Genomic DNA, 72,089 nt, shown 5'->3' with positions numbered 1-72,089 from the left:
CCCCCACAGTTAATATCCCCCTTCGACCCCCCACAGTTAATGTCCCCCTCTCCCCCCCCAATCACCATTAAGGTCCCCCTCTCCCCCCACAGTTAAGGTCCCCTTCTGCCCCCCAATCACAGTTAAGGTCCCCCTCTGCCCCCCCAATCACAGTTAAGGTCCCCCTCTCCCCCCCATAGTTAAGGTCCCCCTCTGCCCCCCAATCACAGTTAAGGTCCCCTTTCCCCCCCACAGATAAGGTCCCCCTCTACCCCCCCACAGTTAAGGTCCCCCTCTGCCCCCCAATCACAGTTAAGGTCCCCCTCTCCCCCCCCACAGTTAAGTTCCCCCTCTGCCCCCCCAATCACAGTTGAGGTCCCCTCTCCCCCCAACAGATAAGGTCCCCCTCTACCCCCCAATCACAGTTAAGGTCCCCCTTTCCCCCCCACAGTTAAGGTCCCCCTCTCCCCCCCAATCACAGTTAAGGTCCCCCTCTCCCTTCCCCCTCCACAATTAAGGTCCCCCTCAACCCCCCCCTCCACAATTAAGGTTCCCCCTCTCCCTTCCCCCTTCCACAATTAAGGTCCCCATCTCCCCTCCTTCCACAGGTAAGGTCCCCCTCTTCCCCCCTCCCTCCACAGATCAGGTCCCCCTCTTTCCCCCTCTCTCTCCACAGATCAGGTCCCCCAGGCTCTCCCTGTCCCCCCTCCCTCCACAATTTTGGTCCCCCAGGCTCTCCCTCTCCCCCCTCCCTCCACAGTTATGGTCCCCCGGCCTCTCCCTCTCCCCCCCTCAAAAAAATAGCAGCTTATTTACTTACCTTCTCCTCCGCGATGCTGCAGCTTTGCCTCCCGGTCACTGATATACAGGGAGTGTGGCGTGCGATGACGACGTCACCGTGCCACGCTCACAGCCTATCAGAGTCTGGGAGGCAGAGCTGCAGCATCGCGGAGAAGGTAAGTAAAAAAAAAGGGGAGGCACGGTCGGTGACTGCGGGGCCCGGACAGTCCAGGGAGTTTGGACAGACGGAGAGGTCTGTCCGGGCCCCTCACAGCGGTACTGGCCGTACCCCCCTGATGGCGGCCCTGCTGTTGGTACTATATAGCTCACACATGTTTTACATCTAGACCTATCCATATTTCTATTGCATAGCAAAGGTATCAAAGTTATAATACTAGAAAAGCTCTTTGAGAACTGAGCTGAACAGCACTGTTGCAAAGAGACCATTAGCTAAACTAGTATTGTAAAATTACTATGTTTCAAAAACAAAAGTGTGCACTAATAATGCACTAGACATTAATATATTTTAAAAGCATTCCTATGGGGCTGCTGCAGCATACTATAATTTTATAATAACTGGCATATAATAGTTCTTACAACATCATGCAGAAAGAAATGAAAAAAAGGGAAAAAATTATATTAGTACTTTGCACAGTCAAAAACTTCCAATGATTGCATGTGGCATGACATCATTTTGCTTTCCAAATAAAGAACCCAGCATTTCATTAAATGAAGGCTTCCTAACCACTGTTTATCAGATTCTTATAAATACTTTAAGATCATTTGGTGTTCCATTCCATTCTCACTGAATTGCATGCCAGCAGTCCAACATTACCATTCTACAAGGCACAGATGGTAGCAGACAGTTGTCCAAAATCCCAGCACTTGCAGGACTGTTGATTTTTGTGTGTGTGTGTCTGGTATTGTCTGCACAGATACAAAAATAACCTTGGGCATGCACGAAAAAAGTGTTTATTGTGGAATTAACTCCAGTAACACATTCAGTTATTAACATGTACAACATATCCTAGCAAATCGTGTTCGATCGAGCATATATTTACCGATGATGTCCACGGGTGGACAATTCGTGCATGTATCCGTGGTTTGGTAAAATACCACGCTGGCTTAACTAGGTTTATATACCTGTTTGCAGAGACAAATGAGCGCATCTGGCAAGAACGAAGATCCTAAACCTCCTGTTTGTTTGTGCTTGCCAGGATCAATAGAGTAATAAATAAATAAAAAAAGGAAAAAGCACTGACAGTTGCTGTCCATGTGGCAATTCGCATGGTACGCTTGAGTCAGGACGAGAACCAAACAATCTCTCACAAAACATCTGCAACCATCTGACCCTGCCCATAACCTTTAAATCTATCTTTTCATATTCATCTCAAAAGACCTTGTCAATGGCGAAGGAGAACGAAGAAAGGGAATCTTCAACAAACAATAAACGATACAGAAGGAAATTCAACCCAGATTAGGTGGCAGTAGATAATACAGTTTGCTCATTTTTATTCTGCTGCTCAAACTGGAGTTGAATTCATTTTCCCTCTATCTTTATTCATGTTATTTAAACATTACATTCATTAGGATTGTGAACTGCAACAGATAGAAGAGAACAAAACTACTCGCCAAATTTGTTGGGCATCTGTTCCCACTAGAGACGGCCCTCTGCCAACTTCATATCATGTCATTTTTTTATATTCTGAATTCATTTCAAAGACAATCCATCAGTTTATGAACTGTTTGATCAAACTTGTCATTAACCAAGAAAAACATTTCATTTGTATTAACAAAAAAAATTGGGACAAATAATTAGCACGGGGATTAGCTGTTTTACTGTTTTATGTTCCTATTTGCCAAATCTGTTTAATGTTGCTGCGAGTTTTGCATTTATTCTTTACATGCAATTTAGGTTAGTGTGAATTTCAGATTGTTTGTTTTTGTTACGTGCTGTTGGTGACTGTGAATCCAGTTAACATATTTTCCTAATCCTAAATACACACAGGCATATGCAAACATACACAGTTTTAAAGGTGCTATCTTCACAGCCTGATATATGACCTACGCCTGACATGTGTCCTAAAGTCTAAACAAATAGAATTGTGTCCTGTCATAATTTTGCTGCTGATCGATCCTCTAAAAATCTAAAGTTACATATTCCATGACACAGAGGGGGCGAATTAACAATGACATATAATTTTAGGACCAATCTTGGCGGATGAATGTTTGCAGTCAACAGACAATCAGGGTAAGAAAAAATACTACTTGCAACATTGTTTTCCCTAACCTGATTGGCTGATCTGACAAGCTGTAGGATAACTTACGCCTCAAGCCAATCATACATTTTGGATTGAGTTATCCCTGCAAATTCAGACCAGCCATAACCCCACACAATACTCTTTTTGACTTTATTTTATTATTATATACTTTTATTTGTGAGAAAAATAAGTTGGCCCATTGTTCAAATTTGCAGATCTATAAACAAATAAGATTCAATAGTTACAATCTATCCATAATTGCTACTTGCGACTCTATACCATAAAATAAGAATATTACTTGGGGGCTGATTTTGCCTATCACACTATTGCTCGCCATTGTGGGTCTTGGGGGCTGGTTTAGCCTATCAAGCTATTGCTCGCCATTGTGGGTCTTGGGGGCTAGTTTAGCCTATCACGTTATAGCTCACCATCGTGGGTCTTGGGGGCTGGTTTAGCCTATCACGCTATAGCTCACCATCGTGGGTCTTGGCGGCTGGTTTAGCCTATCACGCTATAGCTCACCATTGTGGGTCTTGGGGGCTGGTTTAGCCTATCACGCTATTGCTCGCCATTGTGGGTCTTGGGGGCTAGTTTAGCCTATCACGTTATAGCTCACCATTGTGGGTCTTGGGGGCTGGTTTAGCCTATCACCCTATAGCTCACCATTGTGGGTCTTGGCGGCTGGTTTAGCCTATCACGCTATAGCTCACCATTGTGGGTCTTGGGGGCTGGTTTAGCCTATCATGCTGTAGCTCACCATTGTAGGTCTGATTTTAGTAGTGTCTAGGTTAATTAGGCCTGCCATAGAAAATAACCAGCTACATGGTTATGACCATGACATGGATACATAACCATTTGAATTACACAAGTTCTTGATTTGGCAATCAAGATTCTGTTGAATATTTACATTACCCTTTCTTGCAAGAGAGCCAGGGAAAATTGAAACACATCAGGAAAATGTGGAGCATCTTATTCACCTACAGCTATGACATAAATAAGAAATACAAGATACAGAAACGAAAAATATTATAGTCAATGTATCACAAGAGAAAGAAAATGGCGCCACCCATTTAATGATATGCAAACATGACTTTGCAAAGAAAAGAAGATATAGTATTATAACCAACTTAGTGGGCATAGTTGCCTATACATATATATTCTCAGCCAGCAACTGACTTACATAATAGTTGTATGCCTTTACAACAGTTATGTGCCATTGACTTGCTTGCAAAGGCCAAGAGAACGTACTTATAAACTCTGTCCCTCTAACATGTGTATTCTGGAAATTATTTAGTGAACTTGTTAGGAAAGTCTATTGTGCAGAGTTATACTATACTGCAGATTCTCAATATGGCCCTTAAGATGGATTTTTAATTATTTATATTCCAAAATGCAGTTTAGGGGGGAACTGTGTATAATTTCCTTGTTTTAATCCTTTTCACAAACTACAGCAACAATTTATCTCCTCTGTAATCTGGCTGCAACTTGCAACAATGCCGACCTCCTTATATTTTTAAGAATATTTAAACACTGGCAAAACAAGGGATATAACACATAACAAGACTTCATTGTAAGGAATTCCAAACTAATATTTGTTTGGGTGTCAGTTGTACCCAAAGTTTAATAATCCGGCATGTATTGATAACTTAAAAAGATAGGCTTATATAAATATTTCAACAAGTCACTTTGGGTTTCTGTGAGCATGTAAAGCATGATAAAGAACTTTAATCATTTTCATAGAACTTTGTGTTAACTATTAATATCCAAATTACAGAACAGGCTATGTTGGTCCTATTAATAAACGTTTAGCAATAGTATTTGTTTTGCTAAGTAATGAAGGGAAGATGTCACTTCTCACTTATTATAACTACATTTCATGATTATAAAATTGTAACAACAAAGTACAAAAGAGTATGTTATCTGTAACATTGCTTATGTACAGCAGAAAATATGTAAGTATAGGAGTAATATATAGGTATATATACAGCATAGATAGCGATATATGTATGACTTGGCCTATCCATGAATGCTATTTTGTAAAACAAAACTTTATTCTTTGGCCTAACACCGTCGTTAGAACACGTGTAACTGATTTTAAACTCCCAAAACAATTTCTAATGTTGATGTGTTTCATTGTCACCTACACAAAGGGCTGAGTCTTAAAATCCTTTACTCAACTAAATTCTTAATAAGTAAACTGAGACTAACCCTCTAATTCCAGATTTGTTGAACAACATGATTTGGGTCTTTGCTATTCATGCACCTTGTACTACTAAAATGACTGTTGAAGCTAAAATCATGAAAGAGTCATTTCATGTAGCTGTTAAACTCCTCTCAAATCTCCTTGCAACTTAACGAGGAAAGAAAGCTCAACGTGTAATGCCGGCTAATGTGGTTTATGGTAGAAAATAGTATCAACCTATCTTTGTGGCTTATCTAAGCCAGGATAATACTTTTAGCCTTTATAGTAGTCCTAACTCTTATTTTTTCAACTCTTGACTATGTATCTCCTGAAATCCTTTTCCAAAGAGTTAAATTGAATGTGAAATCTGTACCAGGCTCTGGGACTCTCTTTGTTCTAAGGCTAGACTGCAAAGCTTAGTTTCTATATCACTTTCATTGCCTTCTGATTGAGCTTGACAGTGTGACAGCGAAGTAAAGGCTGGCAGTTCTAGGGTGAATGAGAGTCTTTTTCAGCCACACAGCAGCCTTCTCCTCTTTAGCCCCCTGTGAAATAGGGTAGCAGATGCCTATAGCAGGAATCTCTAACAAAGTCCCAACTTTGATGCAGGCTGGTGGAAGAAAAAAAAAAAAAAGAAAAAAAAAAAAGAAGCAAAGATTTTCTCCCTTCTTAGATCTTTGCGTTGAACACAAAAGAAGAATGAAAGGGATAAGATACGGAGACTGAAATGGTAGCCGAAGTTTTGCACCAACTGTGCTAGGGATTGAAATAAGTTTACTACATACTTGTAATGTTACCCCGCACCTTGCGCTGAAGAAGTGTTCTGCTAGAGTGCAAGTGTTGCTCTACGATTATTTGATGCTTTTCATATATAAAGGATGTGCTTTGTGCATATATACACAAATACAAAATTATAATTAGTTATACAGTGCTTATACAGTATATACTACACTGTGCGTTTTTCTGCCTTCATTAATTATATTAACAGTGTTCCCTTTTTTAAAACACCAACTAAGGACATATGCCATAGTTGGCATTGTAATGAGGGGGGTGTTTTTAAGAGGGCGGCATATAAGGGTTTTTATGATTTTTTTTTTGGAACACTGCATGTTTGTTCAAAAGTGAATGCAAAATTTATTTGCACCTGCCTTTATAATTGGGCCTATTTTGGTCCATTTTAGATTTAATGCATATTTTTCATATGTTAAAGTGCATATTTCTATATTAAGCTTTGTTCATTTGTGTATTGCTGAAATAATATGGTTGAAATAACGAGACCTGATGCGTATTTAATGAAATTTTGCTATTTTACATGTGCTTCTTTTTTAAAAAAAATAAATAAAAATTAAAAGCATAAATGTAGCCAAGGTTTTGAAATGTAATTTTTTTTAAAAAATGCAATATTTGAAAAAAAAAATACAATAATCCATTTTTCTTTCAAACACCCTTGTAACTGACTCAATAGTAATCAATTATTTAAAAGCATTAAACATTTTACAAGCATTTAAGCATGGTTTCAGTAAGAGCAAAGTGCTTAAACACGCAGAAGAAACAAACACAGTTGGGTAAATGAGTCCTAATGGAATTAATACACTTGAATTTGCATTTTAGGTAGAAAATATTACTATTTGGTGAGCGTGGCATTAAAAATGGGGTCATAAAAAGAGGGGGCCACTATACAACAAATGTGTATCAAAAACTGCCATCAGAATCCTAATGCTCTTTTACAATAGCTCCCTAACCAAAACATTCCTTTATCCCGTGTTTCAAGCAGAATACAATAAATGAAACATGCAATATGGTAAAAATATCACATGCTGTAATTCATAGCAACCAATCAAATGTTAGCTTCAGTCTAGAGCAAGTTAGATGAATGGAAGGTAATACATGATTGGCTTACTGCACATTTGTTCTAGTTGCACAAGTCATTCAAGTATTAGACTGCAAAGTTTGGGTTCATTATAGCTACATTGCTTTTTAAATGAATACTTTTTTTTATAAATCTAAATGTTATTAATTTATATAAAAATATTGTGAGGAACTTAATGGAAAGGAATTGAGTAAAAGGGGCAACTGTATATATTTTTTTTAATAAAACCCTATAGATTACTTAAGGTGACACCACCAGGGGCCTGATTCATTAAGGATCTTAAATTAAGAAGTTTCTTATTTCAGTCTCCTGGACAAAACCATGTTACAATGCAAGGGGTGCAAATTAGTTTTCTGTTTTGCACATAAGTTAAATACTGACTGGTTTTTCATGTAGCACACAAATATCAACTTTAAATTTCAGTGTACAAATAAGCTATCAAGTATTTGTGTGCTACATGACAAAACAGTCAGTATTTAACTTATGTGTAAGACAGAAAACTAATTTGCACCCCTTGCATTGTAACATGGTTTTGTCCAGGAGACTTAAGAAACTTCTTAATTTAATATCCTTAATGAATCAGGCCCCAAATGTTTTTCCTTTGCTGTCCCCATAACTGAAAAGGTTAATTTATGAATACTGTGTTACAGTTCTGTTCGGCCTGGCTTCAGATGCAGGTTTCAGCAGTGTTGGTAGAAACAACTGCCATTGAGATCCATATGGCACTAATGAAAAAGCCAGGGGCAGAGCAGACTAAAACTAAGAGCTGGGATTGGGAAGTAAAACTGCAAACTGATTAGTAGGTTCCAGCTCCAAACTGGAGCTGGCCACAAAAAATAAACAATGCAAACTTCCTTGTTGTAAGTATGAAGCGCTATTTGTCAAAAGTAGATTTTGGGCTAGATTTACTAAACTGCGGGTTTGAAAAAGTGGAGATTCTATCTGTCATTTATTTAGTACATTCTACAAAATGACAGCTAGAATCTGATTGGTTGCTATAGGCAACATCTCCACTTTCTCAAACCCGCAGTTTAGTAAATATACCCCTTTGACTACAAAATCAATTATATTAACAAAACATATTGTGGCGGGGAACACAATTAAATAATGATATGTACACAATTTGGGCTTGGACCGTAAAATAAATTATGTAACACAAAATCTATTTTGCACACATGCAATTTGATTTCTTGCCACAAAATCAGATTTGTTAAATGAATATAACAAACCACTAACACATTAATCATAACATAAAATACATTTTATAGCCACACATTTAGCTGTGTAAAGTAAATCTTATACATACATTATAAAGCATTATTTCATACTTGCCTACTTTGGGCTACTTCTTTCCGGGAGAGGGGCATGACGGGAGGGCAGGAGGGGGCGGGGCTCAGCCAAACGCGTCATTTTGGCCCCACCCCCACGACAAAATGCTATTTTGTTGTGGGGCGGGTCCTAAATGACGCAATTCCCCGCAAATCGCGTTGTTTTGGGACGGCAGTAGCGGGATGTGGGAGATTTGTCAGTTCTCCTGGGAGTCCATGAGACTGACCCGAATTACGGGAGTCTCCCGGACATTCCGGGAGAGTTGGCAAGTATGCATTATTTTGTAGCACAAAATGTATTCTGTAACATAACATGATCTGTTATGTCTACTAATTAATTTATATCCCCAAGTTTAAGCCAACCATGCTGTGTTTGCCAATAACAGAACAGTGGTATACATAATCAACAATGTTCACTTATTTCTGTCATAAATAATCACATAATAATTGTGGTTCACCAAATTATTAGAGCTTTCGACATAATGAATTCAGTTGACAGAATAGCTAGAATATGCCACAGAATATATTTTCTGTAAGGGATATGTAACTTGATCCAAAGAACCAATAAAAAACAAAGTTCAATTGGTGGTCATTTAGAAAATATACAGCACGCTGTCAGCCTCAGTCTTCGATTGGTTCCTGGCAATCTATCATTCAAATATCCTCCAGCCTCTGGGAAATGACATTGACAATCCTTCCTGTTGTTTTGCTTATTTCCTGCATTACAGTTATACAATTTTCCCATAATTCCATTGTATGCTCCAATTTTCTTTACCTTTATAAATTGAAACCACAGATTCTGAATTGCCATGTTAGGCATTCTACAAGATTCCATTGTTACTATGCAATCATACTCTACCGGATCCATAGTGCAAATGAAACACACAGGCTGCACTGCAACTAGTTAATATGTATCTTGCATGCCTGCAGTTTTCCGTATACAAGCATGCAGTATGTATGTAAACACAGGACAATTATGCAGCCTGTGTATCTCAAATGTGTCAGGATTTCCATGGCTGATCTGCTAAATAGGCAAAAGAAATACATGAGAAATTAATATATAGTAGCTGCACAGAATGTGTGTTAGGTGACAAGTGATATATAACCATATTTTCTAACTCTCCCGAAATGTCCTTGAGACAGTTGAGAGTCTGGTAATCATCATCATCATAATCATCACCATTTATATATATAGCGCCACTATTTCCGCAGCGCAGTACAGAGAACTCACTCACATCTTCCTGATGTCAGACCCAGACAAAGGAGGGACCAAGCGTGATCACGCGATTCATGTCATTTGCATCATATAGGTCATGCCCTCTGCATGTCCTAGAGGTAGGCATGCATCTTGAAGCATACACCATCTAGGCACACCATTGCAAAACCAAGGTGTTTTGCAGTTTGGATAAGGTACACTTTGTAACATGACCTGTTATATAATTTTATCAAACCTGTGTGTTATTGTGGGTGGTCTGTGCTTTCTGATGTGTGTATAGAAAACTATATGGTTTATGGTAATTGGTTTCTAGAACTATGCCAATGTATATGTCTATGTCTATATATGTAGTTCAAATTCAAGGGTTCATTTGTTCACTTGTTTAACTTTAGTGGAAAGAGCAAAGATGTGCTGTAACCCATAGCAACCAGATATGAGGTCTTAGCTTCAGTTTAGTCTGGTGCAGTCAGACTAATAAAAAACAATCGCCGATTGTTTGCTGAGAGTTAAAACATGTCTTCAGCACCATTTAACTCGTATAACATATTGCACTGCATTATTCATATTTGATCACCTTCTGACTCCCATGTCCAGGGGAGGGCTGGCAAAATTTAGCCTGGGGGGCAAGACTCGACTCAGTAGCCTATTAGGAACATTTTAAAGGGAAAAAAATGCAGGTGGCCCCGCCCAAGATAGCCCACTAAGGGATCGGCCTAGGGGGCAGATGACCCCCTGCCCCCCAAACCAGCCTGCCGCTGCCCATGTCCCTTCCCTTTTTGTCTCTCATCACCTCCCCCATCCCACATAACAATGCCTCCTAAAAAGACTACATTTTTGTCCGAATATCAACAAAAAATTGCCTTGCAAAAAACAGCAGGGTCATTCAAGAATTGGGTGTGACCAAATTTTGTTCTTATGTTAGTAGATTTCAATCACTTCCTCATGTATCAGAGATGGCAAGGACCATTTCAATTATTTATATATTTGATAATAAACAATCGACACATAAACAAGTTGTGTAATCCATATGTATGACTTGTCAATGCTAACCGCGGATTGTTGAATTATAATTTATAATAAAAATAAAATTGTGAAAATGTAGGATTGACTTTTTGTATCTCACTTTTTAATTGTTAAGTGTCTGAATCTTAGACAAGACGAAGCAGTAGAAAGTGTCATTATAAAATCATACACCGGTGCATTAGCATTTTCAGCTGCAATCAAAAGACATCATATGTAAGCAAATCAATTAATCCATTCAATCCTTGCCACACTGTGACAATCAGATAATCTGATATGTTAAAGACTTTACACAGTATAAGTGGGAATTTATCTGATAGAGTTTCCAATTGTACATTGCTGTATTGCCATTGAAGCTAGAAGTGGTATTTAAAGCTTATGTAAAGTCCAGTTAATTTGATACATTAAATTCCAGCTCAGTTAAGGATTACAGCCATGGATTGGATGTGTAAAATGTTGGAGCTCGTCGTGAAGACCATCAAAATGTAGTCTATTCTGAGTTCCCGGGTGTGATACAATACTGGAATATGGACTGAAAGCTGACCTTTTTTGTTCTGAAAAAATAGATGTGTCATACCTGTGAACAATTTGATAAGAAAGGAGTGTACTTTTGTAGCCAGGGCATAGGTCCACTCCCCAACCTAAAGCAGTAGATGTTTTTAAGTACAGTATGTTCACACAGTCTATGCAGTGGGTCAGTCCACGGTTGGATGGTGATCTCCTCTCTCCAGCATGATTAGCCAGCCATAGATTAACGCATAGTTTGGGCTGTTGTGATCACTTAATAGCAATGCTCTGATCTCATCAGGTGGTCTGATGCTTCTCCACAAAGGTAATGTATGACCCCTTTATGGGTCAAAGTGCCACTTTTGACGTCCCTGAAAAATGTCATGTTCATCACCATTCCCTAGAGTGTCTGAAAGACATAGCACAGGGGGGAGATGATCTTACAAAGTAGAAAAAAAGTGCACTTTTAGTGCAGAATGATTCCAAAGTTCACAACGCATCAAAAACACATTATAATTATTCAATATACTAATGTCAGACATGAAAAGTCACAAATGCGAACAGCGGAGGGTTTGGTTTTCTCATATTGCTCTCACCTCTTTGTCTGTTTTACCCAGTTTGTTTATTAGTTTACTATGTTTGTCCCCAATCGTAAAGCGCTACGGAATATGTTGGCTCTATTTAAATAAATGATGATGATGATGATGCATGATAAAAAAATGGTCCCACAATATCACCTAAACAGATTTAATATATTCAAGGTTGAAAAATTGTGTTAGCTGTTATAGCAATAAAAATGTAAAACATAAAAAAAGCAAATATAATCAAAACATAAAGATTTACAGAACATAAACTAATTGGGATCTACTGTGTGTTCAATGAAAGTTTAAATTATTCTGAGACCTACCAACATGAGACCTTAAAAGACGTCCATAACATTATTAAATATTTTTATGCAACACGTCTACAATATATACAGCACAATCTTAAGAATAGGGAGGAATCCTGAAAATATATTTGATGATAACAAAAGTGTAGCCACGAAGGATGAAGCTGAAGTATTGCTGCTTACTAAGATTTGCAAGATTCAGTGTTGTTTTCACATCATTCTCTTTAGCACTTGATGTCCTTTTTCTCTAGGGCTCTTCTCATGAGAATCTGGGACTCCCCCACAATTAAAGTGCGGGGATTATCATGTGGAAAAGCACCAGAGAAGATTTTCCTTTCAAGTGAGAACATAAAAAGAGAAAAACTGCATTGTCACATGCTTGCTGGGAAGACACAATTACTATCTGAAAGGTAATGGCAGTATTATGCTCTCAACTTAAAATATTTGTTGGTGGAAAAAAAATCTTGAATGGAATTCCTGAAATGTAACGTCTGAACGCAATATCTAAAAACCACTGCCTGTAAATCAAACAAAAAGCAATTTACTTACATTGAACTGTAGATGGGTGCAAGTCCATTTTAAAGTATAACTCTTTTTTTTATATGTAATACTAGCATGTACGCTGTGCTGTCGTACCTTTTCCTGGAAGTGTACACAATAATTCAGGAGTTTTTGAGTGCTTGCTGTCATATCACTGTGAAAGTGTGTTCCTCAACCTGACTCAATGGGCCTATCTATCTATCTATCTATCTATCTATCTATCTATCTATCTATCTATCTATCTATCTAACAATCTATCTATCTATCTATCTATCTATCTATCTATCTATCTTTCTCACTCTCATATCTATCTATATATCTATGTCATATCTATCTATCTATCTATCTATCTATCTATCTCGTTTCTATCTATCTATCTATCTATCTATTATTTGTATCTATTATTTATATTTACCCTTGCCATAAAGGTTCTGATACTTCTGTTATCACTTACATTTGCACATGTTATCTGATACCATGTTCTGGCAGCACATTCAATTATGAACATCACACTCTTCCCAAATTGCAGCTATTGTTTGCTATATGGAGTCATATGTATGAATGTCAGCATATAGTTAATCAATCACAGAAAATGCATATATATAGTATAAATATCTCAGTGTATGAAGCATGTGGAATCTATCTATCTATCTATCTATCTATCTATCTATCTATCTATCTATCGATTATCCAATAGACTGATTAGTCTACAGCCTAGGGAAAGGGTGGGGCGCAACATTTTTGGGACTTCAAAATTGTGGCAGGGAGAGGTATGAACTGAAATTCATTTTAAAATATAAGAGAATAGTTGTTCTCCAAAGTAAAAATAAACATGAAAGTAAAATGTAGTAAGGTTTTATTCTTGACACATGCCCATGGTAAAGGCTGACGACAAGAGTCATCCTTGGGCAGGCGCATGAGGATAAGCAAGTAGGAGAGACAAGGATGGTGACAGGAGCCTTCACCCTCAGTAGAGCTCGTCCGGCCTCCGTTCTGCTATACAGTTCTGGTTTTAATACAAATTAAATGAGTGACAAAGATTACCGTGAACCCTTTTAAAAAGCCAAGTGTCTATCTATCTATCTATCTATCTATTTATCTCATATCTATCTTAGGATGTAAGCTCGTATGAGCAGGTCCCCTTCCCCTCCTGTCTTCATACCTGTTCTTCCGCTCCGTCTTTACTGCATATTACTGGCCGGAGTTTCTGAAGTATTGGTACTTTTTGTTCATTGTTCTGTATGGTTTCACCCTGTATAGTCTACTGTTAGTACTGTGTGCGGCGCTGCGGATACCTTGTGGCGCCTAACAAATAAACGATAATAATAATATTCCATCTATCTCCTATCTATCTATCTATCTATCTATCTATGTATCTATCTATCGCATATCTATCCATCTATCTATTGTCTATCTATCTATCTATTTATCTCATATCTATCTATCTGTATATCTATCTCGCGATCTATCAATCTATCTATTTATCTCATATCTATCTATCTATCTATCTCATATCTATCTCCTATATATCTATATATCTATCTGTCTGTCTGTCTGTCTATCTATCTATCTATCTATCTATCGCATATCTATCCATCTATCTATTGTCTATCTATCTATCTATCTGCACTGGCTGGGTATAATACATTGAATATGTTTTAAGTTAAACTATTAAATTTGCAGTACCCACGCAGACAAGGCACAAGCGTCCAACCATCACCGCTGTAATTGTACAACTCTCAAAACAATTTAACAAGGAAACCGTTGCTTCATAAAGCAGTAGGTTAAGTGACCCACTTAGATTTCCCAAGTGAAGTGTCACAGCACTCAGGCCTGAACAATCTCATTTGGTTTGAAGAGCTGAGACAGAGACTACAGCAATAATAATTTTACACTGTTGACACACATATTCAGACAGCTACTTTGCTCACTGATGCAACCAAAACAGACAGTGGGTTTTTATAATGTGCTTTTCTCTTGGAAACTCAATGTTTATATAATGCAAATGACTGTTATTAACATTCAGACTCTTTTGTTTTTCTTTTCACACATTACCTAATCAATGTGAAGTACACTGTAAAATGTATATTTCTTCTTAGAAGTAATTTTGACCTAGTCAAGTGTTGCCCCTAAAATATAATCCAATCCTGTGATTCAATTACCGCTCTGTTATGTGTTTTTTTTTCTTTTTTCTGTATAACTTATAAACAAGAGGATGTGGTGAGTCCTGTTTTTTGTTACACTGTACTTAAACTTTAAATTATAACAAATAAGTATTATGATTTAAAGATTGTTTTTAATAAATTGGACTGTTCCAGGAAAACAAGGACCAATGCAATCCCTAGTTTCGGACCTCTAGAACCTGTTCAGACACATGTTCTTGAGCATCCAGTCTAAGCAGATATGGAAATTGAATTCTTTTGCCTCGTAGTTTACAATGCAGTAATGTTCTTGAGGGTCCTGGAAATTCATTTATAAAAAATGATGGAACTCTCATATCGATGACCCCAGGGGCCGTACACAACATGGCCATTCCCCAGAGCAAAAGTGGGGTAAGGCCCAGCTATGCGGGTCGACCCTCCCAAAGCACCCGCTCTGCTCTCTTAGCTTTCACTGCATATGCTTTGTCCCCTGCGTATGTTCCAAAGAGCAGAACAAGAGGGTGGAAAGGAATTGCTGGGTCCATCCTTACTCCCCATAGAAGAAGCACCCCCTACAAGAACTGTAGATCCAGAACAGAATGAGCTCCCAAGTGCCCTGTTTTTCACAGGATTATGCTGAGATAGCACAGACAAAGGGACTGTATCTTGGACTGGACGAAGTAGGATGGCCACAATGACCTGACCTCTAGAGCAGCAGATGCACAGGCGCAGATGCAAACCAAAAGAGCCTAGGGAAGCAGAAGTATATATATATATATATATATATATATATATATATATATATATATATACAAACACTCCTTTCCAAGTGCGCAATCTAATTCACAGATGCAACCTACAGAGCTTTACATTGGGTTGTCTTAGTGACTTGTAGTGTTTTGTGTTTGGTATAGTAAGTTGAGTCTTCTTCATATTTATACAGTGGTTCTTGTGAACTGTCTACATAGTGGTCCTTCTGAGCGATGTAAGGGATTAAAATAATACATTTTTGTTGGATATTCCTGCTACTAGGTGTGAGATGTCTGCAAATTACATTAATATTTATCTGTCAATAGGTATTTGTAACTCTGCAATCTAGAAGGTATTTGGATGGCACAAGTTTATTTAGTTGATATACTTAGTTCTCACAAGAAACAAATGGTATATCTGTACATATATGGTAATAGTGATTTTAAGAGTCTTGCTTTACACATTTGAAATGTTGTGAAATTAATTTTTGTAAGGATGGAATGGCAGTTTGTGGCAACAAGGTCTTTTGTACAGTTATTATTCAATGGTAGCAGGAGATTAGGACATTTAATTGATCCAAGACATGTATTTGATTGTGTTCATTATAGAACATATTATTTTAATATGGAACAAGGAATAACTGGCCTGTGAGGGTGGCACTTTAGTAGAAGTAAGATGATCATGTGATGCTTAAAACTTTAAAGGGGTGTCTTACCCCTGACCAAATTGCACTAAGTTAGGGGCAGGGCTGCCATTATAAAATCTGGGGCCCAGTACTAATTAATCTGGCAGGGCCCCCCCCATACATGTCTCCTCCCTCTTTGCCATACATGCACCCCCAATCACAGTAAACGTCCCCCTCTCCCCCCCAATCACAGTAAATGTCCCCCTCTCCTCTCCCCCCTATTCAGGGTAAATGATCCCCTCTCCTATCTCCCCCTTCCAGTCACAGTAAATGCCCTCCTCTCCTATCTCCCCCTTCAATCACAATAAATATCCCCCTCTCCAATCTTCCCCCCTCCAATCACAGTAAAAGTTACCCTCTCCTATCTCCCCCCTCCAATCACAGTAAATGACCCCTCTCCTATCTCCCCCTACCAATAACAATAAATGTCGCCCTCTCTCATTCTCCCATCTCCCCCTCCAATCACAGTAAGTGCCCCCGTCTCCTATCCCCCCTCTGATCACAGTAAGTGTCCCCTCTCCTACCCCTCCTCCAATCACAGTAAGTGTCCCCCTCTCCTATCTCCCCCTCCCCCCTCAAAGTAATGCTCATTTAACTCATCTTCTCCTCTGCGATGCAGCTGCTCCCGGTCACTGATGGGAGCACGTCGCTCAGTGATAACATCACTGCGCCGCGCGCTCCCAGCCTACCAGAGCCTGGAAGCAGCAGCATCGCGGAGGAGAAGAAGTCCGGTTGGTCACACTAGGTGCCACGGACAGTCTAGGGGGTCCAGACAGAAGGTCTGTCCAGGCTCCTTAGTCTGTCTGGGCTCCTTACAGCTTTACCGGCCTTACCCCCTTGATGGTGGCCCCGGTTAGAGGTATAACACCCTTTTAAAGTTTTTAGTAGAGTTATCCTTTATATTTTAATTAGTGAGAAACACATGAAGATTATAATTAATGCATTTGTCAATGATACTTTTAATTATTCTTAGCTTCTCCTCCCAAGTTACAAGTTACAACTTTGTATATGCTGTTGCAGAGACTTCTTGTATGAATGCCTGTATAAGCAGCTGTGAATGATATCCTTATCTCTGTTGATCAGTCATGGAAGATATCTACAATAGTCGTGTGGACATACCTTTTCTATGCCAGAGATTGAGAAACATAAGTATTTATGCAGTGAAACTTATTTATGATCTGCCCAGCACATTTCAAGATGTATGCCTACTCTCTGCTCTGGGAAAGACTTCCACAAACTGGAAGTGTGCCCATATTTGTAGGGACATGGAAAAAGCTGCATTGTGTGTCACATAAAAGTTCAATATCCTACCAGGACATTGAATTAAACATTGTCAATTTTCTCCTAACATACTACTCTGTGGAGCATCATTTATTGCTTGAAAATGAATCATGAGAGTCAGTGGACATTGGGACTGTATCTGGAGTCATGAGAGTCAGTGGACATTAGGACAGCCTCTGGAGTCATGAGAGTCATGAGAGTCAGTGGACATCAGGTCTGCCTCTGGAGTCATGAGAGTCAGTGGACATCAGGACTGCCTCTGGAGTCATGAGAGTCAGTGGACATCAGGACTGCCTCTAGAGTCATGAGATTCATGAGAGTTAGTGGACATCAACACTGCCCCTAGAGTCACTAGAGCCATGTGAACCAGTGGACATCGGAATTGCCCCTAGAGTCAATAGAGTCATCAAAGTCAGTGGACATTGGGACTGCCTCTAGAGTCCTGAGAGTCAGTGGACATTGGGACTGCCCTAGAGTCATGGCAGTCAGTGAACATCGGGACTGCTATACAGTTTAGATTTTTAAGAAAACAAAATAAGTGACAAATATTGCCATGACCCTTTTAAAAAGCCAAGTGGAACTGAGTTTCGAAAACACAGGTAAAGAAAGACGGACTTTAAATTAAGGGCTTGTTTTTAGCTACCACGTATTGGCCTGGCGTGGATGGCAAAGTGGGCGCTACATGCATATTAGACTATGGTGACCTGAACCCTTAGTCACACCTTGTCCGCAAACGCAGCCATTTTGGTAGGAAATATTATTTAAATGCAAAGTGATATATAGGATCAATAAAAGAAATTGTAGAAGAAAATCACAAGCAACAATCATACACTGGAACATGGAGTATGTCAGAGCCAGCATTTGGAAGAGGCAAACAGAGCCACTTCTTGGGCATCCTGACATTCTTGTGGTGATCCTGGAAGTTGCCCTGACATTTTATTTGCTTTCTAGTTCCTTGTTTAAAGTTTCAGCTGGGATGTCACCAACATTTGATGCAGAGCGCAGTAAAGGAGTATTAAAGTCACTGGGCATCTGTTATGAGTCGTGGCGATCCACGGCTTGCCTCTTCCATCGGCGTCCTGGCTGCCATGGCAATACCCGAGACGTCACTTCCGGTTTCCGGCATACCGACCTTTACCATGACAACGGTCGTGAAACTTTATAAGCAGCGCCACGTCCTGGCAAAGCTGGGCAGCTGGGCACGTGCGCACATAATTAAACAGCCTGCGGGCTAATTTATTTAGTTGTCAATTAATTAGGCAGCCTCTGGGGACACTTGTAGGACAGGGATCTGATTGGCTGCTTTCTGTATTTAAAGCAGGGAGGGCTTAGCCTCCCTGCCGGTTATAGCGTTCACAGTCTGAGCTGTTTGCTGACCTACTGTTTGTCTCCTGACTTTGGCTGACCTTCTGTTGTGACCCTTGCTTGTACCTTGGACCTTGCCTGTTTGCCTGTTGCCCTGAACTTTTGCTTCAATGCTGGACTCTGCTGTTTCACTTGTGACCGTGAACTCTGCTTGGATACCGATTTGCCTATTTGACCTTGGCCTACCACTGACCACCGCTCCAGTCTGGGCTAGCGCCTCCGGTTTCATCAGCGCTATGGCCATCATAGATGAGCTTTTACTACACTGAGCTTAAAACCTTTGAGCATCCAAGTACCTGTGAGCACATAAAGCTCTACGGGAAAGGCAGCTGCTAAAGGTGAAGCCCTCAACACTATCCGTTCTAAAAGCTAATCTTGGTGGTCTTGAGCCCTAACAGCATCGTAGAGGTAGTCATGTGATATCATTAGCAGTCAAATGACTATGTATGCCTCATAAACACGGGGCGGGCAGGCAGAAGGCTAACTATGATATTTATAACTCTAAAGAGACTAGACCCAGTCCCAGTCAATCTATATATGTTTCTTACTCTGCCTGTTTTGCATAAAACCCTGCTCCAGAATCCACTGCTTGAACACAGATACAATATGTGTCAGTTCCCTCCTTGCACCAGATACTTGCAATACAAATAGGATATGTAACCAATTAGATAAGCCCTGGATTTCCAAGCCCATTTGACCTTACAATCTAAAGGGGCAGAGAATTAGTAGGTTTGGAAATGCACAGAAAAAAGACATGTTTAACGGTAAACAGTGCAGAAATACACTCTCTTCCATTAGTTTTCCTCCCAGTATTAATTTCACTAATGAAAAGAACACTTGTTTTATGCTACAATGTATATCCCATATTTACCTAAGAAAATATAGCACACAAAACAGAACATCATTTTTTTTTTGCTAGAATGTTAAAGATTATTTTGGTTCTCAGAGACCTTATTAACTAATATCAATTGAGCTCTTACCCTCCAAACAAACCAGGTCCTACAGAGTTCACCTGAACGAACTGAAAACAATATAATAATATAAAGCAGTACATATCTGTGTTAATGTTCTTTTATTTGGCAACTTTGATTAAAAAATTATATTAAAAGAATAAAGAATTAATACAACAATTTTTGTGGGTTTTTTAAGCAAAATGTTCTTGATTATTGGTTTTAAATAAAACAAAATTTGTATGTGCTAATTAGCTTTAAAGGACAGATGCATATTGATTAGAAATGTAAAATCACGTAGAAATCATGGAACAAAAATGTTCCAAGGGATTCAGCATGGAACATCTAAGGCCAAATTCCGCCAGCAAAACATGCAAAATGTTGCAGCCAAATGTGGAGCGAGGTGAATATTTTAAGGAACTGTTATAAAAAATGTGCTCATCTCTAATGTTGAGTTAATACCTTAAATAAGGCAATTGCAATATAATTAAAGTATTTTATAATAACACTTTTCTATCTGTGGAAAATTACACCTAGCCTTAACTCAGTTGTGTGTTCTAATGTACATACATGACATTAAAGTCTAATCAGCTTGTGTGTTACACAATTCCGCTTACTACAGTAATACAGTTAAATTTCCTTAAGCTATCTGCGGCAGAAAATCCACATATATATAAAACACTTGTGCTCAATATATTCTGCAGTAAATTAAACAGCCTCTGGCACTGATATGGTGTTTATGAGCTGCATTCAAAATATAAGCATAACTCCATTAGAAAAATTGACAAGTGCAGGGGGATTCGGTAAATGTTGTCCCGTAGCTGCTAGCACTTTTCTTTCATTCAAAGCTATGTTTACTCTGAGCTACTGAATAAACATCTAGGCACAGATGATTTGCAAGGGCTGGCAAGCAACTACAAGAAGCAAGATTCCTCTGCACAATTTAAATGCAGAACCTTAGCTCACCTACAGTGCACTTAAGAGCAGATATTAAATTGGAACCATATACAGTATACCAGATCGTCATTATTATTTATTTATAGCACCAGCAAATTCTGTAGCACTTTATAATTGGGTACAAACACAGTAATAAAGCAATACTGGGTAATACAAACAGACATAAAGGTGAGATATATTTTGGTCATTGAAAATGGATACAATTATAGATTTAATGTGTGGAGTTAGTATGTTCTCCCCGTGTTTGCGTGGGTTTCCTCCGGGTGCTCCGTTTTCCTCCCACACTCCAAAAACAGACTAGTAGGTTAACTAGCTGCTATCAAAATTGACCCTAGCGTCTCTCTCTCTGTCTGTCTGTGTGTGTTAGGGAATTTAGACTGTAAGCTCCAATGGGGCAGGGACTGATGTGAATGAGTTCTCTGTACAGCGTTGCAGAGTCAGTGGCGCTGTATAAATAAATGGTGATGATGATGATGATTTATGATCTATCCGCCTATTCCACCCAGTCCACCTCCGTGTTGCTGTTATATACCGTCCTCCCGGTCCTGTCTCCAAATGTCTTTATCACTTTGCCACCTGGCTCCCTCACTTTCTCTCCTCTGACTTTCCCTCCCTCATCTTGGGGGACTTTAATATCCCTATAGACAATCCCTCAGACCCTGCTGCCTCCAAACTTCTCTCACTCTCCTCCTCCCTTGGTCTCTCTCAATGGATCTCCTCTCCCTTGCACCGCAGTGGCCACTCCCTATATCTGTTTTTTCACACCTCGGTACTGTCTCTGATCTCATTAATTCACCTTTTCCTCTCTCGGACCACCATCTCCTCTCTTTTAGCATCTCTCCACCCCTCTCATCGTCCCCGTCCCCCAAGGTTACTCTCACCAGGCGTAATCTTGATTTGCTTTACCCTGTCACCTGTGTTTGTATATATTTTTGTATCATGTTGTGTCTCGTATATGTAATGTTTTCTGTATATGTAATGTACGGCGCTGCGGACCCTTTGTGGCGCCTTATAAGTCTAAGATAATAATAATAATAATTTAATGGCTCATTTAGAGGTGGATGTACTGTATATGCGCTGGTCAGTGTGACTGATAGTCAGCATCATCATTGAGTATCATTGCACCATTCCTCCAGTACCCACAAGAGATACGCCTTCTATAAGGGATACCTGCTAATGTATCTATGCCTATTTGTGTCATAATAACATGAACACGCCCATACTGTACTTGGCCTATGCTTGCCCATGCCAATCCGTTTTTCCAGGAATAAGGAGATGCAAGTCATGCCGATGGCAGTTACAGATGGCTGCACATTAGATCAACTCTGCGCCCGACCACCAGCACAATCATCTTTTCATAAATATAAAACAGCTAAAAAGTCATTAATGCAGTAGGAAATAGCAAGGTGGTGCCGAGGAGGGCAAGGACACCAAGGACAATGTGGGTTTGAAGATCTACTGGAAAACCATCTCAGTTCAACTGTTGGATCCAGAGGGTTCAAAGGTTGTTACTGATGCCATCTCTAGCGCTTCCTTGTGGACCGCAGCTGCAGCAATAACTTTTATGAACATTGGGAACAAGTGTTCTGGATCCTGGTTCACCAAAGAAAAACACTGAGCGCACAGCTACTCTGATCTGCGGATGGCCACAGGAGTGCCCATGCAGCATAATACTGAAAGGCCTTTCTAGAACCTGAAGAGAAAGAAGGCTAAGTTGAGATAAATTGCAAAGGACAGTCATCAGCTGACTGTCTTGACAATTCGACAGCGACTGGTAAATCTTTCCCATTTCCACTTTCCACTATTTCTCATCATTCCAACTGTACCACACCGTACCATGTAGTTGCGCAGGAGTGTTTGCCACCAATGGCTAATGTAAGATTGGTGGCTGATAGTAGCTACACACACATTCACCACCACCAGCTACAAATTTTATTCCACTACCATATATTCCAATTGACCACCACACTTGTTAGACTTTAAGCTCACTTAGGCAGGGCCATCTTTACTTCTGTTTCATGTAATTGTATTTTCCTCATGTACAGCGCTACGTAATATGTTAGTGCTTTATAAATAAAGGATCAGAATAAAAATAATAAGTAAATTATATGCAAAAAACTATATATAGATGTATCTTATGAATAAAAAACAAATAAAAAATAAATAAAAAACGTATGTCGAACTTGAATTGAGCCCCATAATGGTATTTTTCTCCTCACACCAAACACTCTTATATGGCTTTATTTATAAGATGAAGATTTTTCCCAGTCCTATACTTGCCAACATTCCCAATTAAAAAATTGGGACTCACACTTTCTCTTCCTTGATCCACCTTGACAATGCACCTTTAACAAGTAGTAAAAACAGGACTGTTGTGGGGTATGCAGTCCCTTCCCATTTACCAGGACCAGGCAGCATGCCTTGGAATGGAAGTTGAACCATTGAGCAGATGTATAACTGAATGGGTTATTAAGGAACCAAGGGTCGAGAGCTAAGTGTCCCAAAGTGTGATCTGTGGAAGTGTATTTGTGGACCATAAAAGTTTATTTTTGGACCACAAACCTGAATCTACCGAACCGTGCATGGATGAGAGCAGCGAAATAGGAAAATAATACGTTTTGCATGGTATGAGCTGCAGACTTGGCTGTTACTTACTACTGCAGACTAAGATATATCATTACATAAGATCGGCAAGCAAAAGATCTGATTTTGCTGGATGAAATCGTTAAATGAGTTGGCAGGGATAGAGATTACCCATATAGTAAGTAGTTCCAGAATCAGATTTGTGACCTATTGTTTAATTTTTACTTTAAATAAATCATTGTGTTCACTGTTGTCTAGAAATAGGAAAAGTTTATGTAATGTCAATAGACATGGTAAAAGTTAGGCAGACACTTCTCCTGTATTATTATTACACCATCACAGAGGTAGCATTATCAGCTTCTTTAATGGAATGTCATCTGCATAACTTCGACACACTAAGGGCCTGATTTCGATTTACACGTCAGTACATTTACGCAATGTAAAAATGTTTAGTTGTATTGCAAATTAACATGTAAGTTCAATTCAGGCATGCATATCATCATCATCAGCTATTTATATAGTGCTACTAATTTCACAGGGCTGTACAGAGAACTCGCTCACATCAGTCCCTGCCCCATTGGAGCTTACAGCCTAAATTCCCTAACATATACACACAGACCAAGAAAAACTAAGGTCAATTTGATTGCATCCAATTTACCTGCTAGTATGTTTTTTGTTTGTGTGGCAGAAACCACAGACAGACACAGGGAGAACAAACAAACTCCACACAGAAAATGCCATGGTCAGGAATTGAACCCATGATCTCAGTGCTGTGAGACAGATGTGCTAACCACTAAGCCACCATGCTGCAAGTTAAGCATGACCCTTTGAGATGTGTCTTACTTAGGGTAGTACGTCTCTTTAAATACAAGTTACAAGACGTATATTGTGCACGAACATTAACTGGGTGGAAGTTTGGGAATTGATGATGATGACTTGTCACATCATTGCTCCACTAGAGTTGTGTTTCTACATTTAGGCATTTTTTTTTACTCTCAAAGAAGCATGGGCAGCATGGTGGCTTAGTGGTTAGCACTTCTGCCTCTCAGAACTGGTCTTGAGTTCAATTCCCGACCATGGCCTTATCTGTGAGGAGTTTGTATGTTCTCCCCGTGTTTGCGTGGGTTTTCTCCCATACTCCAAAAATATACTGGTAGGTTAATTGGCTGCTAACAAATTGACCCTAGTCTGTATGTGTGTGTTAGGGAATTTAGACTGTAAGCTTCAATGGGGCAGGGACTGATGTGAATGAGTTCTCTGTACAGCGCTGCGGAATTAGTGGCGCTATATAAATAAGTGGTGATGATGATGATGATGAATGTTTCTAGTTGCACTATTTTATTGCTTTGTTCTAAAATGCAAGAACGAATAGTTCCATGTGAATGGAGCTATATACTATAAATCATAACTAAGTTTAATGTGAATAATAAATTATCCAATAATGCGCAATATTCGTCCATGAAGAAAAGCCTCTGTGAGTTTATGAAGATTTTATGCTTTGCAAAATAGAATAAATAGCCCCCTGGATCTCTTCAAAATAATTCAAAAGACTTGCTCTACAGTCTCTAACAATAACGTTTAGTTCAGTGCTCATATTTATATTATCCGCATAGCAGTTTGTCCTAAAACTCAGAAAACGAGACTATTGTATTGTTTTATAACAGCATGAGGCCCCTGTGCCTTGGTGAACATCCCTTTCTTCTTATTTCCCAGATACATTTCCAATTCTAATGCAGCTGAACAAGGCTCCTTGAGTGAGCTACAAATCTCTTTGCACGTTGATTAGTGGGACAGCAAATGAAAATTAGCAAATATCAGCAGCCTGCAATTTATTGTGTCCTGGGGGCCTTTACCATTTAAATTAGAGATGCTCACTGACCCCCGTGTTTTGGTTTTGGATCTAGATTAACTTTGTGTTTTGGTTTTTCGTTTTGGACCTGTATTTTTTTTAAAAATTGCTAAATTATGGGTAAATCACATCATTTTGCTGTTTTTGTGTTCCTACATTATTATTAACCTCAATAAAACTAATTTCCAGTCAATTTTGACCACCTCACAGGTGACAATATTATTTCCATACACTTTCGGACAAGAACTGCAGCGAGCACAAACACATGACAGTTCACAGGACATCTAGGAAACATTGCCACACAGCAGTGGCAGAAAAAGAAGAAAAGTGGTGCAAGATGGAATTGTACTTAGGCCCTCCCACCAACCCTTATGTAAGATATTGAAAAGGACATGTACGGTTTAACAAACCAAGCACTTCAGCTACAAGGAGTGTCACTTTTGGGACTGAAGTGTTTGGTTTGTTCAGGCCCCCACAAGACAAGTTACCAATAGCTTAGCTGCCTTAAGACCAACAGAGGCGGGATGATAAATATGTCCAGTTTAAAGAACCGTTAAGACACCTAAGAAAACAAATGGATGTGTCACCGGCCCCTGCAGGCGAAAATTTGAAAGAGGAAGACAAGGAGATCGCCATCACCCAGAGCACACGGTACAGTGGAGCTGAGAATGGCTAATTAAAACAGTTATGGTTCCTTTGATCGTTCCCTCTTTACTTGGATAACTGTGGTAATTCTACAGTTAATACATGGCGACAAGCACTGACCCCCCGGGATGCATGTATTTATTAGACGAAGACCAATCCAAGGTGCCCCAGCAGGTTGGAGATGGTGAACTCAGTGAAAAAGAAAATATGTGGTCTTATGTATGAGAAAGAAGGAATTGAAAGGATGATTGAAAACAAACTTCATCCTAATACAATATTATTTCAACCCCGCAGAAAACCACCATTCCAGAAGTCTCTAACATAAATGTCAAAAACAAAGCTTTTACCTTTTTAAGGAAAGAAACACATTTTTAATAAAGGTGAAACTTTGCTGTAGAAAAACATAAATTGTCAACATGTCATTTTACCCAAATATTAATAAGCATTCCAGCATCAGCTAGCTTCCTTCTCTCAGCTAGATCCCAGCACCTGCAATCTACATTGTCATCATCCTCACCCCCATCAGTGTGTACATCATCATCACTCAATACTAATTAATCCCGGCTGGAATCCACAATTACAGAAGTCTCTGTACTTTGATCTACATGCCAGTAAAGGCCTTCCTCGTGGAATTTGTAGTTCATTTTATAACAGAGCTGTCATGATTTTTTGGCAACTCTTTTAGACCAGACCAAATGTCAAAATGTTCTGTTGAATCATCTGCATCATCCTTGGGTCACTGGCTTAGGTTTTTCCTAGCAGCAGTAGTCGGAGCAACTGAAGTATGGGAAGCCGTCGTGTCAGTTACCACTTGAGCTGTCAACTTGCTCACAAGGGGGTAAATGTATTAACCTCCGGTTTCTTCAACTCCCGCGAGTTCGGCGTCTTCAGCGCTTAAATTTAAAGCGGCGCTGCCTTGTAAAGGGAAACTTCCCTTTACAAGGCGGGAGTTGAAGAAACCGGAGGTTAATACATTTACCCCCAGGAGCTCATTACATCTCTTGTGATCTGGGACAGTGGGAAATAAAGAGAAGACATAGCTCTTAATCCTAGGATCAAGCATAGTCGCCAAAATGTAGTGATACAATTTCCAGAAGCTGATAACTCTTCGATCCTGGCGAAGCGATTAAAGTACTTCATCTACAAGTGCGACATACTTAGCATAATTTCTTTGTTTCATCTCCTCCTTCACTTTTTCAAGGTGCTTTTCCAAAAGTCTATTTAAGAGAATCACTTGGCTCAAGCTATCAGTGTCTGAACTCAGTTCACATGCGACTACTTCAAATTGTTTCAGCACCTTGCACAACACAGAAAGTATTCTCCACTGTGCTTGACTAAAATATATTCCCCCTCCTTTCCCAATGTCATGGCTTGTGGAGTAAGTGTGGATGGCTTTTCGCTGCTCCTCCTTCCTCACAAGCATATAAAGTGTGGAATTTCACCTTTTTTCACCTCTTGCTTCAGTTGGTGTCAGGGCAAAATAAATTGTTCTTGCAGCTGCTGCAATTTCCTACCTGCTGTTGCAGAATGCCGAAAATGTCCCAAAATTTTTAGGATCACAGCCAGCATCTCCTGCACGTCCCTGTCATTATTCAAAAAGCTCTGTACCACCAAGTAGATTGTGTGAACAAAACAAGGAATGTGATGGATTTCACCCAGCTGTACTGCTCTCACAATATTGTTATGGTGTTATCATAAAGGACATATCCTCAGGAGAGTCTAAACGGGATAAGCCATGTTGCAATGACATCCCTTAGTTTTTCAAACAGGTTGTCATCGGTATGCCTCTTAGTGAAGCAGCTGATACACAGACTAGCCTGCCTTTGAATTATCTGGCGTTGTTGGGTACATGCTGCTGCTGTCCCTGCTGGTGAAGGCGAATCACCAACCCAGTGGGCTGTCACAGTCATATAATCTTTAGTTTGCCCAGTTCCGCTTGTCCACATATCTGTGGTTGAGTGTACAGTGGGTAGAATGGCATTTTGTAGCCCAATAATTACATTTTATGGAACCTTCGGGTAGAGGTGAGGAATTGCTTTTCTAGTAAAATGGTGTTGTTATGGAATTTGGCAATGGAGACACAGAGTCTACCTCTGAAACCTACATAGCCGCATAGAAGTAGATAAGTGTGGGGGGAGGGGGGAGCTCCTACTGCAATGAGGTATTAATTTAATGGTGAGGGTGAGTGGTAATCATTTAATAGTGAGTGACAGATATTAATTTAATGATGGAGACAATTTATTCAATGGTGGGGAAATATTTAATTTCATAGTAGGGTCATGGTAGTGATAATTTAAGGTGGTGTAAAGCATTTTTTAAATAATGATTGGTTGGTTTCTTGGCTATTAATTGAATGTAAGGCAGAGTTTGGGGAGAACCAAGGCTAATTATGTTTCTTTCTTTTCAAGTACAAGGGAGAAAGAATAAGTATCCCTTTGGACTTAGATGGTTAATGAAGTGATGAAGGACCGAATGGGGGTGTATTTATTTTAAATAAAGGGTTTTTCTATAGTGTGTGTTTTTTTTTACAGTATTTTTCTATATGGCAGGCCCGATACATCTACATAATTCACTGCAGCGCCGAATAGGCTGGTATTGAATTATGTAGAATTAATTAGTGGTAACCAACCCAGTCTATAAGCCTTGATTTCTGAATCACTTTTTTTTTGTGGGGGGAGTTTCACCACTTTTTTTACATTTATTAATGATGATGTCTGGCATTTCTAGCATGCGGTCGCATTATGATGCGCTTTAAACATATCTTCTCTGTAACACACTATGCTGAGTTAATAGTAGCAACTCAGAATAAATACAAAATTGCATCATATTTTTCGCACACATTTTATGAGTACGTTCTGGACGCAGTTACATACAACTCTACATGAGGCCCGTTATGTATTACAACAACACAATGAAAAGTGAAGAGACATGAGAAATTCAGTGTTCAGTTGAGTTGACTGTGGAGGTATTAATTCTGAGCTCTGAGAAAGAGAGATAGGAACATGGAAGGTTCCTGAGACTCAGACAGACAAGCTGAGTTTTAAAGCAGTGCATTGTGACATACAATAAAAATATACACTGCTAAACTATTCAGAGTATGAGTCGAATGCTGAGAGCAATGGGTGTATGCTAAGAGAAGTACCTGAGCTACAGTTACAAGAGTGGCAGAATCCGGGAACGTGGGAGAACACTAATGTCAAGATTATGTATCTCATGGATGTCATAGTATTCACCCACACATAGCTGGCAGAAAGGTAAAGCTGTTTACACTGAGCTGACATGCTAACAAAACTGAAATTAATCATAATACTCAACAGGCTTCATTTATAAAGTAATGCACTGGATGTGCACCGAAAAAGGCTTTAGTATTGCGCTGGGGAGTCTAAATGCACCACTGAGTGCACACCAAGGGGCACGCTTACTCCGCTCTAGGGAGACACCTCTGCAAGCTAGAAGAGGGTGTAAGATCTTAAAAGGCACACTGTGCAAAAGTGTAAAAGTCCTAACAAAAGCTCCACCACTTTCGAACCACCCATTAATTTAATTTGTTCCACTCCTAAAAAAAACGCTTTTAATAGCCTAATTTATGCCTTAAATGTAAATAGTGTGATATCAATGTTCAAACGCAGACTAAACTATATGCATTAGAGATATGAATTGTGCTTCCTATATATGCCCAAGTCAGTGGTTGTATTATCTCCCCTCTACCTGACAATCCAATCCTGAAACTACCTGTTCTCCTTACTGTAAATAAGGGAAATACCCTGGGCATCTCTGCTGGGGGACTCTCGCCCCTCAGGCACTGGTCATTCCACCTGCTTATACTGTGTGTCGACCAACAACCTTTTTGGCTAATATGACATTCATTTTAATATCTCTTCTATATTATTAGATTAATCCATTTGAAAGACTCTAACATCAACAATGTTTTTTTCTTAATTCTGCTTAGTATAAAGTTGTACATATAGTAAACATAGCTCTATGTCATATATTTCTACAGGCTATGAGAGTTTGTTTGTTTGTATCTGTTCCCCCCTTTTGTGCAGTCCCTCATTTTTGTTCATCTGAGTCATGTCATATTTTGTGTGACCTTATACTACACCACCAATGACATCAGACCATGCTCTGCTCCCAGGCCATGCCCCACAAGTTGTTGTATGATGAGAGGGTTAACACACATGACTATGCTGACAGAAGGACTGTTGTAGGGGATTATAGGACACAGACAAAAACAATGGCTCTCAGGTTTATGATAAACTATGTAAGCAAAATGTATGACAACTTTAAAGGTAGGTAATATTATTATATATTTGTCTGTTAATAATCCCATTAGACAAATACAGAAAGCAAAAAAAGGATTACTCTGCAATTAACAATGGCTATTTTTAAATGTTTTGACAGGCAATTCGCAGAAGTAATGCCATTTTCAGACAGTTGGCATCAATACGAAGGCACAGAGCTTCAGCTATCAGTGGGTACAAGATGAAATAGGTGTTTGGCATTCACTCTTACCCATGGACCTATTTCTCATGATCCGCCTTTTCCCAAATTCTCCCATTTCATTTGATTAACTCAGAGTCTCACAATCTTTTCTTTATGACTACAAAACAAGGAGCTGTATAAACTTTAACATTTGCATACCTCCCAACATTATGGCTGTTTAAATCGGGACAGAGAGGGTGATGGGATGTGGCCATGTAACAACAGGGGCGTAGTTATATTATTTGGGGTGTGTGGCCACACCCCTGTAGGCATTTATTGTGCTTCTCAATCACTAAGCCGTCCCTTTGCTAGACCATGCAAATGTTACGCTCATACAACACCCGTTCTCCGCTGGAAAAGGATTTATACATTCCTGCCACCATTCTGGTCCAATCGGGACAAAGCTGTCCCAATCTGCACGGCGAGACAGAGTCCTCAAATCGGGACTCTACCGCCTAAATCGGGACAGTTGGGAGGTTTGCTTTTAAAAAAACTGCTTGAAAATCTAAATGTTATGAAACATAAAAGTTAAGAGGGCATTCTAGCAAAGGCTGGAATGGGTAATCAGATGGCACCAAAAGTGATCTGAAGTGCTGTAGCTTTGAAATTATGTAACATTTGATATGTGATGTGGATCAGGATCAGTTTTGTTTTAGGTCCACACATGCAACGATTTGTAGTCAGTTTATTCTAAAATATGCAAACTGACCACCGGAATTGCTAAATCTAACACTCATTGTACTCACTAGTGGGGATGAACTGCTCATTTTGACATTATTCAGGTCTAGGTTTTACCTGCAATTGGGACACTGTCTAGTTTTAGCCATGTTACCCAAAGCCCGTACTGTCACGGCTCTGAGGGTTTTTTGCAGATCCCTTGCCTCTACTACAGAGAACTTGCCTAGGAGTGCGGAGTCTAACGGATAGGAGGTTTTTTACCAGGGATCCCCGCAAGGGAATATGGTCTCCGCTACTCCTAGTCCGCAGGTTGCGGTCTCCCAGACTAGTACTCAGTAGAGGATGGTAGAGGCAGAACACAATGATATTTTCAGGATAAGTTCACGGCTTACAAACATCAATAATAACACAGGAGAAAGTAGTAGTGCTGCAACGTAGTGTATTGAATGTTGGTACGACGGGAATGGAAGGAAATAAATATATATATATATTGGCAGAGATGAATACACGGCAATTCGTCAGAATGCAGACACAAATCACATATGCTACTTCTTAGTCGGTAACCCTTGGCAACAGCATGAGATGATATACAGTTCAATACAATGATGATAAACAAGAACACTAGGATCCAATAGAGAACCACGCAGCAGATAAATGTGAATCACTGGTACAGCTTACAGTCCAAACAGAATAGTATATAGAACTTGGCTGATCCGAGAGTAGAGATGACTCAACATAGCAGGTGGTACTGGGATCGCGGTGATTCTTATTAAGTAGAGCAGTAAGCGTTAAACATCACCCAAGGACTTGGATGAACACTGACACATGCAGTAGAATGTTGCCTAGAAGTAGCAGAGACGTGAGTAGTATCTGAAGCATGCGTAGAACTACAGGTAGCAGCATTTGTTGTAACTGCAATGATAAGTTCGCTGTAGTATGGAGCAACGGAACAGAGACACGCAACTTGAGCCCAAGTACTAGCCACCGGCACAACAAGTAGTTCACAATAACAGTCCAGAAAACAGGTAACAGCAGAGTAAGGATAACCCGTGCCAGACGTGGAACTACAGGTGACAGGTAAATTGATAGTAGCTCTAACAGCGAGATGTAGCGGTCTTAGCCAGCCAGACGTAAAGTTGAACCAATAGATAAGGCACAGGTTTAGCAACAACTCACGATACTCGTTCAGCGTGCAGATGAATAGCAGAGAGGAGTTCCGGCTTGCAGGTGAACAGTGGTGAGGAGTTTGTAGCTTGCAGCTGAACAGCGGTGAGGAGTTTGTGGCTTGCAGCTGAACAGCGGCAAGGAGTTACAGCGAGCAGGTAATGGACACACGGAAGGAGAGTTATATAGCCAGATCCTAATGCAACCAGAGTAACACGAAGAACAGGCAATGAGTCCATAACCATGGGAGGTTAATATAGTGCTCCAGGACCAATGAGGTCCAGATCACAGTAGCCAGGAACACCTGTGAAAGCAATGTCTCTGAGGCAGAAGCAAGCAGAATCATGGTTCTTAAAGGGAAAGTCACAGCGCCGGCACCTAACTATGGGACCGGCGTGTGACACGTACCCAATAATGGCTCATTTTTACTGCACTTTATGGCTCAGTCTTACAAATCGTCGTCTGAAACAGAGGCTGACATTAAGATTGGTCGGGTCTCGTTTTCATTAGCTTCCCCAAGCAAAGCAAGGACTGCAGTAGTACAAGTTCCACCACAATCCGTCTTCTTTTATTGCCATCTCAGGATGTTGATAGCAGAAGAAAATTCATAAAAAAAAATCTTTATTCTTAGAATAAATCATTTTTAGGTGGCCAATATTTTTAAAATATTTTATTCTATTTTTGCACTTTATTTTGTTTTAAATTAATGGAATTGAAACACCAAGTCTGGCTGTTTCAAAACTTATTTTTTTTAAATGAGAGTTTACAGTAAATTGGGAGACACAGATTCTTTTATTGCTAACATATGCATTTAACAATTAAAAATGACGTTTGTGTTCTAAGAAAAATAATAATAACCTTATCTGAACCTGATCTGAAAGTAGTTTCACTTTGATGATAGATCCTCTTTAACTAATAGTGTGAAAGTCAGACATAGCGGAGGCGCTGGGTCTTTTCAAAGTTTCCACTTCACTGCACTGTCCAGCAGAACCCACAGGACTTACCAATTATATGATACACAGGCTTTAAACGCTTAAGCTAATATTATCCTATTAAAAAGACTGAAGAATTCAAAAGGACGGCTTAAATCCCGTACCTCAATAATTACATGTCCAAAACTATCTGGTTGACTGCCAAAATCACATATGCTTTGCATACTATCACTAGAGGGGAGACGGGGTATTCTCTTGTGTGACATAATGTTGGAGGATATTTGCAGTACAATTTCCCAGAGATCTCAGGTGTATGAATTGTTTCTCAAAGTCTCATTATTCATTGGTTTATGAATGGGTTGGGCAGCAGCTGGTACAGTGCAAAGTTTTACAGAAACAAAGTGATACATATAAGAAAAGTGTTCCAGACTTACATTTAGGAATATCGATACTTCTTAGTACTAAAAAATGGTATAGTATAGTAATATAGTATAGTATAGTAATATAGTATAGTGTAGTAATATAGTATATTGCTTTTCTTGTTTGATATGTATGTGATAAAACTAATTATCGGTACACAAATATCAACTTTAAATTTCAGGGGGGTATTCAAGTGTTAGCGAGATTTATTTTTTTTCCCCGCCGTGTTGAAAAAAAAAAAATCTCCCGCGGGTTTTTGCCGGCAATAGCGACCGTTTTGAGTTAGCGCAGTGGGAAAACTTGTGCAATTCAATTGAAAGAGGGAACGCTGCCCCGTGCATTAAAAATTGTGTTTGCAAGATTTTAGGGGAGTGAAGGAGGTTTAACGCTGTCATGTATAACACAAAAAAAAGGTTTTGCATACATTTCCATACATTACATTGCATTACACATTGATACACATTGATAATATCTACATTACAGTACTTTCTTTTAGCATATTTTTTTAATGAACTATTTTTTACCATACTATCACCATGTCAAAACACATTACTACATTCATATTTGTACCAAAAACATACATAAATCTAATTAACTATTGATTTTATTTTTTATTTTTTTTCATGTTTTTTTTATTTCAGTATTTTTCACAAGAAAATCAACTTATGCCAGTTAGGCATTAGTGATAAACATAAGTTTAACTTTTTTCAACATTTTTACATGATTTCAAATACTTTTCAGAGGTTTTTTATTTTTAACACACCCCGAAGAGGTGCGAAATAAAACAGCATATTTGCCTGTTTTACCCGCCGTGTTGAATTGAACAATTGAATAGCTTTTAACGCAGCTGCCTCTCGCACACCCTATACTTTCAATAGACCTTCTACTGGAGCGCGAGAGGACCGTTTCATGAAAAAAAACGTAACGTTAAAAATGGAATTGAATTGCGGGTACAGTTAACCCGTTCGAAAATTATAAAAAACAGCGTTAACATTACTTAACACGCTCAAAAAAAACAACTGGCTGACAATTGAATACCCCCCTCAGTGTAAAATAAGCTATCAAGTATTTGTGTCCTACATGAAAAAACAGACAGTATTTAATTTATGTGCAAAATAGAAAACTAATTTGCACCCCTTGCATTGTAACATGGTTTTGTCCAATAGACTACTTAGTCAATTTTTTAGCTAACTTTCCTTAATCAATCATGCCCAATGACATCACAAGTACGTCAATACAGCTTTGTGACGTCCAGTGCTGCATTCTCATACTAGAAATAACCGGAATTGGTTTCCAAACACATTTATATTGCCCCCAACAAATTGGTAACATTTTCATGGAAGTATATACTCTAAACTATTTTGGGCATCATCCCCCAGCTTTTCTGCTATTCTGTTAATGGGACTTTTTTGGTGACTTCAATTAACTTTCAATATACATATTATTAACATATGTATTGAAAGTATCTGTTTACCCTTTTCTGCCTTTTGTCTTGTTTTACATAATGTGAGAGACCACTGGGAAACTGAATAGCCCCCACACAATATCTAGTGTTTTAGACTGCCCAAAATGTATTGTCAGAGGACAATTACCTTTATGCAAATGAATTACAGATCCCCCCTATCTCTGTTTGGGACAATTTTCTTAATGTTTAGCAAGGCTTAATCTGTTAGTCTAAATGTTTAGAACCATTAACAGCTAAAGTCACAGTGTCCACATCTCAAACTGTTAACAGTAAACAAGAGGTTTGTGGAATGGGCTCTACACAATGGCTTAAGCCACCAACCTTTCTGTAATCAGATGCTGAAAATGTGTACAAGCCAATATAGATCCTCCTCCCTCAATTACGCAGACTTACAGTTTAAATGACACTTCTCTTTCCCACCAGTGTGTTTTGATACATAGTAGTCATATTTGCTTTTACTGAGTGACACAACTGTTTGATTATACAGGTGTTAAAGACAAATAAACTATGATTATAACATATACATTAGGTGCTAAAGCTCTGTAATTAGATTTATGCTGATCAACAATATGAGAGATTCAGGTATTTGTTTTTAAAATGATTTGTTATTTATTTAATTTTGCTGTCTATAAAGATCTTATATTTACAGACGGACGATCGTCCCCAAAACACAAAAACATTTATAGGTAAAAAGCTCTAATGTCTTATATAGCTATCATATATAAGTTATTGTGTATGGTATTGTCCATGTAGTAGTTTAACAATTAACACGTTTGAATTGATAATTTTAAATATAAATATTTTATTTGAAATTTAAAAAAGAATGTTTTTTAAAAAAAAATATACATATAGAGAGATATATTTTTTAATGTTATATATTGCATTTTATAGTCATGGTACTAAACAGGCATTTCATGGCTAAACATTTAAAACTGGAATTCAAAAGGTGTCATCAAGCATAGACGTCTCATATGGAGCCTATTTTTGACTCAGTACTTTCGTGCAACCTCAGATCTAAAGATCGAGGCAAAACATCATTGTTGCATTGTCGGATCTTGCAGTTTTTGGATTCCATAAGTACCTCCCTCCCGGGAGATCCAGCACCATTGCACACACAGAAACAGTGGTAGCAGTGTTCTTGTCACTCTCCAGTCTCTAGTGCCATTGCTCACACAGAAACAGAGGTAGCAGTGTTCTTGTCACTCTCTATTTTCCAGTGACATTGCTCAGTGACATTGCTCACACAGAAACAGGAGGGGTAGCAGTATTCTTGTCACTCTCCAGTCTCCAGTGACATTGCTCAGTGCCATTGCTCATATAGAAACAGAAAGGGGTAGCTGTGTTCTTGTCACTTGACAAAAATTGACTGGAAATGCCTGGAAATTAATTTTATTGAGGTCAATAATAATGTAAGAACAAAAAAAGAGCCAAGTTATGTGATTTTAGAAAAAAAATTGGATTTTAGAAAAAAATAGGGATCTAAACCAAAACCAAAACACACAAGGGCAGTTTTGCCAAGACCAAAACATGAAGTTAATACAGATCCAAAACCAAAACCAAAACATGGGGGTCAGTGAACATCTCTAGTTAGCGCCCTTCTTGGATAATTGCCTCCTCTTCTGAGAGGTTTCAACCTAATCTGCGAGCAACTCTGACATATATGTGTCACGTTCTTCTGTTTAAAAGTTTCTTGGATCCATTTTATGAGGTTTTAGTGTCCATATTGTTGTGTTTGTGTTTGCCTCAAAAATGTAGCAAAATATAAAATAAATGTGTTCTGAGATGCTTCATCTCTTTTATCAAACACAGTGCACCCCAGCGCAAAGAAAAAAAAAAAATATTTTCAATTCTTTTCCTGCATCTAAAATAACAATTTTTGCTGTAGTCTATGTAAATAGTATTTTCTTATCATGCTCTGACATCCTGAAAGTGGAGACATAATTATTAGATGTAAGGTAAATTTCATGCGATACATTCATTTCCTCCTGTTTATGCTTGTGTTCTATGCTTTCTTCACTTCTCATTGCTGACGTCACGCCTCTAGAATTATTGGAGAAAAACAAGATAAAGAACTTTGTACTGTATGTATCATGATTAGCTGTGATTGAAAACAGCAGAGTTGCAGGTTGAAGAGAGAAGCACAAGTTGAGATGATCACATGGTGCATTCTCCAGCCAATCACATAAATTTCACATCCAGTCATACCCAGTTCTTTTTGGCTCAGAGCACGTCCATTTTAACAATTCGAGGAGATCTTCATTTTTGTGTTTAGCCTTCACTGTTTTAAAACACTGTGCAAATAATAATTATCTTATGCATGTGTGCATGTATTAGTTTAATGAGGAGAATTCACAGGCAAATATTAGACAAGTGTAATATTTTTGTTAGGTTTTTTCTTTAAACACAGTGACGAAACTCTTCACCCAATCGCAAGCATCCCTTTACTGTACTTTTAATTGACTTTATTATATAACTTCACTTGAGGTCTTACTGCGTGACAACATCTGGCCCTTGGTTTGAGTTATATTTAACATTCCTCAGCAGCGAATAGGAAGATTAACAAATTATAATCTTCTTCGACAGCCCGTCTATCTGTGTAATAGTTGAGATATTAGCTCTAATTTTCTTCTTGTTAGCGATATGGCAAACACGTGACTATACAAATCAACAGTGTTCATGCAACTCTCATTGCATCCAGACATAGATCTTCAAGTCAATAGACTATTAGGAAGTTAAATACATCAATTAACACAAGAGGGCTTCTATCAGATGGTGCCAGTGAGAGTAATATACACACTGGCAGTGAATACTACTAAAACCCTCTATATAAACTAGTAAAATAACACCATTTGCAATTAGTGCTTGGAATTAATGATGACCATCCCACACTTAGCCAGCACTCCACACAAAGTTCTAAACACATTATCACATTCCTTCCTACCACCCCACCCAACATAATTGTCCGAAGTAATCCCCTTGCCTGCAAGTTTGACTATAATTGGATGGCCTTGCTAAACATTCATTCAGTTCCATATCAGGTAAGATAGACACTTCCTTTTACTTTTTCATTTGAGGAAATTAAGTATTCATTACTCACTACAACATAATTAGTTAATTAAGTGTATTAGTAGATAACACTAATGTTTTTTTTTAAAAAAAAGCCATAATGCAATTAGTAAGTCACAATCAACCTTTTCATACTCTACCATGACATTTCAGGGCAATATGTTTGTTGTGGTGGTATCTCATTTTGACTACAAAGTTGCTATTTCTGCAATGCCCTGCTTCTATGTTTATTTATGTTATTGCGGTCTTTAACAGAATAATTTTAAAATTCTAAGTTCGTAGCCATCACACTGCACAGCTGTATTCTGTACTATAAAAAAATACTGCCCCCTTTAACAAAAAATAAATAAAAATAATCGTGAATACCTTATGGTACGACAATATATGTATTGTGCATGAGTTTGATTGTGCATATGTTTGTGTGTTTAAGCCAAATATACTTTTAGACATATTGTCAATCTGATGACACCTCCACAAATACTTAAAAAATATAAATATAAAATGTAGTACTCTCTCTTTTTTAATATAGTGTAAGAGAATCAGTCAGTAAATGTCCATAGAGCTTATTGTTATTTATTTGCTAAAATATTCTATAATAAGCAACAAAAATATCTCTAAGCAATATGGCAAAGCAACTTTACATTTCAAGAGATTACAGTTTATTTAAATAACCAGTTATAAATGCAGTACCTGTTATTTCCTAAAACTGGAAGTGTACCATAGCACCCCTGATACTAAATGATTGGCTATATAATGTATATAACATTATTTAAAATGTAATCAGAATGGTGTCTTAAAAATTATATTTCAGATAAATAAGTTACCCTGATGATTTTTGCATACCCTACTGTTATCAATTGTTTTTAGTAATATTAGTAGTAATATTAACTTGAAGTTTTAATTATTGTTGCTTAGAAATTCAATTCAGGTTTCAAATTTTAAGTATAATCAATGGGACACATTAGTGGTCAGCTTCTATATGATTTTTAGTGACCTAAAATTGATCTTCCCATGAGAGATTAAATGAAGAGCCATTGACGTTGAGTTCGAAATGTAAACAACCTGCCAATCACCAACCAAGTTAAACAATTCATAATACAGTCTATTCTGGAGCTACAGTAATACTGCTCAGTTTTACACATTTATTATCGTTATTAACACTCTGGCAATACTGAAATAGATTTTAGTTTGTACAAATAAACGATGCAGAACAGAATAGGCAGCTTAATATGAAAAAAGTAATTTTATTTCTCGAAAAAAATGATTTCAGTGCAAGAGTTATTTCTCAGATTGGTACATCATTTATATGCAGATAGATATTGAAATATAAATTGAGAAAATATATAATTCCATATGGTGCATATTTGTTCCATGCTGGTAAATTGCCACATTATAATAGCACAATAAACAACAGATAAAACATCCTTAAGCTACAGCACCCTTTTTGTCAAAAGATAATAGCTTCTGTTCATGGACACTGCAATTTGAATGTGCTTCAATTAATTTTTGCTAATGTTCTCTGGTTCCTTTAAAAGAAACTTAAATTAGTTTTTCTTTCTGGCATTAGAGTTACATACAATGAAATAAAAATTTGTTTACCTAATTAACAGTACATTGCTGGTGAATGGCTATTCCGCCTTTAAATGGGGTTCTCTACAGTACCTGTAAATAATTGTCGTTTTTGCCTCATTGTCTGACCTGTCATGAAGTATAATTATAACACTCAAATAGGCTGTTTTCTTTTTTTTTTTCATTTTTTAAAATGATTGTTTCGTTTCACCACCTATCAAGAGATTAAAAATTGAATACATAAATATTTTTTTTTCTTGCTGTCAATTTATCCTCATAAAATGTTTTGAATTTAAACAAAAGGAGTACTCAGTAAACAGAGAGATGGAACTGTTGTCTAGAAAATTCAAATTTAAATGAGCCGACATATTGTAGGATTCAGCACAAGAGTCTTATAAATAATACAGAGATTTCACTTTAAAATCATTAATTATTCTTAATATATTTGTTAAAAGATTTTTAAATACATTATTTTGCTTTGTGCTTTAAAACTTAGTTTGTTTTCTTGTTAACCATATATACATCGATTGGTAATATTATTATATGAGAGAGATGGATAAAGATGGGGGAGGGTGGTATGAATACCCAGGGAGAAAACAAACCAAGCAATAGATAATAGAGAATAATTATGATACCAGGCTAGTGTCAGTGTGGTAAGACCAGTGATTAGCATTATGCATTCCAAATAGACAATTACTATTTCCACAATTTACACATGATTTGAAAATAGTTACTAAAAGTAATGTTTTATTCAATGCAGTGGTATTTGTGCATGCTTTCCTACATAATCAATATACTTATCAATTTCTTGAATCAAATCTATCATGTGCCTGCTATATTTGAACTCTGTAGGACCCATTTACTAACATTACATTGGTGCACAATTTGCACTAAACAGCAATTAGCTTCTATCTGTCTTGTATAAGGCTGGGTACACACTACAGACAATTTGTCCCGATACGATATAATTAGCAAGTTTACCAACAACCGGAAAAAAAAAAATCCCAATGAGCATGCTGATTCATGTGTACACACTATACACGTCTTACACGATTTACCTTTAGATCTGTGCTCTTCATCTGTCCTAACCATTGGCTGAAAAGATTGTGACTCTGCACACTACATAGAGATCTATGGACACTGATGGTCCTGAGTGCATGAACACTGCAGAATTGGAACAACATTGTTCCATCATTGAACAAGATTTTTAGTCCGGTTTAAAATCAAATGAAACGATTTGATGAACTTTAGAATGATAATCGCACACACTAATGTAATATCGGGCTGAACAGTCGTTTATCGTTTGATTGGCCCCATAATCGTCTGAAAACCCTGTAGTGTGTACTCAGCCTAAGTTAGACAGTGTCTGATTGTTTACTGTGGTTAAGTGGAAATTTTGGACCTAAACGCAGTGTCATAGCTAAAGGCCACTGTTAGCCAAGTAATATCTGCATCCAGGAGATGATCTGATAAATAGATATTGCAGTCGTGTGCTGTGCTGTGATGTCATCAGATTTCTGATATAGAAAGCCTTATATAATTGCCAACAGGTTATGTTGGGCTGCATTTCCCAGGATGAATAGACCTTTGATCTATTAATTGTGTTATGTGGTTGGGACAGGACTGGGAACAATTTAGGCGAAATTAGGCCAGCAAAACTTGTTAGATTTCATGGCCAAAAGCAGGAGGTGGCAAATATTTTGAGCAGTTTTTAAAATGTTGCTCATCTCAGAGAAACAACTTGACCTAAGGATATGTAGCATGTTGGGGTATCAGCGGGTCAGGGTATAGAAATAAAATAACAAAATAAGAAGAAACTAAATATCTAAGGGCCTGATTCATTAAGGATCTTAACTTAAGAAACTCCTTATTCTTATTTCAGTCTCCTGGACAAAACCATGTTACAATGCAAGGGGTGCAAATTAGTTTTCTGTTTTGCACATAAGTTAAATACTGACTGTTTTTCATGTAGCACACAAATATCAACTTTAAATTTCAGTGTACAAATAAGCTATAGAGTATTTGTGTGCTACATGAAAATACAGTCAGTATTTAACTTATGTGCAAAACAGAAAACTAATTTGCACCCCTTGCATTGTAACATGGTTTTGTCCAGGAGACTGAAATAAGAAATTTCTTAAGTTAAGATCATTAATGAATCAGGCCCTAAGACCTGAAGTAAGTTATGTAATACACAAAGGGGGTTATTTACTAGCTTGCTAAAAGGTTCCAATCTGCTCTAAACCCGTGGCAACCAATCAGCAATTAGCTTTTATCTGTCCAAGTTTGGCAATTAAATCAAGTGTCTGATGGTTGCTATGGTTTCTTTACGCAATGTTAGTAGATAACTTCCAAAGGCTGAACACATGGGAAAGATTATTCCACAGAACAGGAGAAAGAAGAAACATAGACTATTGAAACCTCAAAGAAGAATTTGTTTATGTTGCTTTTAAAAGAAAAACATGTTGTATTCACTTTTTCTGGTTTCTCCCCAAAGATCATTGGCAGCAGCTATTGTCATTTTCTCCAAAACTAAAATTCAGATTATTCGATCCTGGAACAAACAGAAAGCATGATACACAAGTATTTTTTATAGTATTAAATCAATTATGTTAAATTAAAAAGTCAAACAAGATAGAAAAGCTGTCCTCGGACCAATAAACAAGTTCTAAAGGTGTTCATTGTGATTGGTTGAAAAATGTTATTTGCCGGCTTTAGAATTATGGAAACTAAAATTCAGTTTTGTATGGCACTCAGACACAACTCCAATTATAAATACATGCAAAATATTAAGACAAAGCTCAAGTATATCACAGTAATTGAAATCATACTCATGCATTCTGCTCATTGTGAGTATGCTGCAGGTGATCAAGCCATTTAAAAGTTTTGTGGCATTTGCATAAATCACCTGCAATTCAGTAGATTTAATAGACTTCATTCCTTTAATGTTAACCTTCACTTTACAGCACAGACCCGAGACTAACATTTTTCATATAACATGCATGAGTGAGCATGCACCTCTTTAATATTTCTGCTTTCACAATCCCTTTACTACGGTTTATTTTTCCTCGGGAGAATTTCACACCTGTAACATGTGTTTGTTTAGATGTGGATGGGTTCTAGAATTCTGAGAGAATTGTATTTATCACACACATTCCATTCTCTAGTCTTTCCATTTCTTCAAGCTGTTCATCCTAATGCCAGAAAATTAACTCACTAATTGTACTGTAAGGGTAATTTTTTACTTTTTAATACATGTTGAGTAATAGATATAGGCAGTGCAACGCGTGCGCCAATGCTGCTTGCCTGGCGGTAGTAAAGTCACATTTCATCCACAATTTTCCAAGGGCTCGTTCATCAAGTTGGATTTTGGAACTGATTGCCCAAACTGAACGTGAATATGCATCACAAGATAAGTGCAACCTCATCACCCAGAGATACCGGATTCTACTGTACTGTAAATCTACCTCATCAGCTACAGTCTGTGCTGTACTGTCCTGATACTTCCAGGGTTATTAAGTGGTGCAAAGTCCCTGTGTTTTATTTTAGTTTAGCCCATACATGCCTATTCTTCTAGAGTGTCTGGGAGACTCCTGAATTTCATGGAGTACTCACAGGCTGCTTGGGAGAGAAGGCCACCCTCCCGTATCCTGCCCAATTCCCCAGTGAAATGGGTGCGTGCCATGATGACGTGATTAGCTTTGAATCATGTCATTATGGTCTTGCCCTCTGCTGCAACATGATGCGTATTGTGGAATTCTTTACTGCGCTCCCCACATTTACTGCTAAGTAAGTATGGGTTAGATGTGATAGTTTCTGCGTTTTATTAGGTCAGCAGCGCAAACTCAATTTGCCCCTATTTTCACTTTCTCCTTACAAGTGAATGCAGCTCTCTTCACCGGGTAACCATATTTTACAATGAATGCAGAGGAAAAACACATTAGTGGACACTTCTAACAAGGTTAAACTTGCCACACTGTTTCCCAACTATAATTCATTACTGTCTGTCGTTTTACATGTCTTATTTATTTTACTTTTTCTATTTGCCATCCATATAAATTTTTGAGTAGTGTATTGATCTACTGTATTTTTCATAAATGTAAATTAATGCCAATCGAATCTTTTTTTATTTCCCATTGTGGCATTATGGAGATATAGCACATGCACACTTCCCAAGTGTCTCAGTTTAGGAGAGACATTCAAGATTTGTCAGTTAAAGCTGGCAGGAAGGTGACAGTAACTCAAATAAACATGCGTCACAACAATGGTATGCATACAAGCTTCTCTAAACCTTGAAGTGTATTGGGTACAACAGCAGAAGATCCCACTGGGTTCCAGTCTTGTCAGCTAAGAGCAGGAAACTGTGATTACAATGGGGAAAGACTCACCAATACTGTAAACTTGAAGATTCGAAAAACGTTGCCTGGCCAGGTCAATTTCTGTTGTGATTTGCAGATGGTTGGGTCGAAGTTTGGCGTAAACAACACCAATCTATGGATCCATGGTGCTTTGTGTCAATGGTGCAGGCTGGTGGTAATGTCTAATTGGCACACATTAGACCCCTTTATACCAATTGAGCATCGTTTAAATACCATACCTGTGTATTGTTGCTGATCATATGCATCCCTTTCTTGTCACAGTCTACCCATCTTCCACTGGCTATTTCCAACAGGATAAAGTGTATGTCAGAAAGCACACATTATCTCCAGCTGGTTCCACAAACATAAGCAATGAGTGCAGTGTAATACACAGTCACCAGAGGAATGTTTGCAGCACCAGATGAATCTATGGCAAAAATTCAGGCCGTTACGGGGACATAAGGTGGTCCTACCCAGTATTAGAAAGGTGTACCTAATAAAGTATATATATATATATATATATATATATATATATATATATATATATATATATATAGTTATATTAGTGTTATAGTATATTTGTATGCATGCAGAAAAATGGGCACTCACCCTTTAAAACGATATGTCTGGTGCAAAAGTCAAAATTTAATTACAGAGAGAAAAATGATTGTACTCAGGACAGGCAATAAAGGCAAAGTATATTCCCATGTAGCAGCAACATTTTGGGGTCTATCCAGCCTCATTTTCAAGCTATCTCTCTCCCTATACTGTATGTATGTATATATATATATATATATATATATATATATATATATATATATATATATATATATATATATATATATATATATATATATATATACACACGTATATATATATATATATATATATATATATATATACATAGACATATATGTATAAATATGTAACAAAGTTCTACGGTGGCAAAACTCGTAGGGCTGTGGCCTGACATTCAGTGCTCTCATTTGATACATTTGAATGTTTCAGAGACGGTGATTGTATCTATGTTCCTTCCCAGTGGTGGTAACTAGATATGTCCTTCATTGACTCTGCATTCCTTGTTACTGTTGTTATCTGGTGCAAGTATTTTAATGCATTAATAAAGTAATAATATTGCACTATGAAGTGCCCCCTTTTATTTTGCTTGTGTTTTTAGATATCCTAACCCTAATAAAGATTGGAAAACTTTAGCAATTTAAAAGGAAAGCAATAGATCCACAAGGATTTTAGTGCCATTTGGAATTAATTGCACTGGTCATTTGGATATACTTAAGCTGGTTAAGCTCTTAAGGCAGTGCTGTTTCATATTATTAATTAATTCTGAGGTCAAAGTGCACCTGTTTTTTTGGATATATTTTATATATATACAGTGGTCGAAGCTGACGTTTAGAAGTGGTGGTATGAAAATTTCATGGGAATGGAATTTAATAGTTTTACAATGTAGGCAATAGGAGAAGAGGCGGTATGGCATACCATTGTATACACCCCCACTTCCACCACTGTATATTGTGACAAAAAGAGTGATTTGATTTAACTTACATGTTTTGAAGTGGTTTGAAAGCATCTTTTTCCACAGCTAGCAGCAGACTGACACGGTGTGTCTGCAGTGAAGAGTGATTAAGCAGAACACCTGCAGAGAACTTCTTTTTAAAGGCAGGTCTGGATCCACAGTTTCAATCTCCCAAATTCACGTTCGATGAACTGATGCAAATAGGCCAATCCCTTCTTTCCCAGGAGGAATGTGACAGACACATCAGAAATCATCTCTGTCTTTACTTTGGTGAGTGTGGTCACCTACTCTCCTCTTGTTCCAAGAGACCGGGAAACACCCCATCATAGATGATGTTAGGGGGGTTGTCCTAGGATCCAGGTCCCTTACTCCCTACTCTGCAAGAGATGCCGAATTCCTCATGCCAGTAGTTCTCCTTGCAGTGGATGGTCCCCAGCAGTTGTCAGCCTTAGTGGACTCTGGATCCGCTGGGAACTTCATATACTATAACCAGACCAGTATCTACTATTTTATCTTGAAATAGACTCTTCAGTCGGTGTGGGGGCAGTTCTTTCCCAGAAATATTCCGCTGGCACCTTTATCCCTTGTGGATTCCTTTCCAAAAAAATTTCACCTATGGCATCGGTGATAAGGGACTCCTCGCAATCAAGGTAGCCCTGGAAGAATGGCGGTATCTCCTAGAGGGGGCCCTCCACCCCATCATGGTTTTTACGGATCATAAGAATCTTACTTATTTAAAGTCAGCACAATGTATGTATCCTCGGCAGGTCCATTAGTCAATCTTCTTTTCCAGATTTTAACTAATCCTGACCTTTCGTGCAGGCTCCAAGAATGTTAGGGCTGATGCTCTTTCAAGGTTTTTTGATCCATCTGACTCCTGTCCTGAAACCTATTATCAAAGCACTCAATGTTCTAGCCTTCAACAAGTCCTTGCCTAAGACACCTCCTGTTGGGCGTTCCTTTGTGGATGCCCATCTTCGTCCCAAACTTTTATCCTGGGCTCACGACTCCAAATTTGTGGCCATGCAGGTATTAAGAAAACCATTACTCTCTTATGCGGTAATTACTGGTGGCATTCTTTGAGCTCCGATGTCCACAAATACATTGCTGTCTGTGACGTATGTGCCCGCCACAAGACTCCTAGGCGATTTTCCAGCCGGGCGTCTTCTACCACTTCCAGTTCCAGAATCTCCATGGACAAGTATTTCTATAGACTTTGTCACAGATCTAGCCAATAGTCATGGGTTTAACATCATTTGGGTGGGGGTGGATTGCTTTTCGAAATGGGCACTCATTGTTCCTCTCAAGAAATTACGGATGGCTTCTGAGATTGCTCTCCTGTTTATCAACAACATTTTCCGCTTCCACAGTTGTCCCCTCGAGATCACCTCTGACCAATCCTTTTGCATACACCTTGGCATCCAGCTAAAATTCTCCTCATTCTACCACCCCCAGACCAATGTTCAGACTGTGCGGGTCAAACAGGATTTGGAGACTTTTCTACATTCTCCATTGTTATTGATCCGGCCACCAAGCCTCCAGGAGTGACCATCATCCTTGGGCGGAGTTCTCTCATAATAACCATCAGCACGAATCCACTGGAATTTCCTCCTTCTTCACTATTTTCGGTAGACATCCTGTCTTACCTACCCTATTTGAGGATTACAGTGTCCCTGTTCCCGTTGTTCAAGGAATGGTTTGTGACCTTTCCAGGATCTGGTCTTAGGTTCAAGACAAGTTGTTGCAATCCTCCAACTGACACAATTTTGCGGATTGTCATTTTGCATTTTGTGGATCTCCATCGCAGAACTCATCCAATTCTTCATGTAGGGGACAAGGTGTGGTTAGCCAATCGTAATTTCAAACTCAAAGTACCATCAATGAAATTTGCACCTTGTTATATTGGGTCTTTCTGCATCTCGCACATCATCAGTGCTGTTACCTACAAACTCCGGTTACCTCCCTCTCTCCGTGTACACAATTCCTTCCACATATCTCTACTCAAACCCTTAATTCTTAATGAATTTTCTAAGAATCATCCTCCTCCTCCCGTCAAATCTGTTCCGGGAGATGAATATGAGGTAGAATGTATCTTGGATTCCCGTACAATTCATGGTAAAACACAGTTTCTGGTGAATTGGAAAGGTTATAGCCCAGTAGAGAGATCTTGGGAGGACAAGAAGAATTTACACGCTCCCAATCTTCTCTCCAATTTCCTCAGGGGTCAGTCTGCTAATTGTTCTGTTTCGAGGAGAGGAGAGGGAGGTACTGTTAGGCGTCGTCTCCGCACTGACACTTGGTGCGAGAGGCGGCTGCCTGTGTCCCTCAGATTGCAGCATTCAGTTGCCTAGCAACAGGTCACTCCCTCTACTTCCGGCAGCTGTGTGCGCATGCATGGTCACTCTCGCATCCCATTGCTAGGCAACAGAAGTTCATGTGGCTTCTGGTTGGCGGTTAGCATCTCTGAACGCCAGCAATTCCGCCCTTCAATCAGGGACCACACTGTGGGATAAATAGGAGTCTTTCACCCAGCTCCAGCACTTTGTATCCTGATTCTGTTCCAGTTTTGACCTGGCTATCTCCTCCGACTTTCCTTCAGATTACGCTTTGCACCGTGCTGCTAGTTCTGGTTTCCTGATTCCTGGCCTGCCTCTGACTATTCCACTGATCTCCGTTTGGTACCTCGCCGCCCTATTGGTTCTGACTCGGATTGTTTGACTACGTTTTGTCCACTCTGTTACTACGCTGGTGGCTGACTCAGAGAACCGCGACCTGCGCGGCGAAGCCCAAACTCCCTTGCGGGGATCCCTCGTGAACAACAGGGATGCGTTAGACTCCGCGCCTCTTTGCTCAGCTGCACTAATACCAGCTAGTAACTTCTTCACAGGTCATTACACAGTGATTACACATTAGTCATTACACAGTGCTTGAAGTGGAAATTTAGAAGTGGCGGTATATAGAAAATGTAAGTGAATGGAATTTGATCATTTAAAACTGAAGGCAGTAGGAGAGGTGATGGTGTGTTAGGAGGCTTTTTGATCACATATTCCTGTCTATTGTATGAACAAATAAAAATCAGTAGAAGGCAATGAAATATTATAAGGTAGTGCTGACGAGCGTAATGACACCAAGACCAGGGTTGTTTTGAGGAACTACTTGTCTGCTAACACGAGCAATAGCTGTCCTGGCTTTATGTCCAGCAGGGAGCATGATGCCAAAGGAAAATACTGCTCAGACGTCTACTCCGAGGCAGCAACTAACCACAAAATGAGGGCAGAAGAATGTATGAACAAGGAGAGGAGATTAACGTCTCAGAATCAGGGGCATTGTGCAGTTTGGAAGAGAAGGTTCCTAGTAGCCTTTGTATGGCCTTAGCTACTTCCATTTTACTGGAACCACTGAGGTGGAAAAGTTGCCACTCACAGATGTCCCAGTGTTCTTCATTACCCCAACCTGAACAGTCCAGGGCGGTCGTCAGTGCCTAGGGGGATTCACACATTTTATAAGAATTAGCTGAGGCCCATGTGTGGTCACTACTTCGGTGAACCCTCCCCAAAAGCAGATCCTGTGTGTGTAAAATTGGGTGGTATGAAAGTGTGGCCGCCACTATACTGCGTGCATACTTTCTGCAAAAGATATTGAATGGCCATGGTAATCATTGCAGTTGATATACATGTAAATATACTCACACACACAAACACACATATAATAAAGTGGCCACTGAGATATATATATATATATATATATATATATATATATATATATATATATATATATATATATGTGTGTGTATATATGTCATATATATATATATATATATATATATATATATATATATATATATATATATATATATATATAGACACACACATAGAGAGAGAGAGTTTGTGAATTTCATTTTAAGTACAGCAGTTGAATTTCAGGAGCAAACATTTTCAGTAGGAAAAAAACTGTCACAACACCAACACTCCAGTCTTCAGTTTAATGGTCACTCTAGCTGTAATTTTTTGCTTGTGTCCTGAGCTCCTTGTTAATGCGCCTTGTACATGGGATGCGGGACTGTACTTACTAATTATATATCCTGAAAGGAATTTGATTCAGTGTAAGATGATCCCAGTGATAGGCTAATCCCCTTTTCTGCTCTGTGCAGCCCGGAGCTTCCATCTAACATTTTGTTTTCAGCTGTTTGACAATAAAAGTTGCAATGACAAAAGAAATAAATGGGCAACCAAAGTAGGTACAGCTCAACACATGGCAGACCATTTTCCTCGTCTCCTTTTGGCTGCTCTTTTGTAGGCTCCAGATCCTCAAGTCAATAGCCAGAATCCAGGCACCTTAGCGACTTACTATGACACCCTTACTCTCTCTTTACACTCATGAATAGTCAGTACCCAGCAGACAAAATAGAGCTAATCTTTTTTGACAGAATTGTTCGATTTTGGTGGAAAAGCCGTAAGATTCCCCTCCCCACCCAGACACACACACCCCATGCATATAACAAAACAATGAAACTCAGCATTTTGCGTGGAACAAAAAAAAAGAAAGAAAATGACATAAAAAGACAAATGTTTTCTTTGTATTTTTGTTTTAATACTTTACAAAAACTATGTAACAACTCCAGCCATGAGTTTGGTTCCTTTTGAATAATCACAGGTTGAACGTAGTTTAAAGGATAATTATTCAGTCATTTCGAAAAAATGATATATAACTGAATTCTGATTTTTTAAATATTTTTTTGGTTATAATAATGCTTTTCTATCTGTAACATCAGTGATATTTTAAGCCACATTAGAAAACGTAGTAGGTGCCTGCCTTATAGTCCATCCTAAGAACATTTGGCAATATTTATTACTAGAGGGAAACAAACACTATAGAAAAATAGAAGTTAGCAAAATGTTCCACGCAGCTGCAAAGTTGCATTTAAAATTCAGTTTACTCATAGGAAGAGGGCTAATCCTGCCCCTATAATTCCCTACAGCCAAAACGTACCCCCTCCCTGAGTGACAGTGCATTGCAAAGACACTAGCACGCTTATCTTGCCTAACCAGATGGCTGGCTTGGATCAATGCACACACGCCACGATCAATGAGAGCGATAAAGAATTAGGAAAACAGTGGTACACGCTCCCAGAAAGCTTGTACACTGCATAATTATTTTATGATTCTGCACATGGCTACATGTGATACTAAAGTCAAGAAGGAAAGGATAATTAGAGAACCAGGAACAATTCTATATTGTACAATACTGTCATTCAGCAGCTCAGAGTTTGTTCAAAGCAATACTGTTATCTACAAGTAAATTTACAACATCAAACATATTAAAGGTTTATACACTGTATATATAGATGTAGATAAAAAATAAACAAACCGTGAGAAATGGGGCCAGTACAATTTACATTAGGTGCTAAGTGTAAGTGACCCTATGTTAATTGCTACATTATGTTAAAATGTACCAGTCACCTACATGCAATGGGAGCAGCCATTTTGTGGTATAGACCAATGTTGATGAGATGCTAGTGACCTCACTGAAACTAGTGAGCTGACAGGTACAGCCCACAAGATGGCTACTTTCACGGTTACGCAAGTCACCTCTCAGGACACCATTATAAGGTCTGGATTTGTGGAAAGGCTTCATAAGCCTGAACTTAGAGCAGCAGGGAAGATAGGGTAGCACACTGCTCAATTTGCTAATTTATTGTTTTTATTGTTTTTATTTTTCATTTCTTTTTTCTTATTCCAAAATACAGCATAAAATAAAAGTTGGCTTATATAAAAAAAAGTCACTAATTGTCAAATAGCGGCCTCTTGGAAAAGCTCCACACCACCAACACTTCAGATGGTCTGCAGTCGGATCTGGCATACTTACCAGATGGAACACATTACCAGTGTGCTGAGGGGCTCCTCCGTCTCCTTCTACAAAGTCTGGTCCTCATGGGCCTTATATCACAATCAACCTCCACTCCAGTTCTAGTGGAATCTAAGCATGGAAAGAGATTCCTAAGCAAGCAATTTTTTTCTCTTACTTGATGCGTGAATCATTATCCCCCCCCCCCCCATCCCTCCCTCTGGTCCCTACATACCCACCCCCCCTCTATACCCTACAATTTTGAAATGTTAAACCAACATCTTTACAGTATTAGATAAATATACAATTATCTCCCGAATACGAGAGAACCATGAGAGTGTTTAAGTGTCTTGTTGTATGTAAACCGTGTTATCTATTACTGATTAACCTCTCGAGATTCTGTAATGCCTTTTCTATTGAAAAAAAGATGTTTCTAATAAAAAGTTTGAAAAAAAATAAAAAAAAGTCACTAATAGCAGTCACAAAAATCTATGTAAAAGTTTACCAGAACTGTAGTTATTCAACATAAAGTTGTGATTGTCAGAAAATGCATGGGCATATCTGGAAAGACTGGCTTGGCAAAACGGTAAGTTAAACCTTTCCACTCCGGGCCAGTAATATCTCGGCGGCTGAGTGTCGCTCAATGATGTATTTTTCATAAATTGTGGCAATAATGGAATTTTTATTGCCGATAAATCTCTTTTTTGCATGTAGCTGTTCATTATAAATAGGCCCCTATATTTTTTAATTGGGTCAATATTGTTTAACAGAAAAAAATCATCAAGCTATTTTGATAACGCTAGTATAGACTATAAGACTATAAGAGTGTTCGAAGTGGGGCGGTATGTGCAGGTTTGACATACCGGCACTTCTCTGTCCCACACTTCTTCAGTGACATTACCAGCGGTAAGCAGGCAAGGGGGGAGAGTGCTATGTATGAGAGGCGTTCCGCTTCCCTGCCTTCCGTGCTTGTGCTGCATCCGGCTGCTCCCGGCTTCTCTCTAGTCTCTGCTAAATTCTCCCTGACTGTCGGGGCGTGATGACGTCATTGTGGCTGCAACCGGGAGCAGAGATGTGCCGGAAGCACAGAGCACAGAAAAAAAGAAGAGAAAGAGAAGAAGACAGAAGAAAGAAGCTCACAGAATGGTAAGTATAGAATTGAGGGCAATACTGATGGAGGGGGCACAGGGGGATCTATGGAGAGGGCACTGGGTGATCTATGGAGCGGGCACTGGGTGATCTATGGAGCGGGCACAGGATGATCTATGGAGAGGGCACAGGATGATCTATGGTGAGGACACAGGGTGATATATGGAGGCGGCACAGGGTGATATATGAGAGGGGCACAGTGTGAGATGAAGGGGGCACAGTGTCATTAATGAGAGTACAGTGTGATATGAGGGACACAGTGTGATGAATGAGGAGGCAAAGTGTAATGGAGGAGGCACAGTGTATTGAAGGGGCACAGTGTGATGATGGAGGGGGGACGCAGTATGATGATGGAGGCGGGGGCACAGTGTGATGATGGAGACGGGGACACAGTGCACAGAAGGAGGTGGCGTCAGTGTCAATTAGCTAGTGAAAGGGAAATTAGGAGCAGGAACAGGAATAGATAGGATCAAAAAGTATGGTAGGAGCAAGAAAAGCAGAATGTGAGGCACGGGGAAGAGCAGGTAGGGAGAGAGGGGGATTCCTGCAATGAAGATAGGGGCACATAGAAATAGAGAAAGGAAACAAATAAGGGAAAGATAAAGGGTAACATGGAAGATATACGGGAGATATTTTGGAAAGTTTTATTATAATGTGGAGATATGAGGGAAAATCTAAGTACACAAAGGAGACAGGAGGGAGAGATGGAGGGTCACAGAGGAAAGAGTGTGGCTCTGTGGCCAGGACAATGTTCCAAGGTTATAATCAGGGTTATAATCAGTGTTCCAGAGGAACATTGATTATACCTCCTTTAGTGTTGGGTAGTCTAATAAGCCCTCTGTGTTTTAAATCCCCTGGCTTTTGCTAATTGTTTCTTATTTCAGTGGGTTTTGGAAATAAAGATATACCCATTTTTGATATAAAATGAAGGTGCTTTTGCATCGTCCAAGTTGCTTAAGCGATTCCAAACTCATGGAGAAGAAGAAAAGAATTTCTTTTTATAGGCAATAAAGTGGTGAAGAAAGGTTTGGGGGGAGTGTTTTATTCAGTAAAAGTTTCTTTCAAATTTGTAAGTATGTGTTTTTTTTTACTATAATGAGCAGGTGTCTTATGGATCCCAGTACATTATATTAGGCCCACTGGGATGGTAAGGTTAATCTTGTAAACTAAACAATCCCCCAAAGGCAAATGGTCTTGTAAGAGCTCTGTGCTTATTAGCACAGGATTGGCAGCCTCCTTTATTTGCACCCAATCTAGATTCAGTGTTCTGAACAGCCTTGAGCTAGTTTCACAGTGATTTCTCAGGATTTTTAACATTGTGAGGAAAAGGAGGATGGTACATGGTACCAGGTGAAGGCAGCATGGAAGGATTCCTCGCCCAGTGACAATCCTGTTTTAACTGAACTCCTGTTTATTAACCTTTTGATGTACAATTTGCAACACCTGGCCTCCACATCCATTGAGTTCTAAATTGTGAGACATCCTCTTGGCCACCAATTAGAGAAATTAAGATAGCGATCTCTAAAGAATCTCTAGCGCCGTACGTTATAATAATGGTGACAACAGAAACTATAGGAAACCCTGGTGACATCATGGTCCATATGTTCCCTGCAACCTACTCAAACTATACAAGGGGGGGGGGGTGCCCATTTTAGTTAGGACTATTGTAATTTTGCTGCTTGACATGACCATTGCCCTGATTTGACTATTGTAGTTGTAATGCTTGCCCTGGCTTTAGTTTGGATATTGACCTGCTCTCTCCGTTCTCACAGTCTCTTGCTCTGACAATATCCCCCATATACCCCCTGAAAGTGTTTCAATCTGCGCCCCTGTAGACTACCTTCTCCAGCTACACAGTCCTTACAGTCATTTTTAATAATTTTTCTTCTTCCTGGATTGCTGTACTCTAGTTTTTTTATGTTCCTGGCCTTGCCTGTATTTTCTTTTTTTGCATACCCGCATGCTGAAGTATTGGGGGTAAATGAGTACTAGACTTTAAGGGAAACAATGACTGCTAATGATAAAGACCACAATCAGCCAGATCTTAAGGTGTTTGTGTTTTCCTGCCATATTTTAATGTTCCTAAAGCAAATATATAGATCATTTTCATACAGTTTCTTACCAATCAGCTTCAGGTGGTCACCCAAATGGTGCAACAATTACCCACTACAGAGGCAGCCCAGGAGGAGGCTTCTGGAGCTTATGAAGCAGGTGCTACTTGAGCCTAAGGGTAATTTACCCAACTACTTTTCTGGAGACAGCAAATTATTCTGGAACTTTCATGAGAGTTGCAAATTCTATTTTAGGTTAAGGCCCAGATGATCCTGCACTGAAGAACAAAGAATCAATAGAGATTACCTCTTATAAGTGGATCCTGGGTGTTTGGGATAGAGCTGCAGAGTCTCTCGCTCTCTTTTGTGGATTCCTTTTTTGAGACTGTATGACAGCCCTAAAAAGTATCCTCTGCAGGGACAGACTCTTGTTCCCTTCAACAAGGTCACAGATCTGAAGAGGAGTACAGTGCTGATTTTCGTTGCTGCATTAGAGATTATAAATGGATCAACTGAACACTTCGCAACCAGTTCAGATTGGGCTTTTCTGACCAGATCACATGCTGTTTAATTCAGTATCTGCCCCCTGAATCCATGAAGACCCTTATTTAGCTTTCAATTAAAATGTAAAGAAGAATTAAGGAGCTCAAACAGGAACAGAGTTGATTCCCACCAGCCTCTTCCAGAGATTTTGTGCCTATGAATACCAACCAACCACAATTTAAGCAGAATGGGACCTTTAAATTAACATCTTTTGAGAACAATGTCTCTGTTATTATGTTTGTTTTGGGGAGAAAGAGCTAACTTTGCTAGATCTAGATCTCGCTCAAAATCGCAGCAAATGACAAGGCCTAGATAAGTTTGGGGAAGCTCCTTTCGGTCCACAGGTATTTCTTTAAAGGAATATTATTTTGTTGTTAAACTTTCTTATGGCCTTCTTTCTGGTAATAATTTAGCCTTTCTGTATTGTGGGTAATCTGGATTATTTTTGTAGCCCAGAGTTTAAACATACCATCTATTTCCCTAGAACCATCTGTAATAATGTGTGGTTTAGATGGCAATCCCTTATTTTATGGTACTATATATTATAAAACACATATAATGGTAATCTTAATTTTGAGGGATTCCCTTTTACCTCATGTATTCCCCCTACTTTTCGGTGGTTTTGGGATACACTTGACTATATATTTATAAAGTCCTATAATAAATCTCATCATGGAAGATTTGACTGTTTTATTGATTTAATTCCTGAGTCAAAAGTGCCTAAGGGAAGGGTCTATATTTTTTTGAGCCCACAGTTCATAGCAATAAAAAAGTACATTAAAGATAATGAATAACAAATATAAGGCCTTCCTCATCAATAACTGGCACAGGGTATTTTGTTTCTAAGAAATATGGGGGTTGTATAGATAATAGGAGTCTAAATAAAAAAAACAACAATAAAGCTACCCTCTCCATTTAACTTCTAAGTTGTTTGATAAGATTAGGGGTGAAACAACTATTTTTCCTAAAATTGATTTAAGGGGCATTTTTTAATCTGATATAAATTAAACAGGGAGATCAGGCAGATGAGCAGAAGACAATGTTTAATAATCAAGATGGTCACTATCAGTATCTGGTTATGCACTTTGGTTTATGCAATTCCCAAGCAATTGTTCAAGACTTCATCAATCAGGTTTGTAGCTAATTTCTTGGAAAGTGTTCAGTAGTTTACTTTGAAAATATCCTCTTTCTTTGGATGAACCCCATAATCATGTAAAGAATAATTTAGGGAAATTAAGGAGAGAAAGACAGACCACCAAAAGAGAGGACAGCAGGAGAAGTAGTGTCAGATATTGAGCTCCAAGAGTCAGTGATGGCGAGCAGGTTAAGGGAGTTGGAAATTAAGAGAAGATGTGTGGAAGCCAGTTTGTTATGAATAGACCTGGCATTCCAGAGGGCAGAGGAGTGAGGGTGGATGTGGATTGGGGAGATGTGGATGAGATTGGTAGGGCTGCTGGAGCGAGGGGGTTGAGACAGGTTTGAAGCAGGGGGAGAGGGAGAGCTTAGGGATGGGGTGCAAACCTGGTTTAAGAGGGAAGTTGCCAGGTGCAGAGGGCTGCAGGGGCAGACCTAGAAATCTTTTAGTGGGGTAATTTTAAATAGCCACGACCCTCCTGCCCTCGGATTCGTTGGCCCCGACTGTGCCTGTCCCCTGTCTTCCAGATGATCGAACCTCTCAGCAGCAATTTTAAGGTGTGCCCTGATCGCCCCCCTCTGGATCCACCAGTGGAGGGGGGTAAGGGGTGGGAGAGTTTAAAAAGGGTGGAAGTGAGTGTGGGGCTTGGAAGGGAAACAAGAGATAGGGAGCAAAAGATGGGAGAGAAAGTAAAGAGAGGTAGGGAGTGGGAGCATGGAAAGATGGCAAATAAGAGGTGGGAGAGGTAAAGGCATTACGGAAGCAGAAAAGAGGATATCAAAGTATCCCAGTTAATAATGTCTCTGACAGGGGTTTACAGTTTATCTCCAGATTCTGGATGGCTTTTTGCTGTAGTTTGGGGATTGACTTATTCTGAATGTACTAACCAGTCTCTGGAGCAACACCTAAAGTGCTATGTTTTGAATATCCACTAATAATGTTCCTGAAGTGGAGTAGAAATTATTTGCTTATCGACGGCGCAAGCTTTTTACCTAATTTTAAAGCTGTAGATAGGGTCTGCCAATCCACTAGAAGTATTAAACTGTGACTGTCAGGCAGTTACTGACCAGAGTCTAGCGTACACCTTTCACTCCTCTATGCTCCTAGTGCAGGCTTTTGTGTCGCTGACCTCTCTGTACAGCAAGGAGTGCGCTGCCCTTTAAGATTGTTGAGCTTGTGGTCATGTGTCCACTGACATGACAAGCCCACCCAATTCAATTTCCTTATCTATTTAAACCTGTTCTATGACAGATTCTTAGGCTCCATACCTATACACCAGTATTCCTGTGCATCTTGTGGCTGATAACTGTGATTCTGACCCAGACCATTCAAGACCTCTCTACTGCCTGTCGTTTTGATACTCCTTCTGGTTCTGATTGGTACTTGCCTGAAATTCCGCCCTGATCTTCATTTTGCCACTTCACTGTCCGTCCATGTAACAGTCCTGGCTACCATGACCAGTCCCCCCTTTGCAGCTGTTTCTAGCTCATCATACCTGGAAGAGGACCAGACCCTGTGAACCTACCAACTCCAAAGCTCAAACCCCCTTGTAGGGGTCCCTGGTGAAAAACGGGGGTATGCTAGACTCTATGCTTCTAATACTGTCAGCGCTAATCCAAGATGGTGAAAGAGTCTCCACTAAATCAGCTACAATAACAGTGTGGTGATAAAGTAATTGTGTTTAAATGTAAAGAGAAATAATGCTAACATAAAGAAGCTACTGGCACTGTGAAAGAAATCATGCTCTGGAGGCATCTATAATGTAATAATGACCAGAATCAGGTAAGCACCTGAGAGAGTATTAACAGTAGCATAGATTTCCCATGCAAGTTATAGACCACTTTCCTTTCTAGTGAATTACTCTGGTATTTATAATAGCTTGAGAAACTGATAAAGAGAAAAAACTTTAACATATAGGGGAGAATTCAATATCCTAAATATATGCGGATATTTTTTTTACAGAAGTAAAGCTGATTTTTACTCGCGCTCTGTAGAGGTGCGAGCAAAACTCAGCATTGCTTTTTACCATAGTAACGGTAAAAAATGCATTCGAACATCGCGGACAATTGATTCTGCCCCATGTACATGCATCGTGTCGAAGTCAGCAAATTGGATGAAGTAATTTCAATCAAAATCGAGCAAACTTGGTTGTCTTTGCCTGCAAAGATGCGTATGGCACGCTACGGCGTGAAAGGGCGTACGCGGCCGCAACACGTGGCACAAACAGTATTTACGCTTTTACATACATTCGCACAAACACTCACATTTGTAAAATAGTACACATTAATAGTAGTTGCAGCACATAGTTATTTATGTCAAAATATAGTAGAGTTTATGTGTAATATTATAAGTTATATGCATATCAGTAAAACATATGATACACGTTGAAGGAATCATGTCATGTGTGGTATCATACTAATCCCCTTTACATCAGCGACTGTCCTGTTCACTCTGCGAAGGGATCGCAGAGTGCATACGCAAGTTATTAATGTTAAGGAATTATGGACTATTAGGATTAGTAATCTTGGCGGGAAGATCAGAGCTCATCCCCTGGAGAGATGACCCCCTCCTTTGGATTCCTGAGCTTAAACTAGCCTATGATCTACAACCCCCTGGACCCTCCTGAAACCTGGACCAATAGAAGCAAGCCACACCTTTGTATTGTTTTACTGTATTACTGTTTGCATATAAGCAGCTCCTCATCTAGTGTTCAGTCACCTAGACCACAGACTTCAGGACTGAATGACTGTTCACTGGATCCAGAGCGCCTGCGATAAGTAACGGCTGTACTATTATTTCGCTTGAATTATTCTGCTACTTTTTGAGAATAAATATTTGTGCGTTGGAAACACCAACCGAGATTCGACAATCATTATTGGATAGCGACAAAACGCTTTTAACAATCGTACACAGGATTTCCTCTTATCTGTTATCGATACACATTTCTTTCTTCTTGGTAAATTTCATACAGGAAGAACAAAAAAGAATCTGCACTAGATCTGGACTCTCCTCATTCTTATTGCATCTTCTAAAGTATTAGTATAGGTGATACGGTTTCACCAACTCTAGTCTTTTAGTTTTTTTCTTGGTATATTTACAAGTCTCACATCAGGAGTTGAATCTTAGCCATCTAGAATATTGAGGCTTATTCTATTTTCTACACTTAAAATCACATATTGAATTAAGCACAATCCCTTCGGGAATAACAAAATGTCTTACAGAAACAAGTAATAATGTTATCATGACACTTACACATTTCTATTCATTTTCCTTTTTTACCCCTTCTAGAACACCTTTTTAGTAATTTACAGAAATATTTTAAACTCATCAATGTCTGACTATTAAGGACTACATCCGCATTCCCATCTTTTGAGCCTTTTTCAGATCCAGTTCATCATTATGATAATAGTCATGAGGCCTTTTCTTAGTAATTGCACAATATTAAGTGGTACGAAATGTTCAGTCATTTTACTACACATATGAGTAAGACATCATTTGATAATGGAGACAAACAAATACGTGAGAGAAATAACACAAACAAGTATCAATACCATAACATATTTTCAACCCCGAGGTCCTAACCAACCAAACTCCATGATTCTTCTTTGTGCATTTTTTTTACTAAATGTTCTCAGCATGATAAAATATTTCTTGTGAATTATCATGAACATAGAAACAGCATTCCTAGCAATTGAGACAGACACTCCTCCTTTACTATATAAAGTCTAATATCATTCTGTTCTGAAGGGTCACAGTTTGAATGGCAGAAATTTTCACAGTGATTTTTTTGTAATGTGCTGACAGTTTTTAGCACTCCGAATAATAATCTACCTCAACACCGACTCCATATATAGGTACAGCAAAGTCTTTGAAACAGTTTGGGTTCAATGCACTATGAATTTAATACTCACAATCAGGTCACAAAGGTACATTGTTATTTTTGTGAGTATTTTGTATGGATAAGTAAATTAAATACTGCATGTCATATATGTATTATATAAAACTATTTTGGACTACTAGAAACATTATCAATAATTCATGAATAGATGGAATAATTGTCTTAAGACATGACTTAAATAGTATTATACTGGTACCAGCTGATGTAAGTTGAACATGGGAAATCCACATTTCTGCCACCTGATTGGACGAGGACCTACATTTTTTTAGCTTGATTTAATTTGACTAAAAGTAAAACTATGGCCAACATAAAAATGTTTATGTTGTGTAAAATAAAATAAAACACAACTTTACACTTTCTTTGACTTGAAAGAAACACACCATGGTTATTTTTGTTCTTGTTTTTTTAATATGATCCCTCTCTTTAGTATTTTAATTTATAGAAGCGGTTTGTGTCAATGTTACAATAGTAGTGAGATTACAGCAGGTGTCAGGTTGCAGCAGGTGTCAGGTTGCAGCAGGAGTCAGGGTGCAGCAGGAGTCAGGGTGCAGCAGGAGTCAGGGTGCAGCCAGTGTCAGGTTACAACAGGAGTCAATGTACAGCAGGTGTCAGGTTACAGCAGGAGTCAGGGTGCAGCAGGAGTCAGGGTGCAGCAGGAGTCAGGGTGCAGCCAGTGTCAGGTTACAACAGGAGTCAGGGTGCAGCAGGTATCAGGTAACAACAGGAGTCAAGTTACAGCAGGAGTCAGGGTGCAGCTGGTGTCAGGTTACAACAGGAGTCAGGTTACAGCAGGTGTCAGGTTACAACAGGAGTTAGGTTATAGCAGGAGTCAGGGTGCAGCAGGGGTCAGGGTGCAGCAGGAGACGGGGTGCAGCCGGTGTCAGGTTACAACAGGAGTCAGGTTACAGCAGGTGTCAGGTTACAACAGGAGTTAGGTTATAGCAGGAGTCAGGGTGCAGCTGGTGTCAGGTTTTAACAGGAGTCAGGTTACAGCAGGAGTCAATGTCCTAATTCTCCTTGATCTCTCGGCTGCATTTGACACCGTTGACCACTCTCTTCTCATACAAACGCTGCAATCCCTAGGTCTTCAAGACACAGTTCTATCCTGGTTCTCATCTTACCTCTCTAATCGCTCTTTCACTGTTAATTTCTCTGGAGCCACATCTGCTCCGCTTCCCCTATCAGTTGGAGTACCACAAGGCTCGGTGCTAGGTCCTCTGCTGTTCTCTATCTATACCGCTTCTCTTGGAAATCTAATAAGTTCCTTTGGCTTTCAGTATCATCTCTATGCGGATGATACCCAAATCTATCTATCCTCTCCTGATATCTCGACATCTGTGTTGTCCCGTGTAACTGACTGTCTTTCTGCCATTTCATCTTGGATGTCCTCTCGTCAACTCAAACTTAATCTTTCTAAAACAGAGTTAATAATATTCCCACCCGCCAACAAGAGCATACCTGACATTTCTATCTCTGTTGATAACATGACCATAAATCCCACCCCACAAGCTCGCTGCCTAGGTGTAATCCTTGATTCACGCCTATCCTTTGTTCCCCACATTGACTCTATATCTAAATCATGTTACATACATCTAAAGAACATTTCCAGAATCCGCACATATCTCACACAAGACACTGCTAAAACCTTAATTCATGCACTAATCATCTCCCGCATTGACTATTGCAATTCCCTCCTTACTGGTCTTCCCAAAAACAGACTCAAACCCCTAAAATCTATTTTGCATGCTTCGGCAAGACTGATTTTCCTTGCAAATAGCTATTCCTCTGTTGAATCACTCTGTATGTCTCTACACTGGCTGCCTGTCTTCTACCGAATCCAATATAAAATACTTTTACTAACCTACAAGGCCATCAACAAAGCTGCACCAACATACATCTCCTCTCTTGTCTCAAAATATCTCCCAACTCGGCAACTCCGTTCTGCAAAAGATCTGCGTCTCTCATCCACCCTCATTACATCCTCCCATTCCCGGTTACAGGACTTTTTTCGGGCTGCACCCACTCTATGGAACTCTCTCCCTCGCACAATAAGACTCTCCTCTGTTCTACAAACTTTCAAGCGTTCTCTGAAAACCTACCTATTCAGACAAGCTTATAATATTCCTCAACCACCATCTTAACCTCACTACCTTTAGCCTGTTACACAATTTCACACAAGACAACTACCCCCGGACCAACATTGTTGTGTGACAGGATCATTTAGCTTATGAGTCACCCTACCTTTGCAGTCTGGCTGGGCCAAGATGCAAAATGTATACTTAACCTCATGTGTCAATCTCCCATTGTCCCATAGATTGTAAGCTTGCGAGCAGGGCCTTCTCACCTCTTTGTCTGTTTTACCCAGTTTGTTTATTAGTTTATTACGTTTGTCCCCAATTGTAAAGCGCTACGGAATATGTTGGCGCTATATAAATAAATGATGATGATGATGATGAAGGTGTAAGGGTGCAGCAGGTGTCAGGGTGCAGCAGGTGTCAGGGTGCAGCAGGTGTCAGGTTACAACAGGAGTCATGGTAACAGCAGGAGACGGGGTGCAACCGGTGTCAGGTTACAGCAGGAGTCAGGTTACAGCAGGAGTCAGGTTACAGCAGGAGTCAGGTTACAGCAGGAGTCAGGTTACAGCAGGAGTCAGGTTACAGCAGGGGTCAGGGTGCAGCAGGGGTCAGGGTGCAGCAGGGGTCAGGGTGCAGCAGGGGTCAGGTTACAGCAGGAGTCAGGGTGCAGCAGGTGTCAGGTTACAGCAGGTGTCAGGGTGCAGCAGGTGTCAGGGTGCAGCAGGTGTCAGGTTACAGCAGGTGTCAGGTTACAGCAGGTGTCAGGTTACAGCAGGTGTCAGGTTACAGCAGGTGTCAGGTTACAGCAGGTGTCAGGTTACAGCAGGTGTCAGGTTACAGCAGGTAGTTCCTGGTGTCAGTGAAGTGGTTGAGCCTCAAATCAGAAACTCTGCACAAACAGGAAAACTCTACACAATTGAAAATGTAAGATTGTTGTGGGTTTTTTTTTAAATTTAACTCTTGTGCTGATGCTTGTTGCTCACAAGAGAGGCATTTCATTTTAATAACTTCCAACATTCCTCACATTTTGTCCTTATAAACCTACAATATATACTTGCCATTGGTCAGTGAATATAATAACAGCCAGTAACAAATAAATTAAATTTTGGGGGATCAGTTTAAATATGACATCCTACTCCCACTACTAGACTACAATAAAACATGTACAACACCAGTGGTATGAGTGAGAAGGGCTGTGGGCCCATATTTTCAACTATTGTGTTCCTAAAAATAATTGATTTCATTACACATTTTAACATTGTCATATAATCCACATAACATGTCATGTTCACAATCCTGACATACTTAAAATTTTAGAATTCTCATTACAACATATTATAATATAATTGTATAGAAGTATTAAATGCAGACTCTTAAAGAAGCAAATACTTTATTTTTCCTTGATGACAAAATTATCACTGCTGCCCCATAGGAGTCCAAACCCAACCAGGGCACTTTGTATATGGAGTTTGTATCTTCTACCTGTGATCTTGTGTTTTTCCCGCAGGTGCTGTGGATTCCTTCCACTGTCCCAAAAATATACCTGTGGGTTAGTTGGCTTTTTACAAAATTGTCTTTGTATGGTAGAAAATATAGACTGTATGCTCAACTGAGGCAGGGACTGATGTAAATGATTAAACACTATGTATAAAAACACTGCATAATGTGTCACCACTATATAAATAAATGGAATTAATAATAATAAAAATATAATTATAATAATAATAATAATAATAATAATAATAATAATAGTGAATGCAATGTGTTAAAAGTAGGGATGTGCACCGGCCACTTTTGGTGTCTCGTGTTTTGTGTTTTCGATTCTGATTTGCTTGAGGTTTTGGGTTCGGATTTGTTTCGCAAAACACCTGACGAAAGGTTTTGGATTCGGATTTATTTTGAAAAAAAACATAAAAAGTGCTAAAAAACAGTTTTGTGGTTTTTTTTTCACTCCTACGCTATTATTAACCTCAATAACATTCAATAACAATCATTTCCACTAATTTCCAGTCTATTCTGAACACCTCACAATATTGTTTTTAGGCCAAAAGGTTGCACCGAGGTAGCTTGAGCACATAATGCCAAAAAAAGAGGTACAAGATGGAATTGTTCTGGGCCCTCCCTCCCACCCCTCGCGAGATTCGACGCGAGACTTGGACGACAGAGCCTCGTTTTCAATTTTTTGCCCGCCGGAAATATCCGAACAGTGCTCGGATCCCGTTCGGATCCGCACTGTTCGGGTGGGCTCGGACTAGCGGAATCCGAGCCCGCTCATCTCTAGTTACAAGGTCACTGTTTTATTTTTCTTTAGTGTGTGTATGTGTACAATATATAAGTTGTTAGATTGAATGTAAACTATATTTTTTATTATAAATAATCCATATTTGGTTACTGTTATTGTTGTATATTTGATTTCTTTTAAGTGTATACAAATGAATATGGAAAGTTTTTACCCAATAAGATTTATTTATTAAACTAAATAATGTTTACATTGCTTTTTAACCTCAATTTTTGTTTTATAACGATGAAGTGAACGGGAAAAAAGGATCATGCACTAGAAATGAGAGTAAGAAATCTGAAAGTGGTGGAGGAGGGTTTTAAAAGAAGAGAAAATTTAAATTTACAGTTTTGTCCATAAAGAGCAGATTTTTGCTTACTGTCAATGTTTGGAGTTGTGATTGTATAGCTGTAATGTAAATCTTCTGTCCGTGCAGCAAGGAAAGGCCAGAAAGGCAGAGGGCGCCACCCAGAGGCTCTCATTTCAACGCTTGTCAAGTCGATTGCAGTGGGTTAAAGATCACAGAGTGCAGGAGTGATATCTTCTGAGGAGACATCAGAGAGTGCAAGAGAAAAGGGTAATCCATTTACTTTCAGAGGAGTTTTCCACTCAGAGATCATACACACTGCAGATCACAGAGACACATGCAAGCATGAAATTCAATTTTAAGAATTCCTTTCCCGAGCCTGTATGCAATATCCCCAACAAGAAAAATTTATAATGCATCAAGACCTTACCAGAAATGAAACTGAATTTATTGGTTTACTAAACCTAAGTCATTTTGTAAGCTAAAATAAAATCAGTTTATGTTTCTAAAATCCATATTTGCAAACATACTGAATCACAGAAATAATTCAGATTTTATTTTTCTTTACCTTTTAGTTTGCATAGACATGTTCCTTTCCTTCTGGCATTCTGGGACTTGCAAGTCAACACGCAGCAACACTTTAAATACCTTACAAATTGAAAAAGGAATACATATTTAAATGGATGGATACATTATTTATTTTAATACTAATATAGGGCTTTAAAAATGTCCTTGCTTATTAAAAATGATATCCCCATTATTGTGTAATGATGTTTTTTAATAAATTTTAGATTGGTGAAGCCAATCTATTATTCTAATATAAATAAGGAATTGTAAGAGCTAGTAAAAAAAAAAGCTAGCTAAACAACATCTGGTAGACAAGGATATGCTGAGACTTGTAGTACCACAGCAGGTGGAGAGTGAACTATTGCTCAAGCATGCTATAGCATAATGTCCATGTACTACCTAATGAGTCTAGTCTAATAAATATTTAAATAATTGTTTAATTAATGGATAATTTAACTTCAATATAACAAATAGTATAAAAGTCAGTATTTCCAACTTAAAAATATATTAATACACGTAAAAATAATTTAGTGCCTTGTTTATGTACGAGAAGTCCCAAATTTAATTGTCAAAAAAAGTCAAGTAAACTTTGTTCGATATCCAAATTGCAAAAATCAGTTTAAAGTAATTAACCATTTTTTTTTTATCAGTTTTAAATTGCTTTGTGTTTCATTCAGCATGCTGATGAGACACAACATAACAGGAGTTTCAATTCTGTTTTTTGTTTATTTATTTATTGTGTTTTAATACTATTTATTTTTACTTCCAACCACCTTTTAACCCATTTATGACCAGAAGCCGTTTGCACCTTAGTAACCAGAACAATTTTCTGTTTTTGTGCTAAATTGCCTTTGCCATGAAAACCTTTATTATTTCAATATTTCTAAGTTTAATTATGTGAATTTTATATTGTTTTATTCTAGAACGAATATGGCTCTCATTTGACAGCATATTGAATTAAATATCATTTAAAAAATGTATTTAACATGATTCCTGCTACTTTTGTTATCTTTTTTTTTTTTTTTTAAATTGTTGTTTTTTTTATTAGAGGAGACCTTGAGGATTCTAGCCTTAGAACAGCAGTTTCTATTAAATCCTATTTACATGGATATAATAGTAATGCTTTGGACTGGAGGCCTGATTTGTGCATTTAACAAAACCTTCATATAGATGACATCACAGGGATTTCCTCTTACAAATAAGGAAGTGACTTGTCCATTCAACATGTTTATAGGACAAGTTGCAGAGATAAATGATGAAGGGAAAATTCAAAAATACCTACCACTCTTTATTCTCAGGAATTACTTACTTGAGACTAGATATGGAAGAGAACAACATACTAAAGCAACTTTTAGTATTTTGCTCCTATAAGAGGAAACAATTAGAGCGAACACATTTGCATTATTTGGGAGTAATTTGGAGCAGAAAAAACTTGAGAAAGAATCCTAAGGAGGTTTTAATGGTCAGGATTCTACAAAAAGATAAAAAGCTCTTTGTAGCTTGCCAGTGACAGCTCCTTAAACCTTTTCTAAGAGCTCAACTTGTCCCCATGCCCATTATAGTACACTTTTTGACCAAATTGCCATTGATTTTGTGGGGCCTTTGGAAATATCAGCAAGAGGTAACCAGTTTACTTCAGTTATACTTGATTATGTTGCCAGGTACTTTGAGGTTATATCACATTGCAATAGTGCAACCAAAACTACAGCAAAATAACTGGTCCAGGTATTTTTAAGTTGAGATACCAAGGGAAATCAAGATTCTCATTTCTGCAAAAAACGGCCATAAGGATGTTAGTGTACCATTTGCAAACAGGTGGCTTGGTCTAAAGATTTCATAAAACACTTTACAAACATTGCATAATGCAGCTGGCCAAGGTGAGAAAATATAGGATATACTTTCACCTTACTTCCACTCTTGACCAAATAAAGGACCGTACAGCACAAGTAAAGTCAACTATAGTCAGTCAGTACCGTGAAGCGGCCCAAAGAAGGCAATGGGTTATCTATGACATGCAAGCTCAGATACAGTCATTCCAGTCACGTGATAAAGTGATGGTATTAGTTTCAATGGTTGAGAACAAGCTTCTGTCTGGGTGGCAAGGTGGCAAGGTCCTTAGGAGACCTTTGAATAGGTAAATCCGGTAAATTATAAAGTGACAGTGAAATTGGCATAAAGTAGAACAGATTTATCATGTAAACGTGTTAAACCCGTGGAAAGATAGAAAAATTTATGTTCTCAGGATTGAAAACGAACCCAAACTGACAACTAGCAAAGGTAGAAGCTGTGTTGAATACATTAAGCAAAGCAGATCTCATCTCCAATCATCACAAGTGCTCCCTAGGCTATATGAAACCTAAACACATTGGCTACACTATAGGAAGGCATATGGTAATACCTGAAGTAAACAAAGTAGACGCTATTAAAAAGTAGCCACGTACAATACAAACTTTCTTAGTAGGGTATTAAAGACAATACAAACCTCTCTTTGTCACACAAGCTGTGACTCTCACTCAGCTGCTAAAATCAAGGGCACCAGATTTACTAAATTGGAAGAGGCTGAGAAGGATTTCTAGGTTTAAAGTCAGATTTGTGTAATTAACCTGTTTTAGTGGCTCCTGTTTAAACAAACACCCAAATCATTACTTTTTACAGTTATATCATACATGCCCACTTTTAAGATCATCGGGGGGAGAAGTCATGTGACATGCGGTAGGAGGAGGGCGCCACTATAAAAAGTTGAAATCCACGGTATTGAATGGAGGGGGCGTAGCTTAATGACGCGATTAAGCCCCACCCACTCCATTCAATGCCGAGAATTTCGCCAAATTTCAGGAGTTTTGCCTACTCTTCCGGGTGTCCGTTCGGAGCCTTGTACTGTATGTCTTTTACATTTTAACAATGCTGTGGGGGATGGTATGTGACACAATAAGAGACTAATTCTTTGTTAGCAGAAACCTGAATCTCTCTCATCTCCCAGTATGTTTAGCGTTAAACACTTAGGTGTTGGGCCAGGTAGTTAATCGGCTGGGTTAAACCAGTGATCTGGGAGTGTTCTCATACACATAGGGCTAAATGATGGCTGTCAGTCTCAAGCAGTGCCGTAACGATGGTGGTGCAGGCGGTGCCGTCACCCAGGGCGCAAAGCCAAGGGGGGTGCAGCAGAGGCCCGCTACCTGCCTTCAGCCCTTAAGTTCCGCTTAAGGGCTGAAGAGAGAGAGAGATTTTAACTTACCAGAGTTTGATGGTTCAGCCGTTAAGTTCCAAATGCCGAACTTCCTGTCAGTGGAACGCACATGCGTTCCACGACGGAATTTAACGGCTGAAGCATCAAACTCTGGTAAGTTAAAATCTCTCTTTCTTTCTGTCCCCCACCCCCCTCCTTAGATGGGGGGCACCAGTGCCCTGTCTCGCCCAGGTCACCAAAATGTATAGTTACGGCACTGGTCTGAAGGCTGAGAGACAAAGCAACTAACAAGGAGAAACACTGCTCTTGTTTTACATGAAGTTTATAATGATTTATTATCCAGGAACCAGCTTAGCTGACTAGTAGTGGAGAGTTAGCAATCTTGCTTCTTTTCTAGATAATCAGGAACAGGTAACAGATGAGGTTACCAGCTAGAGTGTATCCATATCATAAAAGTCTTGTTTCTGTACCCTGTAAATAAATGGAATGTATCATTCGTATTTCATAGAAATAACTCTATTTGAAATCTTTATATAAGAATGTACTTTCCCCGACTAAAAAGCAACTGCTTTTTCAAGTTTTGTGCTTACATTATTGGGAGATATGGGTACTTATATTTATTACTAACATATATTTACCTGGTGCCAGCATACCCCATAAGCATTTTTAATTGAATAACTACAGAAATAAAACAGGACTGGGTATTAATCAGGCAAATAATTAAGAGTAAGGAATTTGATAGATGAGCTTAAATGCTACTGATTGTATATTGGTCCAGCTAGAATGCAATGGGGAAAGATATATAGTGGGGCTATATCAATGATGGTCAACCCCATATACTTCAAGGACTGCATGTGTGGCACTCCAGCTTCCCAAAGGGCTATACATTAAAAAAATGAACCTTGCATCACCAAATGCAACCATGTGCCCCTAACTTCATTCCAACATCACTCATCCCAAAATGGACACATATGCCCCTCACTGCTCCAAAATTCCACCACATGCCACTGAGACCTGCCACTTGCTCCAGAATAGCATCATATGCCCTCACACCAAAACTTGACACAAAATTCCCCTATATGCCTGCAGACTTCACATACCCTCATATCCCACATGTACTCCAAAACGACTCCTAATGCCACTCAGACCTCTCTATATGCCACTCGAACCTCCCCACATGTCTCTCACATGCAAATTAGACAGCCCCCCTTCCTCCTTGGACCTCCAAAGCAGAAAATGAGTCATAATGGGGAACAGAACTGGGAGCCTTAGGTGAAGGTTCGCCGGACCTCCTGTTGGCTGTATGATCCAGTGACAGCAATATTAGTTTGAAAATCATTAGGTTGTTTGAGTACATAAATTTAATTTTATGTGAGATGGTAATTGGGTAGTCTTGCTTCTGCTGTATTATTGAGGTTTTTTACGCTTCATTGATACCTAAGAGCAAATATGTTTCTTGCACATAAAACAAATGGTTAAACACATGGGTGCAATTGGGACATTAGTGTCATGCATGCAACACCTTATGGGCATAAATACTCTTTTTTATGTGCTCTTTTTAGCGTAAATTACACCCAACTCTGCATCATATCCAATGTGTACAAAAAAAAGAATGAGCATGCAAAAGTATCTAATTAGAGTAGCACCTGGGCACATTGGATTTAAACTTAAGTGATTGTAGAGGGTACATAAAGCACAACAGTGATAAACAAGGATGGGCAATTTGGGATTCTGTCCCATTCAGACCTAGCCATCAAAAATAAAACTATAAGCTTAAGTGGGCAGGAATAGTGTTGCTGAAAACCTCTGTACAGCAATATTAAAATAATGACTGTTAAAAAATATGTGTTTTAGTGTAGCAGTGTCTTAAATATATATAGCTTAGTATAGAAGAGTTCACAGGAAATGCTGTAGGGTGTGTGACTCGCCAATTATTTAATGTATACATTGAACCAAATGGCATTATGTTAAGCTCACTGAACATTACCCCGAAGCATCAGTTATTAGTTATGGAGCAAACACAGATATTGCTCCTTCAGGGGGATAAATCAAAAGCATGAACAGGTTGACTAAGAGTCGAGACAGAATTCCAAAATGTTTGACTTGGACAGTGTGTTACATTACCTTGCAACTTTGCTTTCTAGATTGAAATTCGTGAAGTAATAACTTTGTTTTTCATTCCACTTTACTAAGTTTTCAAAATGAACAAAATTGATACATGGAACTCCATAAAATACCTGCTATTTCACTTGGGTAATATCAAAGTGCATTTGTTGCTTACACACAGTGAGGGGTAAACCAGAGCTGGACTACGAACCCGTGAGGCCCTAGACATGACACTGGTTTGAGCCCCATCACCCCCTCCATTTAGCAAAAAACCAAACAAAAAATAAAAATAAGTTAGTGTAATGAAGAGTTCATTAGGAATTATTAACCTATCAATTCATTTGGAACTGGTGACGTCACTGAGACTTGACGTCCTAATGAATGGATAGGCTGCATTCTCATGAATATGGCTGCCTTGACGTGTATAAGTGACAGATAGCTAGCATTTGGTGGTGGGTTCATAAATGTAGAGTGGAACTGCAACAGCCAGATCCAGAATAATGTCTCATGATAGACGTGAGAGATACTCTCTGTTTCGATGGTACGTATTGCAGACACGAAGCGAAACTGGTATCTAAAAGTCTTTCCCCAAGCTAATGATTATTTAACTGTGTGTCTTTATGAACATCAATCTGAGATCAGATGTATTTATTCTGAATATCCTAGCCTATGCATGGGCAGAAGAGTGCATCACCTGGCAATGCCTCTGTTGCCTCCCAGGCCCCCATTCATGCATCGCCCGATGCTGGCGTGACTCAAAAAAGAACTCCACTCTGTTCTTTTCAGGGCAGAGAGGGTACCCTAGTGAGTGCTGTGGGGGTAGGAGTTTTTGGGGGCTTCAGAGGAGGAAGCCACATCTCTGGGCCCTATAGCAGTCACACAAGCCACACCCATGGTAGTTCCAACACTGAGCCTATGCATTTTCTATTCCATTTGCTTTTGGGCATATATTATAGTTGAATCTTGAAAAACATGTTATTGCTTAAAATGACCAACTGTAGTAAGACCCTGTAAGTCCATCCTTGATAGCACGGGTGGGGTACGTGTTGTCGGCGCAGAATATTCCGACACCGAGAAGTCCTCCAAATAAAAAATGAATCTGTAAAAAAACGATGTAAAGAAAAGCAGACTTATCTGTATACCGAAGTTGCAGATGTCCGATTGGCGCAGGATGCTGACCGCAAATGAGTCCGACTACTGGGGTGTCCGTCAACATATTGTAAAGTCAGTGCGACTTCTTTACCTTTTAATTGAAAGCGGCAATGTCAAACCCTGCAGGTTAACTGTTGAAACACTTAACCAAACATTGCCGCTTTAAATTAAAAGGAAAATAAGTCGCACTGACGTAAACATCTGTTGACGGACACCTCAGTAGTCGGACTCATTTGTGGTCAGCATCCTGCGCCAGTCGGACTTCTGCAACTTCGGTATACAGGTAAGTCTGCTTTTCTTTACATCATTTTTTTACAGATTCATCTTTTATTTGGAGGACTTCTCGGTGTCATT

The sequence above is a fragment of the Mixophyes fleayi genome, chromosome 12 (genome assembly GCF_038048845.1).
Source record: "Mixophyes fleayi isolate aMixFle1 chromosome 12, aMixFle1.hap1, whole genome shotgun sequence".
NCBI classification, from domain to species: domain Eukaryota; kingdom Metazoa; phylum Chordata; class Amphibia; order Anura; family Limnodynastidae; genus Mixophyes; species Mixophyes fleayi.
This window is presented reverse-complemented; position numbering follows the sequence as displayed.